Raw genomic sequence first — 72089 nt, forward strand, 5'->3', positions numbered from 1 at the left:
CTGCGGCGAGCCGGGCCCGCGAGCGTCTCGGCCTGCGCGCTCCCTCTCTCCGACCTGCGCTGCGCCGGGCGGGCGCCGCCGCTGCTTTCGGCTTGAAACCAAAACCGAAGCCCGGCCTTGCACCTCCCCGGGCCGCGCAGCCCACTCCCGAGCCGGGAGCCGCGCACCCCGTCGGGCCGCGCCGCGGGCCCCAGCGAGCGGGCGCCGCGCGGGAGGATCCCGGGGCTTCCGGCGGCCACGGCGGGTTCCGCGGAGGCGGCCCCCCTCGGTTCCTGGGGTGCTGCCGCCGGCATCGCCGGCCGGTGAGCGGCGTGCAGAATGGGCAGGTGCTGCTACTACGTGGTGGGGACGCTCTCCCTGCTCCTGCTGGTGACCAGCGTCACCCTGCTGGTGGCCCGGGTCTTCCAGAAGGCCGTGGACCAGAAGATAGAGAAGGTGAGGCGGGGCCGGCGCGCGCTCGCGGGGTGTGTGTGTGTGTGTGTGTGTCTGTGTGTGTGTGCACGCGCGCGCGTAGAGCAAGGAGTGGAGAGCATTTCCAGCCCACCCCCCCTCTGTTGATCTTTGTGCGGGAAAGATCTGCTCCCCGGCGCAGCCTCCCCACTAACTCCCTTTTTTCCTTGTCTTCTTGGGGTTGGTAAGGGTTAAAGACGGATGGAAAGGAATGGAAACGACTATGTCCTCTTTATTAATAAGACTACCTACCAGTGTAGACTTTTAAAAAAGGCATTCACTTGTATTCTACCTTTTGCACCCTTCTACCCCCACGTCCTCCCTACACCGAATCTTTGTTGGCCCCAAACTCATTTCCTTTCCACGTTGTGGGGAAAAAAAAACAAAAACGAACCGAAAAACACTACAGACAAGGAAGGTTTGTTGGCTGCTGGTTGTGCCTTTGAAGTGGTGTGAGGCTGGGGAGAAGCTGGTGTGTGGTTTATCATGTTGTTGCCCTTCTGGGCTGGGCAAGGCAGTTGTTGGTTGCCTGGCCGAGTCTGGGGCCGGGTGCCAATTCAGGCCATCTGTGCTTACCAGACTCCTTAGCACCTTGGTATCTTGTACCAAAAGTGTGTGTGTTGCTCTGTTTGACTGTAGATGCTTGGTCTTCTCAGTCAAAAGGTACAGGCAAAGAGCCGTTTAGGCAAAAGAATCTGAATCTGTCTTTTCCCCTAGTTGAATCACTGGTGGTCATTTCTTCTGCCTTTCCCCCACATCCACCAATCCCTATGAAAGAGGAACAAGAGAGAGTTTCTAGGATCACTTTTTCCTTTTAAAAAAATCACTGGCACAACCTTTCTGGTTAGCACCCATAACCACAAGCTTAATTTCTCCCACTGGCTGGCACTTGCTGTTGACTGGATAAAAAAAGCTGGGCCTCATCCTGTTTGGCCCCTGCACTTCCAGTTAGTAAAGTTGTCTCCATCCAAATGGCAGCAGATGTGTTTCTTTAAAAAAAAAAGTTTCCAAAAGTCACCAATAACTTGAAATCTAGTAAAGCCACTTTAAAAAAGTACCCTGGCAAAGACTAACTTAATTTTTTAAAAGTTCACATTGCCAAGGATAGATGAAGCCCACTGTCTGAGCTTCTTATAGACTGCCATTCTCCTGAGAACTCATGTTCAAGGAAAAACCTAATATTCTCTGCACCTGTCCTCCTGCAAATCCATGGCAAGAGTGTTTAGGGATATCAGTTCCATCATAGCCAGTCCCTGAATTTTCTTTTGTATCTTTGAAGGACTATGTCAGGAGAGCCCTTTGAGGTGAGTGATCTTCCCAGTGCCTCAGATATTAGCAGCTCTCAGATGTTGTGGCTCTCCATTTCGGGTGAGGCAGCTTGCCTGGCCCCTGAGTTTGCATAGCTATTTGTGATTGAGTTTTGCACTGGGTTTTTTCTGAGGAATGGGTGCCAATGTAGCTAAAGAATTGTAGTTGGATAATTTATGGGATAAGTGGATTTTCAGAATTGCCCAACCCTGTTAAGGAACACTGCACACTGAAGTATGTGAGAGTAATTGACAAGGCTAGTTTCAGTGGACACCTGTAAGACTCTTGTAACCAGACATCTCACATTACTGATCTGTTCTCCTAGATCATCTGCAGAGTGATGGGAATGGTGCAGATCGACTCCCCTGGACATGAATCCTGGCTCCAGCATGTACTAGCTGGGTGACTTGGGCTTGCTGCCTAGCTAGAACTCTTGATTCTTAGTTCCCCATCAGTAAATGGAGATAATAACAACTCATGTAAATAAACAGGTTATGTGAATTACTAGGGAAAATGAGTATAATTTTCCTGTGATATAGTTAGTGCTTTGTAAATGACAGCAATTTTTTAAATTAGTATTATAAGCTACTACAAGAAAATTGATATGAGATTTGAATTCAGATGCTCTATGTTCAAAGCCTTGGAATTTATAATATTTTGACTTTGGATATGTTACTGAACTTCTTTAAGCCTCAGTTTCATTACTTGGACAGGCAAGGAGGTTAGCTATCTTGGGCAAAATGAATCTTCAAGCCCCACATAACCCTTGGCTCTGTCTCGTGCTATTTTGAGACTGAGTGAGATAATCCATGTGAAGGGGACCCGGCCCAATATCAGTCATGCGACAGGTAATCAGTGATAACTGTCATTATTTCAACAATATTATCTGGACCACTTCATTCATAACTTGATGTTAATGTAGTTGTCATAAAAGTCCACAATGAAACTCCCAGTTCTTTGTTTTTTGTTGAAGATTATCCATACCCTGTCTTGTCTATATCATAAAGAGAGGAAAGACAAGGGATGAAATTCAAATGGAGAGATTTGGCTAGTGATGAGAAACTTACTAAAATCATTCCTATCAAGTAGTGATTGTCTTTGAGTCCTGTAGTGACCAGAGGTGACTGAAGAGAGATTTTTATTTTACCAGTGAATATGATGACAGGAACGAGGACAATTTGGTTCCCCTCTTGACCTCACTAGTGACTACCTTGTAGTGGGCAAGTTCTGTGATTGTTTCTGCTTCGTTTTTCTCATTTGCAAGAGAGTAATGCCTTCCACCTGTCAGCCACCACCCACTTCCTGGGGGATATTTGGAGTATTAAGAAGAGCCCCTTTACCAAGTGTTTTGACCTCCCTGAAGACAGAGCTTTGCATTACCCTGCAATCTCTTTTCCTCCCCAGAGTCCGGAAGGGCAAGATTTCATGTTATATTTCATTTGGTAACCCAGCTAATCATCCTGGCACCTAGCCCAGTGTTTGTACATGTTGGGTTCACAGTAGATGCCTGTTGTCCCACTTTTGATCATTTTAGTTGTGAGAACAGTGCCCCAAGAATAAGCAGAACTTGATTAAATTTCCTTTTTTTAACAAGTACTTGGATTAAGTTGAACAAACCAACAGCAAATTATTAAACCCCTCAAAACTTCAGCTTCCTCACTTTGAAAACTGGGATAATAAAAATCTGTATTGGGGTTGTCGCAAGAATGAAATAAAATGATTGATGTAATGCCCCCAGCACAGTGACTTGCACAATGCCTAGATTGTAACATTTGCTATTGTCTTTAGTCAAAGAACTGAAGCTTATAGAGCAGATCAGCTTCCTTCTAGCTCTAGACTTCTGAGATTGTATGACACAGGCGTGTGTGACCTTTGTTTGAGAGCAACTGTGCAACTCAGAGTTCTAAATTTGCCCTTCGACTTTCTGATAGCTTTTAACCTCTCCCAGAAATGGAGATGTGGAGCTGGCCAAAGTTGGCCCTCGCTGGTAAGAGGTGGGCTGGTAAGTGAACGAGGAAATTTCCTATTCACAGGCCAAGGAAGGACTTAGAGCATTAGTCTCAGCGATGAGATGAACAGAAGAAATGCACTTCCCCTTTGCTGGGCTCTGAGGCTCTGGGCAAGTGGGTTCCAGCTGGCCTCCACCAGGAGCTGTTGTACCCATGCTCAGGAAATAAACTGTAACTACTGCCAATTTAACCAAACAGCACTGATTGGTAAATATGTGGGAGTCTTCTTTTATTTTTTTTAAAGATTTATTTATGCATACAAGAACTGGGGTACAGGCCAGAGGTGGGGGGGTGGGCAAGAGGATTTACCAGAGACAGAGTGGGGTACAGAACAGGCAGATGTACTGAAATACACTGCTGAGGGGAGCAGCAGGCGAGACTGGAGAGGTCTGCTGCGCTATGTGGGTCCCCTCCCTGGCTGGGGGATGAACGCCTGCGTGCTATGGTAGCTGCGGACAGCTTCCATTGTGCTGAGACTTAACTCCTTATGCCACCAGGGAGGCCCCAGGAGTCTTCTTTTTTAAAGTCAAATCAGTAAAACATCTTCACTGTTGTTTATGTAGAGATGCCAACTACGTTATCTTAAAGGGCTCCTTTTTACTTATCTACCTCGTCTCTCAAGCTGCCTCTTTTCAGAGTTCAGAGGATTTAGAATCTTAGAAAAAGATAAAGAAAAAGAAAAAAAGAACCTTTAGCATCTCTTAATCTGCTTTGTATTTCATTCTTTATTTTCTTTCCTTTGCTTTAGTCTCAAGAAACTAATACTATGGCAGTTTTAAAATGGATGATGGAGAGACTATATTAATATTAATATATAATTAATATAGCCTTTATATTAATACAGCACTAGATAAATGACTCATCGAAGGCCATATGGAGAAGTAGGGGCAGAGTTAGGCATGCAAATTGGGTCTCCTGATTCACTTTCCCTTCCTGAGAATGATCATGTATGCCCTTGCCTGTGGCTGTCCTGGTTTACTTATACCTGTTGTCCTGGGGTAATTCTTAGCACTTTCTTCCTCTCAAAAGATTCCTGGTTTAGATAATAATTTCTGTCCCCACATACCATACTGTCTTCCCCTTCTTGGCATTCAAAAGGAGCAATGCTGTCTTTATTCAAGCTAGCTTGCAAAAGAAGATTTTTTTCCTTTTGTGTGCCTGGAATCATATTCATGTAATAGAAGGTTGGGAGCTTTAGCACAGTCAGGCCTCGTGAGAGCAGAGTAGAAACTGGCAAGTCAGCAGGACCCAGCACGCTGCGTCTGGGCTCTTTCCTCTGCTTTCCCCACCAACCAGCTTCCTCCATTTCCTGGTCTGGCTCAGGCTGTTTACTCCCCTGGGACTTCCCAGCCCAGCCCTGTGTGACCCTTCAGCTGCCCAGCCGCCCAAGAACATGCTTCATCTCTTAGTTTCTCTTTCCCAAATTGGGAAATTGGCTCAACACAAGCAGAAATCAGATCTATAAACAGACCCAGTATCCTTGCAAGTATCCTTGAACTCCTAAGCAAAATTATCCAATTTCTCCCTGGCTCTGAGAAATGTGATTTTTTTTAATTTAAATTTTATTTTTATATTCCCCATACAATTGCAACCCCCTTATTTTGACCTCAATCCTTCCTTTCCCTGCCCTCCACCCCCCATAGAGTGTCTCTGGTTCATAGTTGTTTGTTGATTTTGATTTTTACTTTCTTATAGTTATTCTTTTTCCTGGTCTCTTATTTAAGTTTTCTAGATTCCTGCTATGAGTGAGACCATCTGGTATTTTTCTTTTTCTTTTTGGCTTATTTTGCTGAGCATGATCCCTTCCAGCGCCATCCATGTTGCTGCAAATTGCATGTGTTTATCTTTTTTGAATGCTGAGTAATATTCCATTGTGTATATGTACCACATCTTCTTGATCCAGTCATCTATTTGGGGGCATTTGGGTTGTTTCCAAGGCTTACTTATTGTAAATAGTGCTGCCATAAACATAGGGGTGCAGGTGCTCTTTGGAATTGATGTTTCTGTGTCCTTTGGGTAAGAGAAATGTGATAGCAAAATCATATTACATTTTTTTTCAACATCTTACTAATTCATGTTGGCCATGAATTAGTGCTGTCTTTATTAATGGTTAAGATAATGGAATAAGACAGTAGTCCTGAGTATGGTCCCTAAACGTTAGGAACTGCTTCAGAATCACTTAAGGAGACTTTCAAATAGAGAACCCCACCAGCCCTGCTGAATTAGACTCCTTCGGATTGTCCTTCAGATTAAAGTGCTAACCACAAAGTTAATGATTGGTGTGTATGGTGTGCTAGGACACATCTTCACTCCTCAGATAGCAGTTCCTTGGGGCAGGGAGGAGGTTTGTATTTTATTCTTTATTTTTGTTTATTTTTCTGATAAGAAAAGAGATATATGCCATTATAAAAAAAAACATTTCATACCAAAATTAATAACTGCTGTTAACATGTTGATTATTCCACATTTTTATTTATGCATATATGCTTTTAAAATGAGTTACTGGGGCCTCCCCGGTGGCGCAGAGGTTGAGCGCTGGGATGCGAAGCTGCCCATAGCCTCTGCAGCACTGGTTCAATCCCCGGCTGCTCCCCGGCCACCGGAGGAGAGTCCCACATGGCGCGCAGACCTCTCCTGCTGCCCGCTGCTCCCCTCAGCAGTGTACTTCCGTCCTTCTGCCTGCTCTACTCCCTGCTCTGGCTCTGGTGAATTCTCTCACCCTCCCGCGCTTCTGACTGTACCCAGTGCGTGTATAAATAAAATAAATAAATCTTTAAAAAAAAAAAAAGTAAAATGAGTTACTTCCATTCCCACACTATTTTCAATTTAAGCTTTATTGAAGTTTAATGTAGGTGGAGATAATTCTAGTTGAGGATGTTACTATTAATAATTACTATTATTCTGCAAGTTTACATTAAAGAAAAGATTTTTCAGTGGGGGAAGGTTCTTCCCAGTGGAAACCATTTTTACTACCTTGTTTAATAAAGTGTAGGATTTCAATCTGTCAGGAGGCAGCTAAGGGGCCATCTGTTCTGCCAGACATTTGCTTGTTTCCCAGGGAAGAACCAGCAGGTGGGGTTATAAGATCATTAATGTAAACATAGGCTGTTGGCCAAGTGAACAGGCTTTTATGGCCCAAATCATCAAGATATATACTATTGTTATATATGCACAATGTACCAACAAAAGGGCCATTTTTCATGGTAGCTAGTCAAAAGCAATGGAGGAAAAAAAGACTATGTTAGGTGTTAGCTCTTGTATCTAAAAGCATTTTTAAGTATATATTTTGGCAGTCATTTGTTTATTTAGAAAATATTTACCAAATGTGGCCCATTTGAAAGGCAGGGTGCCATTTGCAAGGCAGGATATAAGCATAAACAAGGTGCAGTCACTCCCCTTATGGACTTGTAATCTAATACAAGCTTTTTGGCCTCAGACCCCTTTGTGCTCTTTAAAACTGCTGAGGACCCATCAAGACCTGCATTTCTGTGGGTATAGCCACAGAAATGAACTTTGTAACATTAGAAATTATAACTGATAAATTTTTAAAATACAGAGACTACACAAGTTCATAGTCCATTAGTTGTCAGAACAATGGCATCATCACACATTATGTAACCTCTAGAAAACTCCATTCTACATTCAGGAGAGAATGAGTGTGGAAAAGGCAAAGGATGCCTTAGTATTTTTATGAACATAGTTTTGACCTTGTAGATCCCTTGAGTCTGACCTGGGGACTCCCAAAGGTTCTCAGATCGCACTTTAAGGGTTGCTAATTTAGTTTTTGTTTAATTAATTATGTTGGTTTTAGAATAAATTTTAAATAATATATCCCTGTTATATTTCTGTAAGGCCATCTTGGAAACTATCTTATTGTTTTCAAAGCAATAAGGTATTTAATATATTGTGTATTTACATGTCCTTTTGGTTTCCCCTTGAGTTCAGTGTTAGAGATAGTGAGACTGGCTCATCAGCAATGCTGCTTCAGCAAATCTGTTTTTTCCTCTGTTTTAATCAAACTAGACTCAGACATTAGCTTCCCCTTAATTGAATTACTTCATAATTCCTCTCTAACATCAGCTATTCCAGAATTTTCTTTTTTTTTTTTTAAGTTTTTTTTTTTTAAGATTTATTTATACAAGAGCGGGGTTACAGGCCAGATGTGTGGGAGGGTGAGAGGATTCACCAGAGACAGACCGGGAAACAGAACAGGCAGACCGACGAAATACACTACTGAGGGGAGCAGCAGGCGCGGCAGGAGAGGTCTGCCATGCCATATGGGACCCTCACCGGCCTGCCAGGATCGAACCAGTGCTGCAGAGGCTGTGGACAGATTCACAGCATAGCGCTCAACTGCCACCATGGGAGGCCCCTTCCAGAATTTTCAATCCCTGTGACATAATTTAGTATTTCAAGCTAGCCTGAAAACGTTCTTCGAAGGCAAGGGTCCTGCCAGTTTTAGCTTTATATCATCCTCCCATAGTGCCTAGCGCAATGTCATATAAAATGAGATGGTCAATAAATATGGCCTGGGTGAGTGGAAGGAAGCAGTGATGAAAATGTGCTTCCTCAGGAATGATTTTGCTTACATATCGCTGCCTTGTTGTTTAGATTCACATTTTTGTTCCACTCTGTAGACTAGTGGTCACGTGTTTGCCTCACTAATACTTTATAGCTTTAAATTCTAGAAACTTCCCTCAATAATCCAGATTTCAGCTACTCTTGAAACCTGTGGCTGCTCCATGGTGCTGCCCCCACCACAGTCCCCTGTGGCAGCCTCTGAGCGCATAGAGGCTGTTCTTCAGATTGGACCCATTCCTTATCCCACTGTTCTTCACATTCCATAAGCTCCCTCACCCCACATGAAGGTGCCCTTTTGTCATGGTGCTTGTTCTGTTGTCTTTCTTAGGGTTGAGAAATAGTTGTCCATCTGATGTGCTTTACTAAAGAAGGAAAATGAAAAGTATTCAACAAAAATGGGAGAAGGCATCTTTATTTGTAGAAGCGAATGCTATTGCTAGAATTTGACACGCAAGTGTACAAGCTTGCCATGCACTACATTCATTCATCTTACCCACCTGGCCCCTCTAGCCTCTGAGTTCTACACCTGTCTAGAGAAGGTAAGGCAGAACGCCATTGTTAGAACAATGTACCTCCCTTGCAAGTCCCCTTTTAAGGATATTTGCTTTAACTCCATGTTTCTCATAAGGAAGAGGACATACATATATAAATAGGTGATGAAAACACTTAGTTCCTCTTTGAGAGATAGAATCACAACCAAACAAGTTATGAAAAAAGGCTGGCTGCACAGGTGAGATGCAGAAGTGGGCTTTGCTTTTATGGCCACACTTTTTATTTATTCACATCTTAATATCCTTGCTCATCCCCTCCCTCACACATTCCCCAAACACACATATATTTCCTCTATTTTTACTTGATCCTTGTGATTAAGTTTCCATCTGGTAGCTGCTTTTTCTCTCTTTAGACTGATGGTTCTCCACCTTGGATTTACATTGGTAACTACCTGGAAACTTAAAAAAATTCCCTAGTAAATACTTTATAGCAGGAGGTTTTTCAGGATAGTTATTCTGTGTTATCCTGTATGTAATTTATAAACAGAGCAACAACTTACACATGAACTAACATTTGAACCTCAACTGTCAGATCTCATTAGCTGAAGTTATTATGGTTGCAGGTAAGGCAAAATGACATTTTGCAAGTAAGGCGACAGTGACGTTTAAAAAAAGAATGCCAATACATTTGTTTCTGTCCTAAAATGAGGTCAGCGAATAAGGGTAGAGTCTTAATGGTAGTTTTTTCTTTCACCTCAACAGGGAATTTTTAAAAGGTAAGTAGTATAAATAACTTAAATGATTATGAGTCTAAATTGGGTTTGCTTACTCAGGGAGAAGGGTTTAAAAACAAAGAAAACCAATTGGTGTTTTGGTATTTGGTGAGCTTTGTTAATCTGGAGTCCAGAGAATCACCCACACACAACTAGGCCTGGTTGACAAAGTTGCTTTACATTATCTTTGGGCGAATTTAGACTGTGTAGATGGCAATGTGAATGCTGAAGTTGTCTTTAATTATTCAGTAGCACTCTTTTGAATTGGAAGAACAGGTATGTAGTGCTCTTGAGACCTGAAAGTGACCTTTAAAGAATTATTTATATCCCTTAAAGCCTAATACAATTCCCCGGGTCCTTATTTTTATCATTTGGAAGTGACTTACACCGGGACAACTGGTTCAGTAACCTGCCTAGTGTTCCTTCCCAGAAGATCTCTGTCAGGTTGTATGTACCTCATGGCTGTATCACAGCATCTCAGTGGGGAACAGTGGGTGGGTGGTGTGTAAAATGCCAACTGGAGAATAACAGGTAGTGACAAGTAATAACAGGTGACAGGCTGTGTCAGATATGGTGGGGTTTAGTGCAGGTCAAGGACCTTGACTTGATCCCATGAGCAGTGGGAGAGTGTCTGTTCCCACAGGCACTTTAACAAAGCTCTCTGGAGGCAAAAGTGGATAAGGAATTTGAAAGGAAGCAGCCTGTAGAAGAGGAAGCCCACTAGATGACCCAAGGTGTTGTCTCTGTCCTAGCCAGTGATGAATGCACAACAGAAATGGAGAGGAGATGACAGCGGAAGGATTTGTGATTGACGAGGGGAGAAAATCGTGAGTCCATTTTTAGTCATGTTGACTAAATAAAAAGGAGACCTGAGGTTGTTGAAATGTCCAAATGGGATTTTAGAATGGGTGCATACAACTAGGATGATCCAAATAATGGGTCTTCTTTGAGCTAAATTACTGAGTCTGGTACATAGTTGTTTACCAACCCTTACATGCATGTCAGTTTTGTGTTCTTAGCTAAATTTATTCTTGAGAATGGGCCCTATTCCAGTTGGGCACATAGGAAGCTCTCAATATACACTAACATATATTGACTGATTAATTTCAAAGTAACTTTTTTAGTCCAAATGATTCATTTGACTGTTGACACTATGCGTTCACCACATAACTCAATCGTCTTTCCATTATTTCCTTCTTTTGCTGGTAGTGCCCCAATATTAGCCCTGGGAAAATTCATCATGTTCTGCTTGACTAAAACTAACAAGTGATATCCAAATTAACATTGTAAATCTGATAGAGGACCTTAGGTGGATTTTTAATTTAGTGTAACTGAAATTGCTTCTGACTACAGGGCTTCTGTGGTGGCTGTCACCACCACAGCAGAATCCTCAGTGAGGAATATCAGTTGTTCCCAAGACACAGGGTTATGTTTACACAGTGCGAAGGACTCCTGGTGACCAGGGAAACTGGCTCGTCTCAGCAGAGTGAATGACTTCCTGTGTCGAACATTCTCTGGGCTTGAGGGTAGCATCATTACTTGTTAGTTTCTGAATCCTTCTTTTGCAAAGCAGGCTCCTGGGAGTGTGCAGTTGAATACTCCTGAGGATCTGGGGCAGAAGTGAAACATTTGAGGTCAAAAACAGAACCTCCTCTAGCTATCATGTGCAGGAGGTCAAAGTGCTTTCTTTGAACACAGAGCTTCAAAGAAAGCAAGGTGGAGCAGCCACCTAGAAACTAGCATTAGGTCTCCTTTTCTCAGTCCCAGCCTGGAGTCACCATGACCTCACACAGCTGCCCTACTTTCCTTTTCTCCAGAGGTGAGGACTAGCTCCCAGGAAGGCTGAAAGTCCAAGTGATAGCTTCTCCTAGTTTTGTGGTCTCTCTGGGGTAGGGATGCCAGATAGAACACAGGGAAGCCTAATTACATTTGAGTGTTTCATATAAACAGTGAATATTTTAATGTATGTCTCATGCAGTATTTTTGGTTCACATTAATTTATTAGCTGTAACATCCTGCTATATTTACTTCCTCTCTCAGACATACTTTTTGGGAATTGTTTGAAATGTAAGTCACAGATTTCACAACACTTTGCCCCTAAATCTTTCAAAATGTATTTTCAAAGAATGAAAGCATTTTTGGCATAACCCATGCAATTTCGGAGATTTGGGTGCCCTTTGTTTTCACTTGCTAAACTTTACGGCTTTACCCTGGGGGCCACAGTGGAGTGGCAGCTGCTGGAATGGCCAAGCATGGGCTTTGCAAATGACAGATCTCACTTGGTTGGATTGAATTTGTCTTCCTGACTGTGTGCTTGGGTCTCAGTGCCACCACTTCCTCATCTGCAAAATAGGTTCTACTTTGAAGAGTCACTTGTAAAGCTCTGAGATCATGTGCATAAAGGCCTTAGCATAGTACCTAACTCCTAACCCACTGAATGAGGAGCATCCAGCCCTGGTAATAATGGTGATTGTCCTTTTTGGAGATGAATGTCAGGGGAAGGAAATAAAAATAAAGAAGTAACTCTTTTAGAAATGTTGGCAGCTATATTTATAAATCTTCCTCTGTTTTCTCATCCCTCTCCCCCTCCCTGCTCCTCCTCCTCCTACTGCTGCTGCTACACACATACACACACACACACACCCCACATGCACACGCATGCACGTCTACTCTGGGATTTACGGTGGGTTCCTGTCAAACATCTATCTATGTGGAGTAGAGGGGAAAGGATACATTAAAGGTGCAGGAAAAGCCAACATTCTTAAGAGCAGGATTTCAATGGAATAGAAGAAGGTTGTGTGAGACATTCTGCTAAGAATGGCCCAAGAGAGGATGGCAATAAGGGTGGAGGTAGCTGGTGGGGAGAACTTCAGTTTATAACAGAATCGGCTGTCAGTGACTCTGGCATGCTGTCAAGGACTGTTTTTATTGTCAGATTTTTCATTTGCTTTATTTAGTTCCAAAGCTGATTCTACTAAATGTTTATGTCTATACTGAAAACGTCCTCATTTAACTTGAAATTTGAAGGTTGGAATTCAAATCATACTGTTCTAAGAATAGCCAGCTTTACCCTCCTTTCTGAAAAGGATTTTGCCCTCCTTCTTTCTGGAAATGCTTCCACTTGTCTTTGGACTTCTGGTTGCCTAGAGCTGGATGCACACCAGGAGAGATTAACTTGGGCAGTTAACCATCTGTTCATTCACACTTGCTGGCTCTTTCAGAGTTTGTAATTCTGGGTCAATTATCCTTACTTTAATAAAGAAATGAGATGGCCATTCCCTTGTCACTCTAAAATCCTCCACACACTGTGATACTTGTCAGGAAAAGTTAGTGAGGAATAAGAATGCTCAATCAACTGTATGGCAATAATAGCAAAAGAAGTGCTATGAAGCTGAATGTGGGCGTGGGGCCTGTTGGAACTTTTGTGGGAGAGCTGACCACAGCTGATGCATTATCAGCCTTGCCTCTTCTTTGCATGGACAGATGTAAAGCCACAATGACTCAGTTCTCTGTATCCACTCCTTTCTTTTAGGACCTCTTCAATGATTTTATAGAATTTCAATTTCTTTCCTAGATTTTCACTTTAAAAATGATAAGGGAGCATATAAATAACTTTTTAAAGTAATTTATTTCTGATGTAAAATTTCCAAACAATTTAAAAAATACCTTAAAATTAAGATACCTTAAAATCTTGTTCCCCACAGACATTATTGTGGAGGCTGAGAGATTTTTGAGGGTAATGGGGAGATTAAAATTTTAAAATTAGGGCCTCCCCTGGTGGCACAGCGGTTGAGCGCTGGGCTGCGAAGCTGCCCGCAGCCTCTGCAGCGCTGGTTCGATCCCCGGCCACCAGCAAGGGTCCCACATGGCACACACCTCTCCTACCGTGCTCGCTGCTCCCCTCAGCAGTGTATTTTGGTCCATCTGCCTGTTCTGTTCCCCGCTCTGGCTCTGGTGAATTCTCTCACCCTCCCGCGCTTCTGACTGTACCCAGTGCTTGTATAAATAAATAAATAAATCTTTAAAGAAAAAGAAAAAAAAATTTTAAAATTATATTTTACTCCATTAGTATTTTCATGTTTGTATTTGATTTGCTGCTGTTTTCCACACATATACATATTTTACATTGTTTGCTTTTTCTGTTTAACATAGACCATGAGCATGTTTTCTTATTTCTTTGTAGTCATTAAGATTTTAATGTTTGCTTGCAACATGTGAATTACAATTTACTAAATCATGCTTTTCCTATTCAACATTTGGTTATTTCCACTTTTATGCTAATTCCTGTTTCTATGTAAACTGGATTATATATCGGTGGGGGAAGGTTGATCACGATTAAAGACTTTCCATTACTCTCTTCCTCTGCTGTTTAACAGTGTCTGGGGTGTCTGTACTTTAGCAGATGTATGGGCAGGACCTGACTCCATTGTTTCTTGAGCTCCAATCCAAGGACCCTTTATTTATTTATTTATTTTTGTTTGTGTGTGTGTGTTTTGTTTTGTTTGTTTTTTTTTGACCCTTTATTGTTCACCATTTACTGAGCCTTCCCATGCCTGGCTGTATAACCTTCTAAAACACCTTTTGCCTTTGTCAATTCAAAATAGGCAGTGAGACACACTAGTTAGATGTTTCAGATAACAAACAAATTGACTTAGGGAGACAATTTGAAAGGATTATGGCAAAGGAAAAGGCTGCTGCAGTAGGAGTAGGAAGACTCACCTTAGGGAACAGCCTAACAGTATGATCTTAAGAGAGTCTTTTATAATGAGTAGTGAACAAGACTGGGAAGGAGAGAAACTTAACCAAAGTTTGATTAGCCCTATTGAGGTATCATTGACAACTAAAATTTGTCTGTCTTTAAGCAAAAATCTTTTAAATAATGGGTATTTTTTCTTTTTAAAAATTTTTAAATGCAGTACTTTTTTCTTAGATCCTTGATCATTTTTGGAAAAAATATGATTTCTCCCCTCAGGCGTGGTCACGATTCTCCCACCACCAAAGCACCCATAGGCCATCACCATAGTCCTTTGTGCTCTTCCCCCTGTTTTCACCCTTCCGCACCTCTTCCTTTGTCTGACCCTTTGTTTGGGTTGTCCATAGTACATGTATAAGTGAAATCCAGTATTAACTTTTTTCCTTCTGAATTTGCTTAGCATCAACCCTTCCAGCTCTATCCGTGTTGCCGCAAATGGCATGAGTTTATCTTTTTTGATCACTGAGTAGTATTCCATTGTGTATATGTACCACATCTTCTAATAATGGATGTATTGTGATGTGATTATCACAGTCAAGCTAATTCTTTACCTCATACAGTTGCCTCTCTCTCTCTCTGTGTGTGTGTATGTAAAGAAAACAGTGAGTTCCACTGTGCTAACAACTTTCAAGTATATAATACAGTATTATTAACTATAGTCTCCATACCTTAACAAGCATTTTTTTCTTATTGATCAGTGAAAATAACTGGTTCTGTTAATCAATTAAGAGGCAAAAAATGGGGGGCTGGTGATCTGTGTCTTAGGTAAACTGGGGGCCATCTTGAATCTTCTCGAAGACTTATGGGGAAGGGAGAAGGGAGTGTCTTTTGCAGTAAGCTGTTTCCTCAAGCACAGAGGGTGGTGTGGAGAGATTCCTGAAATATTCTGGAACCAACTAGGTGTCCAGGGTGCTAATAAAATTTAACATTGCCAGGAGCACAGGTTTGGAGTGAGTCCTAGGGTGGAGGCTGACTCTACCCTCTGCTAGCAAACCTTAGACATTCTCCTAACCTCTTAGTGTTTTTGTCTCCTAAGTCAAAAATGGGAAAGATACTTTTTTACTTTGTAGACTATTAAGGGGAATAGATGAGATAAAGTGGTAACATAGTACCTATTGGTAATATTCTTGGTAATATTCTTCCACTCAAAAACCTTCCATGGATCCCCACTGTATAATAGGTAAACTAACTAAAACGTATATGCCTGTTTTATTAAAATGTTGTGTGCAAAGGTTGGATGGGAGACTAGGGGAAAAGCCGCCCTAATTCCAGACCCAGTGTTCAGTATGACCTCGAATCTAGTGCCTTAGCTCCAGGGCCTCTGCGTTTCATCTCACCCATCCAAGGGCCTTCCCTGTTCTGGCCTTGTCTTTAGTCTCTGAGCTTGGTGCTCTCCTAGAAAGCTCCTCCTAGATACCAGACTCCTATTCAGAAAATGAGATCAAAGACCACAAAGCTCTGTTTAAAAAAAAAAAAAAAAAAGCCTAAAATGACCAGGGAGGGGCCTCACAGAGGACGGGGGACAGGTGGGAGAGCTTCACTAATCAAAGTCTGAGCCAGATCCCACCATTGAGAGAGAAAGGGATTTCATGGTTTGCCTCTTGACTTTTCTGTCTTGTCAGTCTGACCTCAAATTCAGCAGTACTATAGTAAAAGTTAAGAATATTTCAGTGATGTGTGATTTGGATAGAAATAGCATGATAAGATGTTCTGAACTGATACCAAACCACAAGTAATGTCAGTTCTGTGAATGGACAATTTGTGAACCCAAATCTATTTCTGTCTTCCAGAGGCCAAGCTTGCTTTGATAGGCTGAGGCTTTCCTCTGCATTAATTTATCCCAAGGCCACTTAGTTTTTCCCTACAGAGATTCTTGGGATGTTTCCTATTTAATAACAGTCCTGTTATTAAGTTCCCTTGCAACATTGCTTTCATTAAACTAGAGGCCTGGGCTACTAAAATTTGAATGCTGCTGAGTCACCGTCCATTTACTCATGTGTTTGCTTTATTATTTATTTATTTTTTATTTATTTTTTTTATAGAGGCATGTTATTTATTTATTTTGTTTGTTTGCTTGTTTGTTTGTTTATACATGCACTGGGTACAGTCAGAAGCGCGGGAGGGTGAGAGAATTCACCAGAGCCAGAGCGGGGAGCAGAGCAGGCAGAAGGACCGAAGTACACTGCTGAGGGGAGCAGTGGGCGGCAGGAGGGGTCTGCGCGCCATGTGGGACCCTCCTCCGGTGGCCGGGGAGCAGCCGGGGATCGAACCGGCGCTGCAGAGGCTGCGGGCAGCTTCGCAACCCAGCGCTCAACCGCTGCGCCACCGGGGAGGCCCTGCTTTTTTTTTTTTTAAATAGATGACAGTTTTTAATTTTTCAATTTATATTTGTGTGTGTCTGCATGTTTTTGAGTTTTTGTTCATTTTTTTTTTTCTCATACAGCGTGAACTATATTTAGGCCTGGGATTCAGTTATTTTTTAAGCTCAGAGTTTTCTTATATGATATCTTTTTAATTAATTAATTGTTTGTTTGTTTATATGGTGGCTCAGGCAGTTGAGCACAGCACTGTGAAGCTCTCCGCAGTCTCTGCAATGCCAGTTTGATCCCCACCGGCCGTGGAGCAACCCACATGGCATGGCAGACCTCGCCTATCTCACCCACTGCTCCCCTCAGCAGTGTATTTCAGTCAGTCTGCCTGTTCTATTCCCCACTCTGTCTCTGGTGAATCCTCTCACCCTCCTGCACATCTGGCCTGTACCCCGGTTCTTGTATAAATAAATAAATCTTTAAAAAAATGTATTTATTTATATAAGGGATCATGATCAGTCAAATAAGCCAGAAAGAAAAAGGAAAATACTGGATGGTCTCACTTAACACCAGGAATGTAGAAGATCCAAATAAGGGATCAGGGAAAAAAACTAATTATAATAAAATGAAAGTCAAAATCAACAGGCAGCTATAAACCAGAGACATACTACAGGGGGAAGAAGGGAGTAGGATCAAAACAGGGGTGGGAAGAGTACAAGGGAACATGGTGATAGATCACGGGTGAATGAATGGGTGGTGGGAATTTTATGGGGACTGTAACCAAGATGAAAATAAATACATTGTACAAAAATGAAAAATGGTGTAAAATATATGAAATAATTAAAAGTAAATAAATAATACTCATGTGTTTTGAAGCCAATCTGTTTATTGTCACTTAGAACCTCACTGGTAGAGGAGGGACAGGTGATGTCAGGGGCTACCAGTTGTTTCACAGGGGCCTGACATTTTATCAATAGATCCCATTTTTCTGTTTGGTTTTCTTTATAAATTTTTTTCTCAGTGTCAGCTTTTAAAATTTTATTAGAAGCATTTGGAAAACACAAGATATCCTTAAGGATAAAACAATAGTGATCCAGAGTTAATCACTCTTCACACTCTGATTTGTTTATTCTCAGACTATGGTTTTATCTTTTTTGTGTTCTTCGTAATTTTTATTATAAAAATACAGTTTATTTCCATTAACAGGTGGAAGACTTTTAAGATTGCTGGATGTTGGGTTTCTGCGTTCTGGCATTGGCCCTGTATTAGCTAGGCAATGCTGGAGAACAAGCCACTCCTCAGCCTCAGTGGCTTATCACAGCAATACTACACTCTAGGTGTGCAGGTGGCTGCAGTGTGAGCTTGGCTGACTCGGCTGAATAAGCTGGACTGCAGGCTTTTGCTCTACTTTGTGTCTGGTCTACACATCACATTTTAGGGCCTTGACTGAAGGATCAACAGCTCTCCGGAGCACGCTCTTCTCTTGGCAGAGTGTCCCAGGTGGAAGCTTATCCTGCCTCTTAAGGCCTTCACTCACAATTGGGACACTGCCATTCTAGCTACATCCAGTTGGCCAAGGCAAGTCACCCGGCTATGCCTTGAAGCCAGCAAGGTGGGAAGAAATCTCTCCTGAGGCCCCTGGTGTACTTGCTTGCTAGGGCTGCCTTGACAGACGCCACTGACTGGGGACTGGAACCATTGCAGTGTATTGTCTCAGCACTTCTGGAGGCTTGATGTCTGCGATCAAGATGTCAGTCAGGCTGGTTTCTTCTGAGGTGTCTGTTCTTAGCTTTCCATGGCTGGCTTCTTTCTTTGTCTTCCCATGATGTTTCCTTTGTGTGTAGTTGTGTCCTAACATCTCCTTATAGAATCAGTCAGATTGAACTGCAGCCCACTCTAATGACCTCATTAAACCTTAAATATCTCTTTAAAGACGCTGTTCCAAACTTACAGTCACATTCTGAGATACTAGGAATTAAGACTTAAATATACAAATGGGAAGAGGCACAATTCATCTTATAATACTTAGGAGGGATAGGGAAAAAAGGAAGAATTGTTGACCAAGGATAACCTCAGCACTTCACGGCAGCCCCCTCATCTTTAAAACAAGGACAGGTATCTCTGTGTTAAGGGTTTGTTAGGGATTGAATGACAAAAGGCATATAAAGCTCTAGTAGTGGCAGTGTCAGGGATGAATGGGATTCTGTCTCAAATGGAAGGACCCCAGCTTGCTTTTGGGGTCTGTCTCTCCAATCTTCTCTCATGTGGGCAAGCTGGGCATATATGGTGCTTCTTATAATTGCCTGAGAATAGGTGGAATCTTCATCACAAAACCAAACGCACTTTTTAGGTGCTCAGTCTATGGCCTTAGTTAACACCATGCTCCCACCGCAAGCTCTGGCCTCCACATCCGCCTTTTACCACAGATATTTATTGAGGCCCTTCTGTTGCTTAATAGGGCTGTGGGCTTTGTATTGGCTCTCAAGGTACTGTAGTCGAATGCCCGTGAAGAAAATTGAATATCAGGTCAGGTTAGGGCATGTTTCTCTCTCTGCCTCTGTGTTCAGAGCCAACTGTCTGCCCTTTGTAAATCTCTTTTTGGTTTTCTCTCCTAGACTGTTGTGCTAAGGAATGGTACTGAGACCTTTGACACCTGGAAAAATCCCCCTCTGCCTGTGTATATGCAGTTCTATTTCTTCAATGTCACAAATCCAGAGGAGATCCTCAGAGGAGAGATCCCCCGGTTAGAAGAAGTGGGACCATATACCTACAGGTAAGTCCTGCCTGCCTCCTTCCAGAAATATGGTGAGACCCTACTGTGGCCTGAGTCCTCCTGTCTTCCTGAGAACACTCTCTGCCTACTGGTGGGGAGCACGGGTTTTGTTTACATCTGTCTGAAATGTTGCTGATCTTTGGTACATGCATGTGATACTTCAACAAAGAATGGCTTTGTGATGGGCCCAGTCATTCTATTATGTTTAGAAATGCAGCTGCTCCTCCTGAGTTGGCAGAATATAGTTATTGAGCCATGTAGAGCTGTTCCCCAACCCTTTCCTTTTAAGATGACCTCTTGTTTTTCTTTTCTTTGGTGACTTTTAGGTCCTTCCCCTATTTTCTGACCCATATACCTAGTTTTAGACCATTAATTCTGCCTCTAAATCCTCCTCCCACCCCTCCTGAGTCTGAGAGATGACCCGTGGCAGAGTGGATTAAAGTCGTTGGCAGTTAGTGGCCACCAATTCCAAATGCTGGTGAGTTTGGAGAATTGCTTTAGTCATATTTTAAAAGCTTAGTAGAGGAAGGCACTTGCATTTCCCCTATTGCAGTGTTCCCGTACCTCCCAGCAATACTATTTGCAATAAAATATCTCCTTATTTTAAGAAGTAGAGGAAAAAAAATAGGGGAAGCAGGCAGTAAGATCTTTCTTCTTCAAAACTGCTAAATGGTAAAATTGCATCATGATTCCAACGTAATTGATTGCTCAATAACTGGTTGCGAATGGATTTATTATGAGTCAGCGAGTCACCACTATTCTCAGTACTGGAATTCAGTGATAAAATCCTGGTTCCTGCCCCAGGTGCTTGTGCTCTGGCTCTAGAGAGTTGAATTGCCTGTTTCGAATCCTGCCTCTACCACTTACTGATATACATATATATGCATAGATAAGATTTCTTATCTATAAAGCGGGAATAAAAATAGGACCTCCACCACAGGATTGTTGCAAGGATTCAATGAGTCAATGAGTCAATATTTATGAAGTGCTTAGATTGGTGCCTACCACATAATTGGTGCTAGTCAAGTGATTGCTATATTATTATTATTAGTCTTAGTGGATTATCTTCGTATAAATCAATGTCCAGCTTTGGCTCTGTTATACATAGGAATCTTAAAAAAAGTATGGGCCTTCATTTTAAAAAAGCACTTTTATATGTGTTCAGGGACAGTTAGATGTTTGTTTGTTTTACAGTTTGGCCATTTTTTAAATTGTGATTTTAAAAAATCATATGAAATATATCACCTTAACCATTTTTCAGTGTACAGTCCAGTAGTTAAGTATCTTCACATCATTGTGAAACAGATCTCCAGAACTTTTGTATCTTGCTGATCTGAAACTGTTTACCTGTTAAATGACTCCTCCCCATTCCCTATCTCTTTCCACCAGACCAATGTTCACGGTTGTGTCCTGTGGCAGTCCGTTTTCCCCTCTGGGAGATTCTGGCTTTGTTTTACTACAATCTAACACTGAATGTCTGCATGAGGTGAGCCCAGGGTCTTCACTCTGCCACCATCTTGCGAGACTCTCAACTTCCCTTTAAAACAGATTCTTCTAGGACCTCCCAGGTGGCTCAGCGGTTGAGCGCTGGGTTGCAAAACTGCCCGCAGCCTCTGCAGTGCCAGTTCAATCCCCAGCCACTGGGTGAGGGTCCCACCTGGCGGGCAGACCTCTCCTGCCACCCACTGCTCCCCTCAGCAGTGTATTTCATCAGTCTGCCTGCTCTGCTCTCCCCTCTGGCTCTGGTGAATTCTCTCACCCTCCCGCGCTTCTGACTATACCCAGAGTTTATATAAATAAATAAATCTTTAAAAACAAAAACAAAAACAAAAACAGATTCTTCTAGAAGGAATTATGCTCAGTGAAATAAGCCAGAAGGAAAAAGAAAAATATCAGACGGTTTCACTTATAGCAGGAATATAGGAGAACCCAATAAGACATCAGTGTTAAAAATAGTAATAATACAAAACACAACTAAGCAGAACCAGACTATTATAAATCAGAGACTTCCTGCAGGGGAGGAGGAGGGAGAGGGATCAGAGGGAGGGAGGAAGGAGCACAGGGGACTGAGGTGATGGTGCACGGGTGCATTGGGGAAGGAAACTTTATGGGGTCTACACCTGAGGGGGTGGGGGGATGCAAATATTGTTTAAAAAATAAAAAATGATGTAAAAAATAGAATAATAAAAAATATGACAAAAAGGAAAATAAATAAATTAGACACAGTTGGAGAGTAACAATAATAATTTATAAGAAAATATAGAATATTTTAACAATGTATTGTAATAAGTTATGTGAAGGGCCTCCCCTGGTGGCACAGCAGTTGAGCTCTGGGCTGAGAGACTGCCTGCAGCCTCTGCAGCGCTGGTTCATTCCCTGGCTGCCGCTGAGGGTCCCACAAAAAAAAAAAAAAAAAAAAAAAAGTTATGTGAATATGGAAAAAAAAATAAAACAGGTTCTTAGAGGGTAAACTGTAAAGAAAACCTTTTAAAATTAATTTCTAAAGTCAGTAAATATAAACAAACATTGAAGCAGGCTGTAGGCTTGGGATTATTCAGGATTCTAGGGTTAGTGAAAAAGCAAGAAAAGCATAAGCAAAGTTATGGATTTTCATTATTCATCAGAAAATGTGGCAAAGTTGAACTCTGGATTTCTGGAACAACATTGAGTTCCAGCTCTTGGCTCCCTGGCTTGCTTTCTTTGAAGTGCAAATTGGTGTTACCCCGGTGCCACTTTTCTACTTCTAAATGCCTTAGTGTTCAGTTTGTCCAGCCTAGGATCCCGCGCCCCTTTACGAACAGCTATTATGCCTGAACAAGTCTGCCATCCTCATCTTCACTAGGGAGCTCCGAAGTGGAAGTGGTAGAGACAAAGCCCCTCTCTACATGCACCAGCCCTAGCTGAGGCAGGGATTTGGCTTTAAAATTTTACCTCCTCCAGCTCCTAACAAATCTACCTCTTAACGTCTGTGTAGCATCACGGAAACCCTGGATGTGAAGTCAGGAGAACAGGATTCTACAACTAGTTCTGACACTTCCTGGGCAGTTATTTTATCTGAACCTCTGTTTTTCAGAACTGAGTTATTTTGATGTGAGGGTTCTTTGATTGCAAGGAAGAGAAACTACCTGTGGCTAATTTCAGTAAAAAAGAAAATTTATTTGAAGGTTATATGATGCAGAGGAAAGGGTACTAAGTATGAATTTGAAGATCTGGGTCCAAATTCTGACTTTTCTGGTACCCTATGTCCCATCAGTAAAAGTGAGACAAAAATACTTGCTCTCTCTGTGTAACAGCTTGTTGTGAGGATTAAATGAAATGAAAGGTTTAACCCTTTCAAGAGCTATGTGTCAGATATGCATATGGCTCTGCAGAGCTGGGTGCTTGGTGCTAAGAAGAAATATCCATCTCTTTTTATGCATTTCAATGTATAAAATGCATTTTTATGTACTTTTATGCATTTCAATGTAGGTATTTGTTTATTATTTGGTATCTGTTTTTATTTTAAAGTCTAGAGGGATTTAAGAAGTACACTGATTTCTTTAGCTTGTTTTTAGTCTACCTGGGGCTTCAAGATAATTCCTTCACAATCTAAATGGTGTCACTCAGCAATTGATAATAGTGCCCAAGGCCTGGTACAGACAGTGATGTCCACAGGGGTCAGGGGGTCAGCCCCTATGTGGGGCTGTAGTGGCAGAAGGCCTTGAGAAAATCTGCCGAGTAGCCCTGTCAACAGATGCCTTCCCGCCTGTGCTGGAATTATAAACTCTTAGATGAGTTCTGTCCAACAGAAATATGAAATCACATATGTAATTTAAGATTTTTTAATGGTATATTTCATTTAACTTATTATATCTAAAATATTTCAATATTTAATGAATATGAAAAGTTTAGAAGATAATTTTTTTTTGACTTTTTGAACCTGGAATGTATTTTACTATGATAATACATCTCAGTTCCAATGAACCACAATTGAAGGGCTCAATAGACGTGGCCACTGTGTCAGACAGCACAGCCCAGAGGGAACAAGAGAAGGAAAGGTAAACAGGGAGAGAATGAATAGACCCTGGAATTGAGTATTATCAGGTATGGACTGGCAGAGCCAAGAGTAACATGAGGTGGTAACCAAAATATCAATTCTATTTTTATTTAAATTTTTGACACTTTAAATTTTTTCCTTTAATTTTGACTTAAAAATTGCATTAAAATATTAGTCATCTTAATTACTGTTTTGACATCTTCAGCTCCAACTCCGTGCACAAGGCAAGGTCCCGACCCTGGCACCAGTGTCAGACCTAATGTACCTGGACCATGTATCAAAACCAGGGTGAACTCTTAATTCACTACACCATGGGCACTCATTTTGTTTAATGAATTTTCAACTGAATTCAAGTTAGAAATAAAAATACATTGATAGAGACCTCCCTGGTGGCGCAAAGGGTTGAGTTTCAACATTATGAAGCTATCAGCAGCTACTGCCACAGGAGTTTGATACCTGGTCAGGGAGCTACCCACATGGCACAGCAGACCTTTCCTGTCTCTTCCATTGTTCCCCTCAGCAGTGTATTTCAGTCAGTCTGCCTGTTCTGTTCCCTGCTCTGTCTCTGGTGAATTCTCTCACCCCCCATACCTCTGGCCTGTACCTTGGTTCTTGTATGAAAAAAATAAATCTTTTAAAAAAATGGTGCCTATTTTCAAACAACATCCTTTTCTTTCTTTTAGGGAACTCAGAAACAAAGCAGATATTCAATTTGGAGATAATGGAACAACAATAACTGCTGTTAGCAACAAAGCCTATATTTTTGAACGAAACCAATCTGTTGGAGATCCCCAAATTGACTTAATTAGAACAATAAATATTCCTGCAGTGGTAAGTAAGCATTTTAAATATAATTGTTGTGGATTTTATGAGAAAAGAAAGAGCTAGGATAAGACTATTATGGTTTAATATTAGAATCCATTAAGCTACATTAAAAATATACATAAATAAGGACCTCCCCCATGGTGCAGCGGTTGAGCGCTGGGTTGCGAAGCTGCCAGGAGCCTCTGTGGCGCCGGTTCGATCCCCGGCTGCTCCCCAGCCACCGGAGGAGAGACAGACCTCTCCTGCCGCCCGCTGCTCCCCTCAGCAGTGTACTTTGGTCCTTCTGCCTGCTCTGCTCCCCGCTCTGGCTCTGGTGAATTCTCTCATCCTCCCGCACTTCTGACTGTACCCAGTGCTTGTATAAATAAACAAAATCCTTGGCGCGCAGACCTCTCCTGCCGCCCGCTGCTCCCCTCAGCAGTGTACTTCGTCAGTCTGCCTGCTCTGCTCCCCGCTCTGGCTCTGGTGAATTCTCTCACCCTCCCGCACTTCTGACTGTACCCAGTGCATGTACAAACAAAACAAACAAACAAACAAATAAATAAATAAATAAATAAAACATGCCTCTATTAAAAAAAAAAAGAAAAAAAAATAAATAAACAAAATCTTAAAAATAAAAAAAAAAGAAAAAGACTGCCCTAAAAAAACTGAAGAAATGAAAACTGACAGCTCAGGAATAAATTCAGCATAAAATAAATAAAAAGTAAAGGCAGACAGAAAAAAAAAATATATATATATACATAAATAAGACAAATAAATTTTTCCCTCCTTTTAAAATCTTTTTTCTTTACTTTTTAATTTTTAAATTTCCTTCCTTTCCTTAAAGGTCACTTAGATTGTTTTTCCCTGCGGTCTTTTAATCAAGGTCTTTTGAAATTAAGACAAAATCAAATTTTAGGGTTTTGTTTCCCAGTTTCTTGCTTTGTGTTCAGGGCAGCCTTTGTGCAAATAAACTTATCCTTAAGATTTTTGGAGGGTAGCTAATTATTTTTAAAATACTTATTTGCTCCTTATTTTGGTCCAGAACCTCAAGCAATAGAATTTGTATACCACTTCTTAGTTTAGATTTCTGTCTTGGATTCTAAAATTCACAAATATGTGTTGACTCTTTCCCCCTTTCCAAATAAGCTTAGACTGAGCCCTTAATTACAATCTAGCGGGATCTCATTGGACACTGTCTCTAATGCAATTTCTTGTAATAATGGCACCCTTGAGACCCACCTATACCAGCACCGTCTGAGGCTCCCACTCTAACTCTTAATTGACCAATTCATATGTCCCTGGCCACTCTTAGTGGACCCAGGATTTAGAAAGTATTAGATGCCAGATTTAGCCCTTACAGTAGGTTTCCAACCTCTGGCCCAAAATCAAGAAGAAGGTGGTGCCACCTCGTGGCCAAACATGCCAATGTATTTACAAGAGCTTTTTCCTTTCTCCTGAACTGTGGCTATCACTGAATTGCATCTAAGGATACTAAGCTCACACTTAACAAAATATAAGACTGAGAAAGGATATAACTGAAGAGTCATATTCTTGCATGTGCAGCCAGAGAGGCGCTCACTGGCTGAATTTTCAGCTATGTGATTTCAGTATTTTCACTTAGCTATAGTCTAATTTCATTGGGTTCTGTCTCTAATGCAATTCCATCAAATAATGACACCCTTGAATTTCAGTAGTTACATTTGCTAAGGGTGCTGTGGGAGCCAGTGGGGATGGGGGCATGCTATCTGAACCTGCCTTTGCTCCTCAGACCGCCATGGAATGGTTCAATAACCACTTTCTCCGGGAGCTCATTGAGGCCCTGTTGAAGGCCTATCAGCAGAAATTCTTCGTGACACACACCGTGCATGAGCTACTGTGGGGCTACAAGGATGAGATCATGTCTCTCATCAATATCTTCAAACCTGAGATCCCAGCCTATTTTGGCCTATTCTATGGGGTAAGTGATGTTTTTTCTTTTCAGAGCCTCAGTTTAACAACTGGGGGGTGGTTACCCCAAGCCAGACTTCATCTTCACTCTGGGTTTCTTCTAGGAGACCAGAGTTGCTTGGAGTTCTAGATGAGTTGTAAAGTAAATGAAAAATAAGGAAATGAAAATATCTCAGTAGGGAAAAAAAAACCTCCACAATTTCAACACACTGTCGGCACTGACTGTGGATGAACATAGCTTTGAAAACACGTGAAGTGTTTTCAAATGGCCATTAATCAGCTCTGCAGGATACTTTGTAAAGTATCACGGATCAGTGATTAATGCTGAGTTTCATTTCAAGGACTTGGGGACCTGATGAGACAAATGAGAAATTAAACAGGAATGTTTAGTTAGGGGTGGGAGCTACTTGTTAGATTTTCAGACATGGCATCTGTGATAATTTGAGCTCTATGTGTCCCTCATCTATCATTCCTGGGAAGTAGAATTTTGTGCTCTTCCGGAGGATTGTATTTTTTTTTACTTAAAACCAGAATATCAGTATTCAGATAATTCTTATTCTAAACCTAGGTTTTTGCTGCCTGAGTTTCAAATGGATTAGAATGAAAAGCAGTACAAGTATCCACATTATCATGATATCTATATTATTGAGAGGTTAGTAAGTGCCCAACTTGAAGAAGAAATCATGATGAGTTTCCTCATCTTTAAATATGTAGTTATTCTCTAAACTACTCAAGCGTCTCACCCTCATCATAGAATCCCTGGGCATTTCAATTCCTCTGGAACAAATGGTGGGAATATTGTCCCTGTGCCTTCAAATCTATGCAAAAACTGGGAGTTGTTCAAACAAATAGTAGCAATTTTTTCACATTATCTGTGCAAGAGACAGAGCTCTGGTTGTAGGGTCCCGCCAACTCTAAATCCTTCACACTGGTGAGCAGACCCAATAGATGTTCCTAGAAGGTCCTAACCCAGTTCCCTCAGTACCAGGAAGCACTACTCTTTTATTAAGCTGTGACTAGCCGTCCCTTCTAGCAGTAGCTTCAGAGAATTTCTAACAGAGAGATTCAAAGCTTCCCTCAAGGCTTTTCTGATCCAGTGGCTTCCGATCATCTGCCAAGAAGTTCTGCCAACACATCAGGAAATCCAGGAACTTTTCAGTATTTCTCATATCAATTTCATCTTATATCTTGCTTTTTTGGGTTTTTACATCATTGACCTCATCAGACTTATAGCTAATATCTTTCATATATATATATATATATATATATATTTTTTTTTTTAAATGTAGCCCACATTTATAGAATGGTGAGCAAATTGTCATTTTTGCTTTCCCAAGGCAAGGATGTGTGAGTTTATTTATTTTATTTTTTCCTTCTTTGCCTTTCTTTACAAGCTCCACTGTATCTCTACAAGGCCCCATGAGTGAAAAGTCCTATAACATTGTTCATTTAGGTTAATACCTTGAGTGGATTTCTCACACCTAGGAAAGGAACATGAGAGACTGGATTAGCATTCTGATATATTTCATTTAATAACTAGAAGACTTTTTTGAACCTCAGTTCCATTGTTTGTAATTGAGGCTAAAGGTACTCATACTTTAAGCAGTTTTGAAAGGCTAAGTGAGAAGACTGTAGACATGGCTTTACAAATTATAAATTGTAATATACATTTCAGCAACTGTTGTTCTTTTCTGACTCAAAAAATGACCCTGAATTAATGTGAATGATTGGTTTGTTTCTCTTTTGGGGCCAAATAAACTCCCTGTAGTGTATTGGTAAAAGACAGAGGCTTTCTTTGGTTTTTCATCTGCTCTGGCTAAATACTGACTATGGCCTGTGGCATAAAAGTTCACTTATTCAAAGACCAGGATAGTCTGTGGGGGTGCACATCTTCTCCAGCACCCCTGCTTCTGCAATCACCTAAGTCTGGCCTCAAATCTTTCCTCAGTCCTGGTGGCCTGTGTGCCTGTTCTGTCTGCTCCATTCCATACTGGATTAAAAAAACCACTTTAGTTAATACTGTAGAACACTTTTCTCTCAAACATTTAAAGATGGGCCCAAACAATGTGGAGGCAGCGTGTAAGGATGAATAGGATGAGGAGTATTGGCACAGAACTCTTGAGAAAAAAGTGGCCCAGTTGAGTATCAGATGCTCTTATATGCATATTACAACACCAAGCAACATCTCTCCACCTGTTGATTTTAGGGTACCTCTATTGGCATAAGAGAGTAATGAGCTCAGTGACTATGGGTTTTTGGATGTAAAAATTAGAGCTGTTGGAAAGCACCTTGGAGAGCTCAGCTGGTCCAGTGATCCCACCGGCCATGGGCAATGCTTGCCGATGCTGGTGGTGTGAATGTGATGTAGTCTTGTTCTCAGGTGTCTATATGAAAGAACATTTTCAACTTCCCACAGTAATATGTTTCTGTACTCAGCCTGCATCCCTAGTGCAATTCATAAAATCTTTTTATTCCTTAAAATGAACTGATTGTAAGTGCTAATCACATGTACAGAATACACAAACATCTAGACTGGTTTGACCAGACAACTAAGCATCATAGCCTAGTCAAGTTGACCTACAAGATTAATCATCACATAGAGTTTCCATATAATCCAGCAATTACACTCCTAGGTATTTACCCAAAGGACACAGAAACATCAATTCCAAAGAGCACCTGCACCCCTATGTTTATAGCAGCACTATTTACAAATAGCTAAGCTTTGGAAACAACCCAAATGCCCCAAAATAGATGACTGGATCAAGAAGATGTGGTACATATATACCATGGAATATTACTCAGCATTCAAAAAAGATAAACACATGCAATTTGCAGCAACATGGATGGCGCTGGAAGGGATCATGCTCAGCGAAATAAGCCAGAAAGAAAAAGAAAAATACCAGATGGTCTCACTCATAGCAGGAATCTAGAAAACTTAAATAAGGGACCAGGAAAAAGAATAACTATAAGAAAGTAAAAATCAAAATCAACAAACAACTATGAACTAGAGACACACTATGGGGTGGGTGGGGAAAGGAGGGTGTGGGGTCAGTATAAGGGGGGCTTGCAATTGTATGGGGAATATAAAAATAAAATTAAATTAAATTAATCATCACAGTTGTTCTAAATGATTAATGTTCACTTGTTTTCAGAAAAACGGGACCAATGATGGAGATTATGTTTTTCTAACTGGAGAGGACAGTTACCTTAACTTTACAAAGATTGTACAATGGAATGGAAAAACGTAAGTCTAATGATTTATGACTAATTATTTTTTCAGTTTTCATTTGAAATGAATGTTTGCTTCTACATTATTTCAAAACATATTTCAACACTCACTTTTGGATTAAAAGATCTATAAGTGTGTAAAATGTCTTTAACATTATTTCATAAATCAAATTGAAGTAACATTCTTTACAAATTAAATATTAATGATTTGTAAATTTATCTTGGCTAGACATGAATTATAAGACAGTGAAAAGTCCCATTCTCCCACTTAATAATGACTTAATGATGTGTGTCTACAGCACAAATACTTTTCAGATTGCTACTTGTTTTTTAGAGAAAGAATTTCTCTTTTTAATGTTGTGGTGTGGATTGTTTATTTTTCTTTAAAAATTTGTATTATAGCATCTCAAAACATCTTTATTTTAATATTTATAAGCAACTTCAAAAAGGAGCTGAGGTAAAACTACAAGTAAAACAAGGTAACTTTTTTAAGTAAGAGAAATTAGAAACCTTTAAGAAAAAAGGAAGCTAATTCTTCAAGGACTGCAGTAAGAGATGTTCTATTTTTTGACAGTAACTTCTAAGCTTCCCAAAAATACAGGCAAAAAAACTGGAGTGGAATATACAGGAAGTCTTTGTATTATCGTCACAATTTTTCTATATAGCTAAAACTATTTTTGACCAAAAATATTTAAATTTTAAAAACATAAAATATCCATATATCCACATGCATAAACATGTTTATGCACACACACCCCTCCCCAAATGTATAAGTTCTTTGAGAAAGTATGTAAGAAACTGGCAACTTTGGAGGGGAAACTAGCTGATATAAATATGGTACGTATGGTATATAAACATAGCATAAATGTTTCTGTACATGGATATTTATCCTTTTTAAAATTTCAGTATATTATGTCATAAGTGTATCAATAATTGCAATGTGTATATTAAAACATTAAAGTAGTAAAAGACTGGAAAGAAAGTAACAGATTGAGTTTAAATCCAAATGATTATTTATTCAGGTTGGCTCCTGGACATACTTTTAATCCAAAATCTCACTTTTTTCTTAAATTTGGAAAAATGTTCAGAAATTATTTCTTAAGTTATTGATTCTTTGTTTCACTCTATTCTCACTGCCATCCCACTCCTGAATTGCAGTAAAACATGGGAGCCCTTGATCTAATCTCTGTATCTTGGTCCTTTAATCTTTAATCATTATGAGCTTATATTTATATAAATTTAGTGATACCTTCCAATTAACCAATTCCTCCCCAACTATGTATAGTCTAGAGTTTGTCCCTATATTGAGTTTTTCTTTTAAGAAGCTATTTTTATTCCTAAAATTTCTATTTTCCCTTTTGTATTTCCTTGTTCTCCAGTTTTTTCCTTTTTATTTTGAATAATTTATCCTTTTCTAAAAATGTAATTCTTTCACTTGTCTCTTTGAAGATACGAAACCACATATTTATTTATCAGGTTATCTAATTATTTTAATTCTTCTGAACTGGGTTCTTCTCCTCATTGTTGATTTTGTTGCCTGCCTCTTAGCATGTTCCCTTTTTAAAAAAAAAATATTGATTTGCAGAATTATTTTATTGGGAAGTCACTCTTATGTATCTGTGTTCTCTTCTCTTTCTCTCTCCTCTCATTTCTCCCTGTGTCACAGTTTTGCAATTATCTCCACGTAGCTAACTCTAGAGCCCCGAGTCCAGAACCATAACTGGAGGATCCCCACCCAGTTATGTTGGGGTAGACACAGACTCAGCCAAAGAGGCAGTAGCAGCTTGACTGAGGTTCCAGCTGGGGGTCTGAGTCTTAGTCTTCCTGCCTCCCAGTCTCCCAGCTGCATATTTATCTCACTTCCAACAGCAGATAGAGCCTGCTTTCTTTTGCCTTTTGTGGTGAACAGGGAACTTCCAGCCCCGTCCCCCACCTCCCCCAGGTCCTGATTCCAAGCTCTTGGTGAGCCTCTTTTAATCCCTCTTAACCTTAGGAGCTGAACTAGTTCTTTCTGCTTACTTCCACATTTGCAGCCAAGTGGGTCAGTAACTTCATTTCTACTCACACTTTGTATTTATCATCATTGTATTGTCTAGGAAGATGTTTCTATTTGAATGAAGTGTAGATCTTCCTTTTCTTTTCTTTTCTTTTTTTGACAAAGCAAAGACGTTTATTGCAGGAACATTCTCAAATCACATTGGAGAAGATGACTTTCTAAATGTTATGTTTTATCAACTCCTGCTCTGTGTTTTTACATTGAAGGGGCCCTCAACTAATGCCCAGAAGTTGAGAGTGACTACTTATTAATCATCCTTTTTTTTCTTTTGCATTGTGTACTATATTCCAAAAAATTAATAAAGAAAACCCTCTAACTCAATTTTTAGGGAGTATGGAGTCGATTCAACATTAAGCTTTTTAGTGATCCAAGAGATCTCGTCATTAATTTTGGAAGAGAGAACTGGTCCAAAGGGAGACAGAATTGTTGATCTGTCATGAATACTAAAGACCCAGACAGATCTACCCAGAGTACACCTATCAGTGAACTGACTGTAAACAAATCTATTGTGACTGCTAAATTGGATCCCTACTTTAAGAAAATGCATTTTTCTAAATCTCTGTGTAAAAAAAAATTTTTTTTTGGATGAAGGAGTGATTTTTGGCTACTGCCTCTACCAAAACTGAGGATCAGGGGCCTAATTTTTCCTCTTTTTCCATTCCCTACCCAACACCACCCTTTAGCTGCATGCCAATGAGATTCTATGGGTAGACCTCTCCCAGTGAAGTCCTGAAAATTACTGACCATTTGAAAACATCTAAAATAAAATTTCATTGACTTGACTCTTTCTTGTGTTTCTCAATTACAGGTCACTTACCTGGTGGGCAACGAACAAATGCAACATGATTAATGGAACAGATGGAGATTCTTTCCACCCATTAATAACCAAAGAGGAAATCCTTTATGTCTTCCCATCTGAATTTTGCAGGTGAAAACTCTATAAGTTCTTTGACTGTAAGACCACCAAAAATGTGAGGAATATATGCAGCTACCCTTATTAAGTGTGGCTGTTCATGATTCATCAGTGGGAAATGATGATGGCATGTTGAGAGGGTCACAGCACCAACTCCAGAGCCTGACTGCACTATTTGAATACTGGTTCTATCACTTTTTTAAAAGATTTATTTTCATTTATTTATATATACAAGAACTGGGGTGTAGGCCAGAGGTACAGGGGGAGGGGGTGAGAGGATTCACCAGAGAGAGTGGGGAGCAGAACAGGTGGATCTACTGAAATATACTGTTAGGGGGAGCAGTAGGCTAGACAGGAGTGGTCTGTTGCACCATGTGGGTCAGCTCCCTGGCTGGGGAGCAAACTGGTGCCGCAGTGGCTGGCCATAGCTTAATAGAACTGAGACTTTAACCCCTGTGCCACCAGGGAGGCCCTGGCTCTACCACTTTCACTTGTGCAAAATGGGAATACTAATTAGCTACTCTATGCCTCATTTTCCTCATTTCTGCAATAAAGATAGAAATAGTTGCCTACTGTGAAGTTGTTATGTGGACAAATGAGTTACTGGTAACAAAATACTTAGCACAGAGCCTGTGCCACAGTAAGTAATATCAAATGTTGGTTTAATAGTTAATATGAATATTTAATATAAAACTTTAGTTTTTATCTGCCTTCTTCCACTCAATAAATAACCTCTATCTATAAGGTAGATTAGATCATACTGCTGTCCTTGTTTCAGCATTTATAGGTGTCTGCTTAGCTATAACCTTTGCAGTGATCATCTACTCTCTCTACCTCTGCAATCACTCCCACTCTCCCCGCCTGCTCCTTCTTTACAACAGACATAACTAAGTCTCCTTATGGGAAGAAGGCATCCTGCTCTGCACCCTGATTTGAATCTCCCCATCATGCCTTAGCTACTCTCCTACCCTGCATCCTCTAACTGCTTGAATGAGTGACTCAGTCATGCAGCCTCCTTTTCCTGTTCTACCCACTCACTCCTGCAGGGCTTTTAATGAAACTTTTCTCAGTCAGGATGACCTAGTCACATTTGACACCATTGATTCAATATTCTCAGGAATGACTATTCTTCTGGTGTTTCATAACTCATATAATTGAGCTGCCTACCCAGCCAGCCATAAAGGATGACACTGTAAATCTCCTTCCTCTTCTGCATTTATTTAATCAGTCACCAGGTACCATTGATCCCTCCTCAGAAATAGCTTTTGAGTGTATCCACCTCTCCATCCCCACTAACTGTGCCATGGTTTCAACCTTTCCATCTCTCATACAGAGCATCACAGTCACCTTTTTTTTTTTTTTTTTTTTTTTTTTGTGGGACCCTCGACCATGGCCCAGGAACGAACCGGTACTGCAGAGGCTGCGGGCAGCCTCGCAGCCCAGTGCTCAACCACTGTGCCACCAGGGGACGCCCCACAGTCACCTTTTAATTGGCTGACCTAGTCAGTAAATATTTGTGGAAGGACTGAAGGAAGAGAAAGTGCATTTGAGTGCAATGAATGAAATAAGGCACCTTAGCAGATAGGAGGGAGTCTTTAAAAAGATTTGGCAGAGGGAACACATTCTTACCTAGTACCACCCTTTGAATAAACATGGGCACTGTTCAGTGACAACAAGTATGTTCAGACTCCCTAAGTCTGCACTCTCCCACATAAGTGCTCTGGTAGGAGGGACCCTGTATATATATGCAGGGAGATATAGAAATGTTCATTGCAGCATTATTTGTCATACTGAAAAATGGGAAGCTATCTAAATGCCTATAAAAAGGAGAATATAAATAAGTTATGGTACACTATATGATGGAATATCATATAGGATTTAAAATATATAAGAACTAGACTAGTGTATATACATGTAATAAATCTTAAAAACATTGAACAAAGAAACAAATGACAGAGTATATGCTATACTGACTACATAACATTATTTAAAAATAGCAAACAACGCCATGCATTGTTTATGAACATGAAGGTTTGTAACAGTGCAGAGGCCTGCACTGGAATGATAAACCCTGCATTGAGGATAGTGGTTACCTCTGGAAATGCAGAGGACTAGAAGAACCAGAAGTGCTATACAGAGAGCTTCTGCTGTGTCCATAGTATAGTTTTTATTTACCTGAGTGGTATTTGTTATAAAGCTTATTTGTAAAATTATTTTCTCTACTTTTTTCTTTGCCTATAATGTCACTTAAAAATGTTGTAAGGAGTAGGATGTGTAGCAAAAGGTAGCTTTCAGTCCTGTGAAAGCTGCATCCCACCTCTGGCCAAAGAGGAAGAACTAATGCCTGGAAAACAACTCATCTCAACCTTCAAATGAAGGACTATTCGGTGAAGATAATGTGTGTTGTATACTTGTTATAATGTGTGTTGTATACTTGTTATGTGGGTACTCTGCAAATATAAGGGTAGTTTGTTCAAACTGAAGCTACTGCTTAAAATTCTGGAAGGACTGAAGGCAGAATTTCACAGAACTTCATTGAAATCAATGACTGGGGAAAATGTGGAAGCCATTTTTATTGGGAGAAATGTGTTTCAAAATGTATGTTCTAACCAAATATCTATCTCATGTGCACTATTCATATCTTTAAAGAATCAACTAAATCAATCTTTTGCCTCTTCTGCTGCTGTTTGCTTCTTTTTTAAAATACTTTCTTATATCATTGTTAATTTTGGGACAATATTTGATTTCTCCCTGTTGTTCTGTTACCACATAGAACCCATGACCCATCACCACGGTGCTCTTCCTTCCCTATTTTAGCCCCACTTTTTTCCCCTCACTTTCTGCATGTCTCAGCTCTATGGTCAGCTTGCAAGTTTTGTCTTTTTCCTGACCCTTTGTTTGGTTTCTCTATATTTCACATATAAGTGAAACCATTCAATATTTACCTTTTTCCTTCTGACTAGCTTTGCTTAGCATAATCCTTTCCGGCTCCATCCATGTTGCCACAAATGGTGTGAGTTTATCTTTTTTGATCACTGAGTAGTATTCCATTGTGTATATATACCACATCTTCTTGATTCAGTCATCTGTTTGGGGGCATTTAGGTAGTTTCCAGATCTTAGCTGCTTTGCTTCTTCCTCACCCTCAATTCCCTTTGCCTTGCTTCTGCTTCATCCATGCTGGCATGGCTTCCTGTTTGTCTAAAGGACTGTTTTGTTTCTTTTTTTTTTTTTTTAAAGATTTATTTATTTATTTATACAAGCACTGGGTACAGTCAGAAGCGCGGGAGGGTGAGAGAATTCACCAGAGCCAGAGCGGGGAGCAGAACAGGCAGATCGATGAAATACACTGCTGAGGGGAGCAGCAGGTGGCAGGAGAGGTCTGCGCACCATGTGGGACCCTCTCCCGGCCACTGGGGATCAAACTGGCACTGCGGAGGCTGCAGGCAGCCTCGCAACCCAGCGCTCAACCGCTGTGCGCTCAACCGCTGTGCCACCAGTGAGGCCCTCTTGTTTCTTTCAATGTGAGTTCCCATTCTAAATGTCATCTTCAGGTCTCCCTGGTGGCACAAGGGGTAAAGTCTCAGTAGTATAAAGCTATCGGCAGCCACTGCAGTATGCGTTTGATCCCCTGCCTGGGAGCTGATCCACGTGGTGCAGCAGACCTCTCCTGACTCACCTGCTGTTCCCCTCAGCAGTGTATTTCAGTAGATGCAACTCTTCTGCTCCCCAGTCTGTCTCTGGTAAATCCTCTCACCCCAAATCTCTGGCCTACAACCAGTTCTTGTATGCATAACTAAAAATAAATCTCTGGATGTCATCATCTTCATTTTCTGCTACACATAATTATTGTTTTTTTTTCCCTTAGCTTTTTTTGGATACTAGCATAATTGTAACCTCCTTAACATATTTTATTATAATTCATCTTGTACTTTATTACATATTGAGTGGCTTGAGTGCCTTTCAAGTTTTCTTTTGCATCTTCATTTTCTGCTTATAAACTTTTAGCCATGTTGAACCTAAAACCCTTGCTAATTTACTGTTTCCAAGTAGATTGTGCTTCCTGGAACCCATATTGACATTTTATTCTTACTTCCTAACAGGTCAGTGTATTTAACTTTCAGTAAATACGAGAGTGTGGAGGGACTGCCTGCCTTTCGGTACAAGGTGCCTGAAGAAGCTTTAGCCAATAGCACTGAGAATGCTGGCTTCTGTATACCTGATGGAAACTGCCTGGGCTCAGGAGTTTTGAATATCAGCATCTGCAAGAATGGTAAGGACTCAGAGTGGATGTGAGCAATGGTGTCTTAAATGGCAGGATTAGTTTCTTCAACAAAGAATGTTGTCAGCCTAATAGAAAAAATGATTCTGACCTTTCAAGAATAATGCTTTATAATTTGGCTATAGAATGGTAAAAAAATTTTTTTCATAGAAAAATAAAAAGTGTATTGACTTTTCTATAAAGCTTTTTATTGCTAGAATGCCATGTTGTGTTTTTTTTTCTGGACAGTAGTTTGGAAGTCTTAATGATAATAATAGTCTGTGCTCCTTGAGAACTCACACTTGTCACTGTTCAGCTAGTCACTGTTCTAAGTTGTTGGCATATTTACGTGTAGTTAATACAGGCAAGGCCTTAGCTGATTTCATATTCAAAACAACACTGAAGAAGAACTTAGTGAAAAGAGCATACATATCTTGGTAAATATGCTCATGATTTTAAAACATAGTGTTAAACCCTGGCCACAAAGTTCCCAGTCACTCTGCTCCTTTCAAAGAAGAAGAATAATCAATGGTACAACAGCATTTTCTTTATCTTATACATTCATATTTAGCAAGTAGCATAATTATTCATGATAGCCTTGCTAGATAGATAGCCAGTGGTCTCCTTCTATAGTTGTGGAAACCAGAACTCAGAGGGGAAACATGATTTTTATGAAATAAATCCTTATTTCTAAGCAACTCCCTGTTAGAATCTAGTTACCTCGATTTCATACTGTGATTCTTCTTAGGCTGCAGTTGTTAAAAGTTTCTCTTAAGAAATCTTGTAACCCCTTTCTTTGAATAAAGTTTCCCCTTTCTCCTGAAGTGTGCTGATTTCTTTCCCCTGGTCCAATTGATCTGAAAATCTCCTTCCAGGATCACTCAGAGGTCAGTGGGATGCCTGCCTCTCCTGTCTGATGGGCATTGGCTCCCAAAGCTGGCCTTGCATTACAGTTACCTAGAGAATTATTAAAAATATCTATCCCAGGGTCCTGAGAATCTGTATTTTTAACATTCATTCCAGGTGATTCTCATGAAGTGCATAGGTATAAGGGAACCCTGTGCCCAGGGCACACAATACCCCTCACCTGGAAATAAGACCAAAGGTGAATGGGAACAGTTTCTGCTTCTGATTCCTCCTGCTGTCTTACTGGGTGGATTGTCGTGAAATAGCACTGCAACACAGCCTACTGCTTTTGGCTAAGGCACACATGTAGATATAGTTTCCTGAACATCTTGTTTCCATCAGCTTTTCCCAGAAGTTGATGTCAGAATCAACGGAAAGATTCTACTTTGCAACACTCAAACCTCTTACTGCAATCCTTTTCCTTTTACCTCTTATTATCCCAAAATATGGACTGAAACATTCTGCATCCCAGGATGAGCCTCAAGTGTTTTCTGTTTCCAGGAGAACATTTGGCATAATGAAATGAGAGTGTTCTAGAACCAGGCAGATCTTGGTTGGAGGCCTATTCTATTTGTTGTAATTTAGCCAAGTTGACTAAGGAGAGTTTTAGAGATCCATTTTTCCTTTGTAAAATGGGGCTGATTATATCTTCCTTAGAAGATTGTGTGAAGGTTAGAGATAATGTATGTAGAAGACTTGGGACAGTGCCTTGCCCTTAATAAGCCCTCAACATATCTTTAAAAATACATTTCAGAGATATGAAGAAGGAAGTTATACCTTTCTTAAACTGTTTAGGAATAAATAACAAAGCATTTATGTATGTAACAGATGATTATGTTATATCTTGGTCTGTGGGCTGGTGGATATGGAGGCAAATTTAAATTATGTGCCAATAAGCTAATTTCTCCAAAAACATATTTCCCTGGCTGCCATTATTGCACCCTTCACTCCTTTTCAATAGCAACATCTAGAATAGGCTTAAAGTAAAGTGTTTCCCTATTTGTTTCTTTAAATGAATAGGAAAGAAAAAAAAAAAAACAGTCTTCATGTGGGCACACCTTGACCTAGTCTGAAACTAGGTGCATAGCATGATCAGGCAAAGTGTTAAAAATTCTGCATTAACATATGCAGGAGAACAAGTCCTATCTTAGATAAACAGTAACAGAAAGCGTGCCCTAAAAATCCATTTACTATTAGGGAGTCATAATTGAAACAAGCGCTTTGAGACTGAGACATCCTCCATCTATCACCTGATAACAATGTTTTGGGGTTTATTTTCTGAGTTTTGTGAACTTCTCTTTCTTCAAATACATTATAAAGATGATAGTTCTAATTTCATAGGACTCCTAAGCATGTAAATTAAAATATTGCATATAAAGCATTTATATTTTCTGGCTTTGGTAAATATTTGTTGAAGGATACATAAGCTCTTCAACTATAAAACTGTAGGATAAAATATTATGGATGTGAATAAGATGTCAGAAAAATGATGTATAAATCCCAAATAAGGAGATACAGAATGGAATTGTAGTCTGCTCTTCCCCTGAGTTTACTTGTGTATAGCTTCCCTCCTCCCTACTTAGGAACCAAATTGGTGGTCAGGAACTTTGTTTCTGTATCTTAGACTTTAAGAGCCACATCATTCATTTCTGTTTTCCTTAAAACACAGGTGCACCTATTATTATGTCATTCCCACACTTCTACCAAGCAGAAAAGAAGTTTGTTTCTGCCGTGGAAGGCATGTATCCAAATAAGGATGATCATGAGACATTTGTGGACATTAATCCTGTGAGTACACGTGTCTTCTGGTAAAAGAGCATTAATCAGTCTATACTGTATTTACCAATTTAGTCCTGAGCACTTTTAAGAAACATACTGTCCTCCTTTCATGTATACATTTAAGTGGAAGGAGCTCAGCTCAGTGCCACGCAATGCATAATCCACAGCCCTGTAACTGGAAGGCCGAATTCTGTGGATCTAATATGCACAAATATCAGCAAACTTGCTTTAACAAAAAAGCTACAGTGAAAGTTCCATCAGTGGAAATGACTGAGACCATGTAAGTTGGCTACTCTTCCGTCACCAGCCTTGGGCCTGAACATGGTTATAATCTCTCCCTAGGCACAGATCAGCAAGGTTGAAGACACTCCTCTGCTTACTAACCCAGGAGTATTTTGGTTGAAATTTACACACACACACAAACACACACACACACACACAAGTATATATAAGCACTTGCTTCAGTTACTTTTTAGCAAATCTCTTTCTACAGATACTTTTGAGTATATTATTAAATTAAAAATGTTTTTAAAAGTATACTATTAAATCAGAAAAGCATCAGATAATATATACTTCAATCCTGTATTCATAGAGGAGAAAAACTAAAACCATGTTAAATGCAGGAATATCACAGTGTGAGTCTCCCACTATAGCAGCTGAGCTAAACATTAGGTATCTTCATTGCTGGGCTTTTGAACATTTGGAAAAAGAAAAGGAAAGCATTCTTTTAGCACACCAATTTATGGGCACTTGCTCTTAGCTTCACTCATCTGCATGTGTATCTGAGAAATCAGATTTGTATATAAGACCAGGTGTAGATTTTCCCTTTATTCTCTTAGTCATCAGGCAAACTGTTAGCCAGTGGTTGGCAGTGTGAACTTTAATATACTGAAACCCTTTTATTTTTTTTTATTTAAATAATAAATTTTATTTTTATATTCCCCATACAATTGCAGCCCCCCCATTCTGACCCCAATCCCTCCCCTCCTGCCCCCGCCCCCCAAAAAGTGTCTCTGGTTCATAGTTTTTTGTTGATTTTGATTTTCACTTTCTTATAGTTATTCATTTTCCTGGTCCCTTATTTAAGTTTTCTAGATTCCTGCTATGAGTGAGACCACCCGGTATTTTTCTTTTTCTTTTTGGCTTATTTCGCTGAGCATGATCCCTTCCAGCTCCATCCATGTTGCTGCAAATTGCATGTGTTTATCTTTTTTGAATGCTGAGTGATATTCCATGGTGTATATGTACCACATCTTCTTGATCCAGTCATCTATTTTTGGGCATTTGGGCTGTTTCCAAAGCTTAGCTATTGTAAATAGTGCTGCTATAAACATAGGGGTGCAGGTGTTCTTTGGAATTGATGTTTCTGTGTCGTTTGGGTAAATACCTAGGAGTGGAATTGCTGGATCATATGGAAGCTCTATGTTTAGTAGGTCCAGAAATCTCCACACAGCTCTCCATAGTAGTTGGACCAGTTTGCATTCCCACCAACAGTGCAGGAGAGTTCCTTTTTCTCCACACCCTCGCCAACATTTGTTGTTGCTAGATTTTTTAATATGGCCATTCTCACTGGTGTAAGATGGTATCTCATGGTAGTTTTGATTTGCATTTCCCTGATTACAAGTGATGTTGAACATTTTTTCATATGTCTGTTGGCCATTTGCATTTCCTCTTCAAAGAAGTTTCTTTTTAGCTCTTCTGCCCATTTTTTGACTGGGTTATTTTCTTTGTTGTTGTTGAGTCTCATCAGCTCTTTGCAGATTTTTGTGATCAGTCCTTTATCATTAGTGTTGGGTGCAAAAATGTTCTCCCAGTTGGTGGGGTTTCTCTTTGTTTTTGTTATTGTCTCTTTTGCTGTGCAGAAGCTCTTTAATTTGATGTAGTCCCAGCTGTTTATCTTTGCCTTCACTATCACTGCTTTGGGTGATGTGTCTGTAAAGATGTCTTTGATATGCAAATCACGTAGTGCTGAAACCCTTTTAAATGAAGCCTGAGAATTCCCACGCATGTGCAGTCATTAAATTATAGGACCCGACATGCCGCTCATCTCTGATGGGAAATGATGCTTCCCTGAGACAAGGGAAGGAAGAGGGAGGCTCCTTGAACAGAGGCAGAGCCTCTAAAGGTTATATATAAGTGGGTGCTTGCTTTGGATATGGGAAACATATGCCTCGCCATGAGACTATTTTCCAAATTGCCTCTTTGTTATTTTCAAATAACCTCATTTTGTTAGTGAGTAAGTGGTTGCTTTTTGTTTGAGGACTAGGGGCAGTCTCTTTACCAGAGTGCAAAGGTGGAGCTGCCCTGAAGAAAGGGCTGCTGCTGCTTTTCTCCTGCTTTGTGCGTGGGCCCTGGCCAGACCTGGACACTGTTTTCTGGCTGTGACCACCATCCTCCTCAGGGCATTGTGGATATCCAGACCTGATGGGGTATCTGTTGGACCTGCCTCCTGCCAGGGCCTCTATGGCTTTGTTCTTCAGAGTGACAGTATCCTGGGCACTTGTTAAAAGTGTCTAATCTTAGGTCTTGCCCCAGGCCTACTGAGTCAGAATCTGTATTTTAACAAGATCCTGAAGAATTTGCATGCATATTAAAGTCTGAGAAACATCAATATAACACAATCCCTAGTTCTCATTCTGTTCTGGGCCAGCTTTCCCTTGTCCCACGCTGCCTTTGAACATGGCAACATCTGCCTTTTTATCATGACCACTCAGAAATTATACGCTAGTAATTGACTCAGATGATCTGTGTGATTTTAGTAAGTCCTAAAGTTTTATTCTCTCTTCTCTGGATTGCAGTTGACAGGACTTATCCTGAGAGCAGCCAAAAGGATCCAGGTCAACGTGTATGTCAAAAAAATAGAAGATTTTATGTAAGTTTTGCTTCTTTCTATAGAGGCAAAGGCCAGTTTTGCTACATTGATTTTCTGGTGTGGTTGATTTGGAGAGGAATACAGCCCACTTGCCACGTTGCTTGCCCTTGTCCTTGCCCTTCAGAGATCAGTCATGATCAACATTTTCATAGGCTGCCTTGGTCTTGGAAATTACTCATTTTATTTAACTGAACACTTTCAGAGGCATTTTTCTAAGTACATTTATTAGCTCACTTATTCCTCACAATAAACTGGTATTATCTCCATTTTATAGGTAAGGAAATAGAGGCACAGAGAGGCTAAGTAATGAGCTGGAACTCACACAGCTAGTGTAGTGTCTGCTCTTACCTACTCGACTATGCAGTTCCCTCTCCAGGACTCTGGTTGCCGTCCATTCCTCTTTCCCTCTGCTTCCCAGGCCCAGCCACAAGCTGTCTCTTGGTCAGTTAAAATAGTCTCTAGGGCCTCCCTGGTGGCACAGCAGTTGAGCACTGGGTTGCGAAGCTGCCCCGGACTCTACAGCGCCGGATCGATCCCTGGCCACCAGTAAGGGTCCCACATGGCGCGCAGACCTCTCCTACTGCGCCTACTGCTCCCCTCAGCAGTGTGCTTCGTCAGTCTGCCTGTTCTGTTCCCTGCTCTGGCTCTGGTGAATTCTCTCACCCTCCTGCAGTTCTGACTGTACCCAGTGCTTATATAAATAAGTAAATCTTTAAAAAAAAAGTCTCTAGTGTTCAGTCCTTTTTCCCCATAATACTCCTTTTTAAAAGGATTCCTAAATATAATCTCCTGCTCAGACTTTTCAATGGGATTTATATATATATATATATATATATATGAGAAAATGCTTATGATTTCATATTGAATGAAAAACTAATTATATTATCATCTATCTGTCTATAAATTTATCTAATGAATTTGCCAGATTTAACCCCACATATCATGGATCTTTCTAAGAAACAAAACCACAGTTTGCAAGGATATATTTTGTCACTTGCACATATATTTCTGAGGTGGTATAATTTAGTAGTTAAAATCTAGAGCCTTAGAATCAAAATGCAATTAAATCCTGGTTCTGCCACTTACTCTGGGTAAGATTACTGGGTAGATTACTCTGCTTCATAATTTCCTCATCTTAAATTTGTGATGGTAATACCTACATATGGATTAATGTGAGAATTAGAGACAATAACATCCCTAAACACCACATCCCTGGTATGTGCCCAATAGGTGATCACTCCAGGCTCTTCTGAAGACAATTATGAAACATTCTGGCAGCACTATTCTGTAGCTTCCCCTCTGGTAACTTTTGGGAGAATAATAATCATTTTGATTAATTTCTTTTAGCAACCATCTGTGTTTCAATTAAAAAAAGATTTTATATGTATGGGCAACACTTGGAATTGTTAGACAGATTAAAATCTAACTTCTGATTTATATGCGTTTGAAAGAACTCTGCATAACCTAGAAGTCTGTATAAGTTCTGAGTCATTTAGTGAAATGAGTATGCTAGAATGTTCATGCAAACTTGTCTCTCCGGAGCAGTGTGCCATCACAATGAGGGTGTCTATGAAATTGTCTCATCTTTTGTCTTTATAGGGAAACGGGAAACATTAGAACTGTGGTTTTTCCAGTGATGTATTTCAATGAGGTGAGTCCTGGGAGGGAATCACAGGGGTGTTTTCTGTCCAAACTTGAGAAACTTCCATTATGTCTATGAATGTAGCTATGCGTAATTTAAAACGTGGAAAGAGGGGAATGGATTCTTAAAAACGTGTTTGTCCTCTGAAAAGGAGGACAACGTTTATATGTTTACATGAAGTTGCCTGTGTATAAAACTTGAAAACGACAGAAATTTCCCTTCTCAGGAACATTTTTTAGTGAAACTCCCCTCTGGGAAGCAGGTTATGTTAGAAACAAAATGCAAAGGGAAATGAAGAGATGTCAAACCTCGTAGAACAGTATAAAGAGCCAACACTATGATGGCCTCTTAAAATTCTTTGCTTCTCCATCTTCAAAACCTTGCCAGTATATAAAACGCAGTTAGTTTATATAATCAGTTCCAGAGGGTAAAAAAGTAAAATTGAAGTAACTGGTAACAGTGGGTAATAATTTTGTAAAGGGAGTCTTAAAAATGATGAAATAAAATGTGATATATTCCCATTAATTTCAGGGTTACAGTTGCCTGTCCATCATACAAAGGTTTTCTTCTACTTTTTGGTTAACAAACATATATTTTGGATTATAGGAAAGAGTTCCTATCTGTTCAAGCACAAAGAATTTCCCTAAGGCAGTATATCACAGTGTATGCACAGAAACTTTATTCCTAAATATTAGGTATAATAATTAGGCATATAATAAATTTATAATAAATAAATAAATATATAAATTGAAATTTTGTAAATAAAGGTATATACTGAAAGTTCAGAAAATACCCACTATTTAAGACACCTCTGATAAATCTTTTTCTAAAAGAATCACATTTAGGGCCTCCCCTGGTGGCATAGATGGTTGAGTGCCATTCTGTGAAGCTGTCCACAGCCTCTGCAGCACCGGTTCAATCCTGGCCGGCTGGCAAGGGTCCCACATGGTGCTGCAGACCTCTCCTGTAGCTCCTGCTGCTCCCCTCTGCAGTGTATTTCTTTAGTCTGCCTGTTCTGTTCCCTGCTCTGTCTCTGGTGAATCCTCTTACCCTCATGTGCATCTGGCCTGTACCTCGGTTCTTGTATAAATAAATAAATCTTTAAACAAAACAAAAAAGAATCACATTTAGTGTAGTTCTGTCTCCTTAACTGCCTCCTTTCTTTCACCCAGTTTTGAAAGGGAAATGAAGGTTTTTCCCTACTCAATAGATTCTCTATTGCCTGGCTTCTGTTGTTAACAGTCCCATGTTTAGAAATCATTGTTATTTTTCTTTTACCTAAAAGTACATTTTTGTAGAAAAATTGGTAATAGAGATTAACAAGAAAAAGGAAAAATTAAAACCACTTTTCACAAAACCTGAGCTAGACTGGCACAATGCTTTTAACTTTATTTTACTCAACAATGTGCTGTAAACTTTTTTCCAATAATAACTTTGTAAAATAGTAATGTTTTATGTTTTTTATAACTAACAAGCTCTCTCTATGGAATTCCTAGGAGGTTAAAAAAATATTTCAAAAGTGAATCACTGATAAGGCCATCTCTCAGAAACAAATGCAGCTCACAGCTTCTGTGGCCTCTTGTTTTTTTGCTGGTTTTGATATTACATAGTTGAACTTACAGTGTAGATACAGACATACCCTTTTTCTTTTCTCATTTTGCATTATATTGATAGCCACATTTATAAACTCTTGAAGAGTTTGTGATTACATTTCTCAGACAAGGTTTTTATTGTTTTGTAGGAAAAATTCAGGCAAGATTTCTAATTTATAGGATCTATTTGTGATTGCTCCTGAGTCATAATTATTGTTTGTGAGAGGGTTATTATGAAAGCAGGACTTTTTGAAACTGCAGAAAGGCCCTGTTCTGCCTCTTAGGATTACAGCTGTGGCATATTTGAATTTCCCACCTCCCCAACTTTTGCTTTTATTTTTTGTTAAAGACTAGTTGAGTCCAGGAAACCATGGCGTGAAACCACTAGACCAGAAGTAACCTTGGAGACTGCTCTCCCACCTGCTTTTTCCAGCAGAGACTCTGACCCAGATAAGCCTTGGCCAGTTGTTGGAAGAACCAGTCTTAGACCCCCTCCCACAGTATCAGACCAATGCATATTGAGCCTAAATTAAGCCAAATCTCATTTGTGGCTCATAATTTTTATGGAGTTAAGCTCTCCAGATACTTCACCCATGACAATTTAAGATAATAATACCTTTTTCTGCATATGGAAAGTGGTATTTTTCTGGAATACTTCCTTACATATACCCTCTGAAATTCTGGTTAGCCTATGAACTTCCCTGAACACTTTCTGTGGAGACCTCTGATTCTGATGTATAGATTTAGTCAAGACAGAAATGATATTTTTCCACATTGTCAGGATGTTTCATTAATTTACTCATTTAATCAATTAGTATTAACTGAGCACCTACTGTGTGCAGGGTGCTATACCCAGTGTTGAGGTGACTGACATAAGACACTTGTCTTAAGGGACCTTAATAGAAGACCAGTGGGTAAACAGAATGCAGAGTGTAAAGACAGTGAGATGAAGCACAGATAACAGAGTTTTTTAGCAGGCTTGAGGTGGCTGGAGAAAATTTCTGGAAGTCAGTTATGCTGAACTGGATTTTAAAAGATGAGTTGGAATTGCCTAATACAAATGTTATTACTCAGTGTGTCTAAATACTTCCCCTCTCTTTATTGCACACTATTTGAAGAATAAAACATGTCTTCAGGAGAAAAGGAAAGATGTTAATGAATAAGTACCCATTCTGGGTCTTTAATATATAAATGGACTCTTTTTGCATCTATAGTTTTCTAGAAGGAAAGCATACTCAAATTGTGTTTAATGATTTGAAAAAAAGATGTAGAAAAAAGATGTCACAAAAAACTTTACACCCAGATTATTTATTAAAGGGAATACCATTTTCTTTCCTTCCTAGAGTGTTCTCATTGATAAAGAGAATGCAGGTCGACTGAAGTCTATGGTCAACACCACGTTGATTATCACCAACATACCCTATATCGTCATGGCACTGGGAGTGTTCTTTGGCTTGGTCTTCACCTGGCTTGCTTGCAAAGGACAGGGGTCCATGGATGAGGTGAGCAGGGCTAAAGGAACTCCCCTCCCCCCCCCCCCCCCCGCCCCGGATAACTTACCTGAGGAATTCAACTATGTTTTACTGAGGGCTGTCAGCTGACTCTTTAAGGTAGATTCTGTGGCTTTATAGTGGGCAAAATGATTTCATGGTTAGACTAATGGAAATGTGTCAAAGGAGAGCTGATAAAATGGTACTTGTCTGGTACTTGAGGCACTCCTGGTGGGAATGGAATTCCTGGGAGTAACCTTTAAAAACAGTCTTTGAGGCTTCCTTGCCCCTCCCAGGCCTGGTTCCCTGGCCTGGGAGTCCCACTTTATTTCTGTTCTTTTTTCTCCTCAATAAACTTTTTCTTCTAAACAAAAAAATAAATAAATAAAAAATAAAAATAAAAATAAAAACAGTCTTTGAAAACAGTAACCTGAAAAAATCGGAAGAATATATGACAGTTAAGCACCTGGGCTTTGGTGTCAGACTGCCTAGAGTCACATCAAATAGTAGCTGTGTGATCCTAGAAACTGTACCTCAGCTCTTTACCTGTGAAATGGGATATAAGAGCACCCCCTTAGGAGTTTTTCAGGAGGATTAAATGATATAGTAAACATAAAACACTTGGCCTAGTGTTAGCATTTAGTAAGAGCTCAAACATTAGTTATATGATAAAACAGTTCTAAGATTATAGGGCAGGGCAGCCAGCGACCTGCTTGGAAAAAATCCCTGATACAGCAGAAGACAACTGCCCCTGAGCATCACTGCATTATAAATGACTGGCACAAGGGAGTACTTTCTTTGAGGAAATACTGGGATAAACCCAAGTAGTTGGGATAATAAGCCATTAGGTTGGCCTCCCTATATGGGCTGCTGGCTCACCCAGGGGGCTAAATACCTTCAGTGAGCCTTTTCTGTAGAAGCTTTTCTTAAATTCTCAGCATCTTCCCTGTTTGCCACAAAAGCTTTTGTGTTTTTCTTCCTCATTGCCTCAACAAAGTAACTGAGGCAAATGTGAAGAAACAAACTAGGTTACAAGCATCTGAATAATATTGGCTCCAATTCCTCTGCCTTCCATATTTCTTGTTTCCAGTCACATTAGTATGGATTAGCCATGAGACAACTATTTAGCCATTTCTGTTTGAGACTCTTACTTCCAGTCTGACATTGTACAATCACTGCACTTTTCATAAGCATAGAGGAAAGCCCATGTAAATGTTAGTACTGCTCCTACAATGAACCATCTTCACATATTCAACAAGTAATCATTGAGTACCTACCACTTTTGAGACATTGTTCCAGGAAGGAAGCTAATTCCATAGTGATGAGTATTCTACCATGTCAACACAGAGAAGGGTGCTGCTCCAGTACCAGGCAGGATGGTTAGAGAGGCCTCCTCAGGTTAGGGCTAAATCTTAAAAAACAAGAAGCAGGTCAAGAGAAGAGAGGTGAGAAGAGCACCTTCATATGAGTCTCTCCTCTTATCCCTCCCCTTCCTCCCTCAAACTTTAACATCTGGGGGCATTTCCTATACAGACACCTAACTCTGTTCTCTCTTTTGAGTCTCAGGGGACAGAAGATGAAAGAGCACCCCTCATGCGAACCTAACCTTGGCTTAACTTGGCAAAGGAACCACATGAGCTATTCTGCCCTAGACCATGATGTGGAGAAACCATGCGTGTCCTCATAGGCTTCTTGGCTGTTATCAAAGGGAGGGAGAAGACCTGGTGCTGCAAGTGATGAGCACGTCCTGGCCAGAGGCTCAAGGACAGACTGACATGGTTGGCCAGTAGGCTTTATAAAGTCCTGTGGTTCCTGACAAATTGTTTTGTTTTCATGTGTCTAGCAAGTATTTAATAAACTCTTGTATAGTAATTTTATCGGGTGCTGGTAGCTCCAGAAGTTTGTGGCCACTGTTGTGGTTATGATGTCTCTGTACCACTTGTTAATGTAACCTTATTCAGTATGCTTCCTCTCACCAAACTTCGTACCCCAAATACATACTTACCATTTTACGTTGTATTCTTCCATTCATTTCTCCCCAAAATAGAAGAAGTAAGATTTCGGAACCCAGGGTAAAATGCTAGCCTCTTTCAAAACATCTCTCAAATGTATCTAATTTCATTTTTATAAAAGGTACGTATTGCACATCATACTAATTTTGAGTTCATAATTCCTGCAGGAAAATAATTTGGTCTTTCATACTGGGTAGGAGACAAGCAGGGAAGGGTTGGCTGGGGCAAGGTAGGCAGGGGAGTAGCACTGTGAGTTTGACAGTGATAAGCACCTGAGGAATTTTTTACTTGTACTTTTGTGAATGGATTGAATGCATAAAAAATGTTGGTGAGGAGAAGTAAGGATATTTCATATAGAACCAAATGCTAGTCATGACATTTTATGAATAGTTAACTTTTAGTTTTAGTGAAAATGATCTTGGTGTGGAAAGGGACATCTGGGAGAATGTAATAGTAACAATTTTCCTCCTAATCACCCTTTCCAGGTATGAGACTGTATTAATTATAATGCTATTGAATGGTTACTTGTAAAATTATCTGTGAATACAGAAAACCCACCCATCTACAGCCTAAGTCACACATAAATTTCAGGGAGTCTGATACACTAAAGTGACATTTCTTTGGGGGCAGTCTTGCTGGTAAATTTGAAATTAGTTTTACATGTCCTCTCTCCTCAGATTCAAGTCCTCCCCATGTTTTGTGGCTCACTGTCACTGATTGGAGTGCGTACCCTACTTGTCCTGTGACAATCATTTTGCCAACAGAATGACAATGCTTTAAAATATTGCACAGAAAGTGCTTTAAGAAGATTCTTGGGACCAGAAACAGGGCCACCTCTTCTCAAGAACTCTAGGCTTTCAGTGTAATCTGAGTCAGAGGATTGAGAACCATCAAACATTGAGGAATTCAATCATATTTAAGGGTTTTTTTAAATTCTCCAAGTTCACTATTCTTTATTGAAAAATAGTTATAACAAAATGTTCAATGATTTTCTTAACAGCTGATTCATTCTACAGGATTTTTTAAAACTGAATTTCAATGTTATCAAATGGAAAAAAGTCATGAATTTCGCTAACATACTTCTTAAATCTGTGTGATGGTAATGAATAGCTTTAGTTTCCTTACTTTAGTTTTCCTTGTCTCTATATTGAAGCAATGTGATGTTTCACTTACCTCTCAACTTCTCTGTAAGACAGAACCTACAGAAACCCCAAGTCACCAAAAGTGAAATACTAAATCGAAATATCTTGTCTTCAATAATGCCAAATATTTAGATGTTTAGATGTATCAATAAACTAGATAATTGGGGTAGCTTATTTTTTAATGTATCCATTTATCCCCACTCCTAAAATGGATAAGCCAGTATATATTCATTGGTTCATGCTATTATCAGGATATAAGCACATGTGAGGAGAAAATTTTTTCATATTATGAATGATAACATTCATTGATGAATTGCAATTTTCAAATGAATCCCACACAGGCGGAGAAACCAAAAACATTTCCATATTTGTGTCATGACTCTTAATAATTACTTGGCTTAAAATCACATTTGGCGTTTTCCCTCTGAAAAGTCTATGACAAATTCATAAACTGCAATCAAGATTATAGATTAAGAAGAATGAGTGGATTTTAGGTTAAAAATTAAGTATTCCTTGTGTTCATTCTCTTGGAGCGGTTATCCTGAAAAGGCTCCCAGAGCCTGACCACCAGGTTATCATTGTCAGGGTATGTGGGCACCCTATGCTGTGAGCCTCAGCTTTGAGTTGGGGGAGTCAAGACAGAGAGAGGTCACCTCACTTCTCTCAGGGGACGTTGGGGCTTAATCACAGGACAGGAAATGAGCTTTATCACATTTAGCTCTCTGTTTTTCCCACTTGACTTTATTTCCTCATGTTCTAGAAAGATCACTAATGGTCAAGTGGAGCAAGTACTACATGACTAACCCCTATTGGGGTTTTTACATAAGGGAGGCTAATTTTTTATTTAAATTGTTTAAGATATGAGTTCTTTAAAAAGTGACTTGCATACTCGCGAGGCATGACTACTGGAATTAACTGCTTGAGGCTGTCAAAAAGAATACTGAGCAGAATGCTCTTCATGTAGCTTATATACTTGGTTTGTGTCATGTGGTTCTGGAGATGTTTTATTTCTACGCTTAATGCAATGACATGTTTTTAGTAATAAAATCTTTATATGAAATCATACTGGAACTTGTATATTATGTCCCCAGATGTCTAGTTGTCTAGAGTGTTTCATCTGAAAGATGCACTTTGCCCTCTTGTCTGAAGCAGGTCTGAGTCTCGCCCCTCAGGCTGCCTCTGATCTTGGCTCTGCTGTTTCACAGCCAGGCTGACAAGCTGTGCTTCAAGTAGCCATGCTGTGCCTTTCTTTGTGACTTAAATTTCTCCAGAGCCTTAGAAACTTCTTGGGACATGAGGGGAAATTGGTAGTTTGTACCCCCAGGTATTGATACTCAAGCAAAAGGGGCAGCAGCCAGCTGATGAAAGTGCCAGTCCTCAAAGGAACAGTTGTCAGGCTCATTTCACATGGTTCTTCAACTAGAATTGCCCACATTGGGAACTGCCTCCTATTATCATTTCTCCATTCTCTGTCTTACTTCCTGCCTCCTCCCAAATAATCTACCTGCACCAACATTCTTACCATGTCTGGTTCCAGGTGAAAGCAAACTAAATGCAGACAAGTCCATCTAGAAGGGCCTGGCAGCATCGGAGAGTGATTGAAGAGGTACTGGACTTTTGTTTCTGGAGACATTAGGTTTAAAGTTATTAATCCAAAATTTTAGATGACTTTTAAAACCTTTCCCATCCCATTTTTTTTCAGCTGAGACAGAAGGGATGATTTATTGTACATGTGTAACATTCAGCCAAAACTAAGAATAGAAACTAGTCCCGAATGTCACAGATGCAAGGTTCTAGATAGTAGCATACAGTCCAGCAATTTGTACTGGCACCCTGGCTTCTGGCATTCTTTATTTCTGCTCCTGTGGCTTCCATGGAATACAAGCTAGCAGTTCACCTGGATCTCTGCCTCGTCTTTCTTCTTCTGCCCTTTAGCCTGTGCATTTGCACCTGTGCATTGGCTCTCACGGCATGGAGGCTTCAAAGAAGATGACAGCAGTGCCCAGTAATTGTGCATCTTTTTTCTGAAATCAGGGCAAATCTAGATCAGTCATAAAATAGCTATCTCTGTGTGACCAATGTCCTTATATAACAAAGACACCAGGTCCCCAGGATGTGTGCTTCCTACAAGCTTCAAATCTGATTTTAGTTGGCTTCCGTCATAAGGGAAGCTCCTTGTAACTATTTCTGCTTATTCAAATGTATATAAACACACCTGGAACTCTATAACATACCAAGCCTAATTATTTCAAATGAAACAGTAAGAAAAAAATCCAGAAAATATATTTAAAAGAATACTAATAACAGGTGACACATACTGCCAGATATTAAAACATGCATCCATGAACAATAATTAGTAGTGCTATGTAAGGTGAGTGTAAAGTCTAAAAGCATGGATACACATGTTTCATACACTATAAATTGAAATACTGGTGACCAAAAAGAAACAGAAAATTTATGGTGTAGTTGAGGAAACAGTAACCAAATAATCACAAGTGTCTAAGTTTCATGATGTTCTGGGAATACAATTGGGGAAAGGCTTCCTGAGGAAGTAACATATGACAGAGACTGATGAATAAATGTTAATTAGGCAAAGCAAAGCATTTCAGGCAGAGGGAGCATGACTTGTCCAAGAGCAGAATGAATGTGTTTACAAGTGACCGGGAAAAAGTAGTTTGGCTGTGGTTTAGAAAGGGAATAATAGTGAGAGATGGGCTTGGAAAGAAAGATGATGATGAGATCATGTTGAGTCTTGAGTTAACTTTTTGCCTATTTGCTCTTAAGCCCACATGAAGTCTTTTAAATTGGGCTGTGTTGGTGGAGTGGGAGACACAACTGGTTTGTTTAGGAAGACCCACTCCAGCCGTGGGGTGAACCAATTGGAAAAAATTAATATGGATGCAGGGAGGTCAGTTAGGAGACTGACTTTTGCTAGTGAGGCAGGTCCTTTTGGGTTCCCATTAGCATGCACGGTGGAGCTTACCTTGGTGTCATGCATCAGCCTCCAGAGTGAATTCCACAAATTCATATAGCATGGGTTAAGTAATGGGTTTTATTGAGGAAAATAAAAATGTGTAAAGTCAGGGCAGCTGGAAAAAAGAAGGCACAGACCCTCCATTCTCCATCATCCCAAGGAGAGGCAAGCCAAGGGCCAGACCACTATTGAGTCTCAATAAGAAGAACATATCCTCCTGCTCCTCCCCCTTTTCTATAAGGAAAATGTGAAGAAGCAGTCTTGTCAATGGAGGAATGTACAAGTGCTGAGCAATAGGAAGTTTGGAGTTAGGGTGCCAGTGGTTTATAGAAGTTGTCTGGGAATGCCAACTGTGCACGGGATATTACAATCTATCTCTACTGCTGGGGTGAAGACACCAATTCATGGACCTGCGCTTGAGTGCAGCCCATTCCTTAGAAGATGGAACCCCAGCCATTGCTAGCTCATTCTCCAGACAACCCAGAATGAACAGTCCTACTTGTTACACTGCAGGGGCTACTGCGGGAGTCTAGGTGGGTGCTGGAAAAAGTAGTTTTGCTTTTGTTAGCCACAACTTTTGTCTGTCACAACTACTCAATACTGTTCTTGCATGGATGCAACCACCCACAACACATCACAGCTGAAGCAGCCATAAACAAAAGGATGTCTGTGGTCCAATAGACCTATTTACAAAAATAAGTGGTAGGCCAGTGCTGATTCCTGGTCTAGTCAAGAGATTATGGCTATTTTATCAGGGAGATGGAATGAAGATTAAGCAGTTTATAAACATTTACAAAATAAATTATGTAGGACTTGGAGATGAATATGGGCCAGCCAAGGAAAGGGATATGTCCAGAACACATTTGTTCACTCCCCAGGGACTACCATGATGCAGACTCTCTGCTACCACTAGGGGTGCAATCAGTAAATAAGGCTTCACACCATTATGGAACTTACATTAAATATGGGGAGAGAAAGGGATAAAAATAGGAGGTCTTGAAGAATAAGGATATGAAAAAAGCTGATAGGAGTGGAATATGTTATTGTGGAAACTATAGTCAAGGAAGGCCTCCTTGGAAGAAATATGCCCCCATCTTTATCACTCTGTCCTTCAATATTCTCTCCGTTCCTCCATGAGCTCTGTGAGCATGCTTTACTGATGCTTTTCCTCCTCAGGCAGCTTTTTCCTCTCTCTCAGGCTCCCCTGGGCATGCGCTCTCTTAGGAGTGTGGTGCTCAGCTGACAACTCTTCTCACCTGATACTTTCTCCCTGCTACTCACTGACTCCCTGACTTCAATTACAACGGAAACATGGGTCTGTGGTTCAACTTCTGCCCCACACATCCAAACATCTGCTGGATATCCTTAGTCAGGCTGTCCTCAAATATGGTGAGTAAAGAAAGGAACTCATTTCTTTTTGGCGTCTTCTCAAATTTCCATTACTGGTGTCACACCTACTCAGATGTACAAGCCAGAAACCAGGGATTCACAAGCTCCTTTCCCTCACTCCACATCTCATCAATCACCATGTCCACCCACCCCTCAGTGTCTCTGTCTGCTGTCCTCATTCCTATATCAGCACTCTCACTGGGACTCCTACAATAGCTACTATCAGCACTTAGCTTTTCAAAAAGCATATACAGTGCAGTCTTACCCATCCTTATCCATAGCCACCGAATTCATTTTTGGAGAGGCAACCAATGTTACTCTTTTTTTAAAAAAAAAATGTATCTTTCTAAGAATATTTTGTACAAGTAGGTATATTTATACCTTTTCCCACATAAATTGTAACACACTACTAGTGTTTTAAATTATGTCTCTTTTTTTGTAATTTATCCTTGAGATCTTTTGTTTCAGTACAGGAAGATCTTTATTATTCCTGTTTCATGGCTAGATAATATTCTTTGTAAAACCATTCAAGTAAACCTATTTGTTTCCAATCATTTGTTATTATAAATGTGGTGTAACAACCTTATATCCCATCATTTTGCCAAATCACTTATAAATTTCTAGAAGTAGTATTGCTAGGTCAAAAGACATCTGAAATTTTGACATTACATTTGTTATTGTTATTATTAAAGTTATACAAGCACATAGATTTAACAATCAAATAATTCTACAAAATTTGTTATATATAAGAAACCTAAGCAGACAACATTCCCAGAATTACCCTCTTTTAGTCTTTGGGGAAAAAAATGTACCCCCATGACTCCAGATGCACACCACTTCATGAGTTTTCCATTTTAACATCAATATATTGACTCTCCACTATGGAGGGTGAGAATCTGGCTTTCCTTCCTACCTGGTCTTCATTACACAGATATTCTTTCCACCACCACCCCCCCATTTTTCCAACATTGTTATGCCATAATTTTGGTTAGATCAACATTCAGTTTATGTTATTGGGATTATGTAGAAGCTTTCTACAAACGAGCCCTGTCTTAACCTTTTGCTACTTTCCCTTTCTGACATGTTGTCCCATTTGCTTAGTTTCCCATGTGTCTCTTGCCAGTTCCCCCCAAAATCTATCAGTTATCTGACTCTCAAATTGTTGATCCTTATAAAGGCTTTGCCTAGATTAGAACCTTCTCACCTGCGACAATCTTCTCAGCATGAGTCACACCTGCTCTGTTGGAAGCCCTATATCTCCTCCCTGTGTAAAAGCTCTGTCTCCCATTGTTGACTTAAATATTAAGTTTCAGAATGAATACAGAGGACAATATATCCTTTTAAGGTAGGCTCCCCCCTCCACCCCCAGCAAGTATTCTAAGTGCTTAAGAGTACAGATTCTGGAAGCTGATTATCCCTCTGTTAGTTTCCGCCTCCATAAGATGAGGATAATAACAGTAACCCCTACCTCACAGAACAGTTGATGATTAAAACATGTAAAATGCTTGGAGCAGAGCCTGGCACATAGCAAACACGTGGCTGCTGCTATTCTCATCGCCTTTTCAGTTCTTACAACACTCCTCCTTCCAGCCTTTGTTTAGCCTACTCAACCTTCAGGCCTAGGTTCAAACATTACTTCCACAGGGACGCTTTCTCGACCTCCCGGAACCGCTGATTGACAGGACATCTTCAAGCGCTACTGCATGCCTATTCCAGCCCCCTGCAACTCCCTACTGCACGCTGCTACCCTACAGAAACAATGCCACTCTCCCGCACACCTTTTTTAGGTGGCCTCACTAAAGGCACCCAGCGTTTTCCCTCGGTTGTGACGCCCCGCGCCACGTGAAACCACAAAGCCCGAGCGAGCTAGCCGGACGGGGGGCGTTCCCTCTGGATCCTCCACCCCCTACGCCCTGCAGGCGTTCCGGCCTCTCAGGATAGGCCAAAAAAGAGGCGGAACTCCGAGATCCGGGGGCCGGTTTCCTCGCCGGATCAAAAAGCGAAGCGCACCGAGTGTCGCGGGAGCAGAGCCTCGGTCCCCCGCTCCCGCGACATGGCCTTCAACTTTGGCGCTCCCTCGGGTACCTCGGGCACCGCCGCAGCCACTGCAGCCCCCGCGGGTGAGTGACCCTCCCTGACCTTATCTTGGGGACCTGGGAGGCTTCCGGTCCGACCCCTCAGCCGGTGACGCTCGGGCTTGGAGATCGTGGGGTCTCCCGCCCACGCGGAGACCGCCGGGGCTTCGGGAAAGGGCGGGGGCCGCCAGAGGGTCGGGGAGGCCGCGGGGGCATCGAGGCCCGGCCCGGCGCGCTCCCGCCACGGAGGGGTCCCCGGAGGGCCCTGCCCTCCTGGGCTTGGCTTCCCGCCGCCGGGAAGTCTGGAGAGACTGGAAACTGCTCCTTTCTCTCCATGTCCGAGACCCGTCTTCCCTTCCCCTCCTCAGCCTCCGTGACTCGCGGGAACGCTCGCGTGGCTCCGGTGAGGACGGGGCTGTGAGGTTAGGGCTGGGGAAGCCCAGCCGCTTCCCTGCGGCGCCGTGGGCCCCCGCAGCAAAAGGGCGGGATCCGGTGCCGGAGTAGGTCCTCCCGAGGGGTTTCTCGCGCCAGCTCCTTCCTCCGGTCCCCACCTCCTTTCCTAAACTTGTTTAGAACAAAGTGAAGGTCTGTCTTTGTTCACTGCTGTGAAACCTGCTGATTCTTCTAATACTTTTCTTGCTTTCTTTTCCTTTTCTTCTTCCCTCTCCTCCCTTTTAAAATTTTGTTTCTTTGCCTACACGCCTATCAGGATTTGGTGGGCTTGAGACTGCCAACTCCACCGCCAGTGGGTTTAATTTTGGGGGTTTCGGATTAACTGCTAATCCTGCAGTGAACTTTAATATTGGGAATTTCGGTGTTTCTACTACCTCGGCGACTCCGTTCAATTTTGGTAACAGTCTGGCAAGTGCAGGTAGATACTGCGGGTTGTATGTGTAACAAATGTTGGGAGCAGGAGTCCAAGAATATTTTATGGTTCCTAGAGTTTGGGGAAAAAACAGCTTATGTCTAATAAGGAAAGAACATTCATTTCCTATTGCTGAATCAGAAACATTTGTATCAAGTTTTGACGGTCATTAAAGATTTGGTTTTGGGAAGCCTTGCAAATTTTAATATTCCTTTGTGAAATTTGCATTTAATTGAAAAGAAGATACTTTCCAAGTGATAAGAATTTGGATGGGTTATTAGTTTGAGTAGAGTATATCTTCCAAAGTATAATCTCATCAGGCCCATTTTCTTGGGATTCTTGGACTCCTGCAGTTATTTTTCATTTTTCCTGCATCTTTCATTGAATTTCATTTGACCGTCCTTGTGTTTCTCCAGAGAAACAAGTCTTATACGAACAGCAGTAAACTATACTGTTTTTTAACCTCAGTAATAGAAGTAATATTTTTTTTGAACAACTCAGCAGATTAAGATTTCTGTAAAATAACAATTATAAAAGAATCCCCAACTTACTGGATTTTTGACAAATGATCGGAGAGAGTGATTTAATTTACCGTGAGATAATAAATTCTAAAAGGTAGATAAATCATCTTTACATTCAAAGACATGATTAGGAAGATTTTGGTATCTATGTGTTGTTTGAAGATCCCTGGAAATTTTGCAAAACACAAGCTATAATCTATGTGTATTTATTTATTTAAAATAGTTTTATGTGTATTCTGTATTCAGTGACCCTGTAGACAAATCTTGCTCCTCAGCTGCTCGTATATGAATTCATTGTCCATATTCTCTTACTTTATGCCCATGCCAATTATATGCATTTGGCAAAGATTATTTACTCCCTAAAACTTATTTGGGAAGTCTGGTATTTTGTGCAGTGAGTTGTTACAGCATTATGAGTATCACCATGGCATCTGCGTTGAAAACATTTTGAAGAAAACTTGAAAATTCCAAAGATAAAATAATCTTTTATCATTAAGATATACTTAAAGTAAGCAGATGTTACTTGTCACCTGGTATATTCACTTTCCTTGTTTGCTTAAAATTGGCACTGGGTAAAACAAAATCATTATTTTGCAATTTGTGTTTCCTAAATAAAACCACCCACCTTTTAATTCAGCAACAGTTAATAAACCTATTTGATATATGCTTGATTTCATGTTCATTTGGAATTATCACTTTATGTGTAAGTTTTGAGTTGTTACAACTTTTAGCTGCTCATAGGTATATATAAACTAACTTAACCTTCAGCAAACAACTGATAGAAATACTATGTTGTATCTATGTTGATTCACTATTACTAATATATGTATTTGGTATTACGGAGCCTAAGATACCAGTGTTTTTATCATATAACCAATTCAGAATATATCATAATTATTCTGTAGAAGTGAAGACTAATAGAAAAGATTTAATGTTCAGTACTTCAGGTGATTTTTAATCTAAATGTTTACTTACAGTCTGAAGTACTGTAATGGAAGCTACACATATATGGAGTACTTGGTTGTGCCTGCATACAACATGTGGTATATACTTGTGTAATTTTCCAATTCAGAATCATATGATGAATTTGTTTTTTCTTTTTATATCTTTTATATTACAGTATTGCTGAATCTCAGAAATAGATTAAAAGTTAAAACTCCAGAAAATCTATAGCTTAACTCAGAGAGTACTGATGGTCAAAACATTTGTCTTAAGTCTACAGCATCACATTGGTAATTGGGTAAAAACTGACAATGGGGAAAAAAAAAAAGTAAAGCAATTTTAGGTAGACTAGCATCCCATTCCGTTAATTTCATCTCTAAACTTACCTAAAAATGAAATTGGTATATTTGCCAGATTTTCTAAACTGTAGTGCAGAGGCCCTTGACAGCCATGCTAACCTTCCCTTCCTTCCACATTCTGTCACTTACCTTTTCCTTGAAGAAAATGTTCTTGTGATAGAGGTCAGAATGCAGTATGTTTCCTTTGAAAAATTGCTTTGTCCTGAAGGACACTAAGTAGAAATGTATACTAAAATAGATATAAGTAACTTGACTAAAGCTAGCATCGTAAACTGGAAACATAGTGTGCCATGAGATCTGCTTGGCATACTATTTTTAAGACATTTATTTGTCAAAAAAATAAAACGTATTGAATAAGTGTTTAAAATCCCTAAATTTCAAGTAGAAAATAGACTTCCTATTTCCTTTGGGGAAAATGGGAATATACAACACTACAAAACTACCATTTTTTTTATAGCAATACTGTACTGGAATTCAGGAACTGCTGTCATTTTTTACAAAATTGTTCACATTGAACATATCACCAATCTAATTGACCCATTAATGTTTTCAGTGTTAAGTCTTGTAGGCATTTGAATTTGCAGCACCTATTTGAAAGGTAAAATTTTTCCTATTTTGGCAATAGGCTTTACATATCCTTACAGCTAGGTAACCATTAATCAGTTAACCCTTTAGTCAAAGGGTCTATTTCACTGTGGTATTTCTACTTTAAATATTTAGTTTCTTATTTCTTGTAACATACTGACTTCTTGATTAGTATTAGAATTTTTTCATTATTGAAAATAGAGAAAGGAAAATTAGATCAATGTATTTTGTCTTTATATTTAGCAATTAGTTATGAAATAATATGAAAAAGAAATTACCTCTTGTATACAAAAGATTCTTCCTGTCTATCCTTTTTTAATTAGGTGGGTTTGGAGGATTTGGGACAGCATCTACAACAGCAGGTTCTGCATTCAGCTTTTCTGCTCCCACCAACTCAGGCACTACTGGTAAGAGGACATCTCATCACTTACAGACATAAATGAACTAGAAATCACTTTTTGTTTTTATTTCCTAACTTATGCAATTCAAATTTTTCATTCAAAGGACTCTTCAGTGGTACTCAGAACAAAGGTTTTGGATTTGGTACCAGCTTTGGCACAACAACAGGAACTAGTACTGGTTTAGGTACTGGTTTGGGAACTGGACTGGGATTTGGAGGATTTAATACTCAGCAGCAGCAACAGCAAACTAGTAAGTATAAGAGGTTTTCACCCTACTTAAAACATAAAACTGTATGGGCATCCCCGGTGGCGTAGCAGTTGAGCGCTGGGTTGCGAAGCTGCACACAGCCTCTGCAGCGCCGGTTCGATCCCCGGCTGCTCCCCGGTCACCAGAGGAGGGTCCCACATGGCGCGCAGATCTCTCCTGCGGCCCGCTGCTCCCCTCAGCAGTGTACTTCGGTCCTGCCTGCTCTGCTCCTTGCTCTGGCTCTGGTGAATTCTCTCACCCTCCCGCGCTTCTGACTGTACCCAGTGCTTGTATAAATAAATAAATAAATAAATAAATCTTTAAAAAAAAAAAAAAAAAAAACAAAACAAAACATAAAACTGTAATAAGATACCTAACATTGAGTGCACTGTTCAAAATACTTTTAGTGGATTATTCTTTTTTTAAGAATTACAAACAGGGCCTCCCCAGTGGCGCAGCGGTTGAGCGCTGCGTTGCGAAGCTGCCCGCAGCCTCTGCAGCGCGGGTTCGATCCCCGGCTGCTCCCCGGCCACCAGAGGAGGGTCCCACATGGCGCGCAGACCTCTCCTGCCGCCCGCTGCTCCCCTCAGCAGTGTACTTCGGTCCTTCTGCCTGTTCTGCTCCCTGCTCTGGCTCTGGTGAATTCTCTCACCCTCCCGCGCTTCTGACTGTACCCAGTGCTTGTATAAATAAATAAATAAATAAATAATATTTAAAAAAAAAAAAAAAAAAAAAGAATTACAAACAGTATATTCCAAAAGATTTCAAAAGCTACTGCTCATGTTTATATGTATTACAACTGGAAAGAAGACTGGATGATTAGGACACTTTAAGGCCTTTGTGTTTAGTATCATTCCATTTAAATTTTCATTGCTAAAAATAAGACAAATCTAGAAAATGGCACAAAAGTAGTTTAATGAATTATAGCTAAGGTGAACACCCTGGTAACACTGCCTGTTGGGAAGATGAAACCTGGCCAGCCACTTCAGGAGCCCTGCCACATTTTATTCCCAATCGCTGCTTTGTGAGAGGAACTTTAGTCTGTCTTTTATGATTACTTCCTTACTTTTCTTTATAGTTTTGAAATTCAAGTGTTAACAGTTTTGTTCAGTTTTGCCTGTCTTAAATCTTTAGCTCTCTTGTTTTTCAGTTTGTTGAATAAATCAGATCATTTGTGCTATAGAGTTTTTCAGCAAAGACTTTATTGATTCCATTCTATGGTATAGTTTTTTTTTTTTTTAAAGATTTATTTATTTATGCATACAAGAGCTGGGGTACAGGCCAGAGATGTGGGGGGTATGAGGATCCACCAGAGACAGAGTGGGTAACAGAATAGGCAGACTGACTGAAATACACTGCTGAGGGGAGCAGTGGGCGAGACAGGAGAGGTCTGCCTCGCCATGTGGGTTTCTCCCTGGCTGGTCAGGGATTAAATTTATGCTGCAGAGGCTGTGGATTATTTCATAGTGCAGTGCTTAACCCCTTGTGCCACCAGGGGGGCCCTCTATGGTATAGTTTTAACTAGTTTAACATATTCCAAAATTAGTTGGATCTAGGGGCTTATTTATGATGATAGTTTTTTTTGTTTTTAAGACTACTGTAAGTGTATTTTTTAATCAAGAGACATATAATTTCTGATTGTCTCTGTTGTGATGTTAGCAGTAGCCTTTGTTGATCATTACTTAGATCTATTACATTGTTAGGGTTGCAGACTGCTGTCATTCCAACCCTACAATTCCTTTTTCATTTATTTGTTAAATAAAAAATTTCATCTACTATTTGATTATTTCCCTTTATTATTAGTTTTCAAAATAAAGAGTTGGTTTGCTATCATTCTCCAAAGGTGACTGATTTAATATTAGGAACTCTCAAGTATTCAAAACTATTTGATATTCTTTAATCCATTACATTATCCTTATTGATGCTTAAGTTGCAAAGTTGGGCCAGTTTAAGTCTCTTAGGATTATTTCCCAAGCAAGTCCTTTTGCCACAATGTAGAGCTAGGTTTATTTTTGGTAGTAGTTTTTTTAGACTGACTCTTTCATAGCTTCTTTACTAACTGACAAGGTAGTATTTTCCAGGGTTATCTTCTATAGGTTAATTTATTTAATTTTCTTAAGAACCCCATGAAATAATGTCCATTTTATAGGTGAGAGAATGTAACTTACCCAAACCCATATGTCTCAAAGTACTATAGTACATTAAGTTCCTTGACTTCCTGTTTAATGCTTTATCATTTTCACATCATTTCTTAAAATCACTTTTATTTCATTTCTCTTAGACTGAAATTCATTCTACTCAGTTGTTGAAGATTAGTAATTTGTTAAACATGGGTTTTAAGAATTGTCTAATAGGCTGAAGATAATAGTTTCAGAATTGTTCTTTCTAGTGTCCCATTAATCTTTTCTACTCTCTTCCTACAAAAATACGAAATTTGTATTTTCTCCAAATAGAGAAGGACATGATTTTTTTTCTTTGTTTCTTGAAATAAATTCTCCAACTATGTTATTACAGTTGCATTTACTTTTATTAAATGTGAATCTGTTACTGTTCATTTTCAGAATGAAAGGGCTCATTCAAATAAGTAGCAGCTGTTTTTGAGTGTGTTTTTTGTCAGGTTTATAAGACTGAAAACCACAATCCTGTTCATACTTTCCAAGCCAACAGAATGACAAACATCCAATAACCATATATATGTACATGTAACAATGTATATGTACACTACCTTTTAATATATAGTACCTGTAGATAAGTGAAATCACTAAAATAGATCCATGTAAGATGCTATGGAATGTAAAGGAAGAACTGAATCTTGAAGGAATTAGCCAATTGGATAGAAAAGGGTATTGTGGGCAGAAGGGAAACACTGATGAATGCATGACTGCATGGCACAGCATAATGAATTTGAGACCTGCTATTGTGAGGAATTTGAGTATAATCTGCAGATTGTGGAGCCATTACCTTATTTTAAAAACTCCTGTTTCTGAGGTGCTTGCTGTCTGGCTATTTCATCTCTGATAGATCTGATCTGAAATATCTGCATGCTTCCTCTTGTTTATTGAAGACTTTGGCAGCTGGTTCTTAGTGTTGCTTTTCTTTCCAAGTTCTGCTATTAAATTGGGTTGTTTTAGTATCCGCATGGCTTATTTGCATTTATTTGTTAGACAAAAAGAAACGTTTCTTTCATACCCTTTACCTTTTATTCTGAAGACCATCTTTACCCCACTTGAGCCAATATTCTTACCCTGGATCTTGGCAACACCTGAAACTGTTTTAATTCCAAAGCCACTAATGTAAAAATCCTCACAACCTATTGCTCTTTTTGCCTGTTTTTTTTTTTTTTCCCCTAACTATTTCCAATATAGCTGTTCTTAGATCTCATCAGGATATTTAGACCACTACACTTTCTGCTCCTCATCAGCAGCTTCCTGTCTTCACCTTTTTCACCAGTTAAATTAGATACCATGTCCTTTCATTTTAGTCACTCTTTCCAATATGCTAAACTTCCTTGTCCTTGTGTTACATCTCTTTGAGAAACACACACACCCAACCTCAGCCTGTAGTAGCTCAACTATCTATCCAGATACTACCTGAGAAAATCACAAAATATAGAAGATTGACTAGTACCTCTAAATTCTTAATCACCAGCCTTGCTTTGGGCCTCAGCATTGCCTGGTATTTCTGCAGATAGTTTAGGGACGTCTCTAAACTTATTTCAGCTTATTCTCCCCTTTTCTCTAATGGTTATTTTCAACCTGTTCTCTTCAAATTTCTGTTCTCATTTTTAGTTGATGGCCTTAACTTCTACTTCAAAGAGAAACTAGAATCCCGCACTGTAATTCCTTAACTTTCCCACCACCACATCTGCTTTTTTACCTCCTCTATACCCATCCTTTCCTCTCTTCATCTTTGCTCTCAGTCTCATTCAGCTGCTTTCATGGGACCCTTGTGCTGTTTATTCCTACTCTGTCTCATGCACATATGTGCACGTACGCAATTCTTTTTCTTCTCTCTTCAAGGACCCTGTCTTTTTCCTTAAAACATTAACAACAAAACAAACCTACTTTAATCTCACTTCAGCCACTACTCTCTTCTTCTCTTCCCCCTATTTGAAATACTTCAAGAAGAGTGGGAGGATCTCCTACTGCTTCGTTTTGCCTCTTGGCCCATATTAACCTGAGTTTCTATTGTCTTTACTCAAATAGTTGAGGTCATTAATCATCTTAAACCCAGTGAATATTTTCTGTTCTTTAATTGTGAAAAATTCTAACATAGTAAAGTTCTTTTCATTGATTTGTTCAAATCATGATCCAAACAAGGTCCGCACATTCATTTTTTGTTACATCTTTTACGTTTCTTTTTAGTTTAGAGAAGTCCCTACTCTTTTTCCCATTAAGAACTGTTGCAGAAAACAAACCAGTTGTCTTATGAAATGTCTCACATTCTACATTTGTTTGTTTCCTTGTTGTGACATTTTTTAGTCCCCATATTTCTGGTTATGTGGAAAATGATCAGGAAAATTTGTGCTGTATTATAAATGGAAAACCATTATTTGTAGTAAGAAAAAGACAATTGCAATTAAGTACAAAGAAAGTTTGTTAATAAATTGTAGCTAGACTCCTTGCTTTAAACTCTGAGCCCCAGATGTGTTCCCTGCTTTGTTAAAAAGTGAGAAAAAGCAAGTGTCAAAAGGAGATAAAGGCATACTAGAGCACCAAATTGAGACTTTAAAATATAAAATATATATAATCAGTAATTTAAAGAATTTTTTGTTATGTGATTAAAGCATTATTAGTGACTCAACTGTTGTTTGAAGGTTTAATTTCATGTACTTACCTTTTGTAAATATTGATCTAACAGTTTTGCCTTTCTTTCACTTAGAATACTTATAGTACAGAGAAGTGATTTGCCCAACATTACACAACCAATAAATAGCCTATAATCCATTTGTTGTTATTTTCACTATGTATTTGTAATATTAAGAAGGAAAAGTATTTATTAAGCTGGTTATGATCAATTAATGTGTATCAGTTGTCATGTAATTTTTTTTTCATTTTGTATTCCCTAAATTTTTATTACACAAATATAGTAGTAATCAGATTGTTTAGAAAAAATTTCTGCAACTTTTCCATGCCTATATGCATTCTTTCTTCATCTTTTTATTTTTGTTTTTTCAGGTAGGCATGATACCACACTAATTTATATAGATATGATTTGTATTCTGGTAATAGAACTACTTATTTTGAGATGACATGATTAGAAAAAGAAATTTAACATTGTAAAAATTGTCAGAGTGTATTAGTTTTCCTGATGCTGCCATAACAAAAATTTATTATCTCAGAATTCTGGAAGCCAAAGAAATGGGTTTCACTGGGCTAAAATCAAGGTGTTGATAGAGCTGTGTTACTTCTGGAGACTCTAGAGAATACATTTCCTTGCCTTTTTCAGCTTCTGCAGTTTCTCTGCCTTTTTTGGCTCCCCCTTCTTCCATTTTCAAAGCCAGCATAGCATCTTCAGATCTCTTTGAATCTGATGTTCTCCCCTGTTAAGGCCCCTTGTGATTTTGTTGAGCCCTCACTGGTAACCCAGGACAACCTCAACTCTATCACATCTGCAGAATTCCTTTTACTGTGTGAAACAACATATTTACAGGTTCTGGGAATTAGGATACGGACATCTTAGAGGAAAGAGAGCCATTATTCTGCCTACCACACTTAGAATCTGAATTGATTCTTTTTTGGAAATACTAATTTTGGGGTATGTTTTTAGCATTAGGTGGTCTCTTCAGTCAGCCTACACAAGCTCCTACTCAGTCCAACCAGCTGATAAATACTGCAAGTGCTCTTTCTGCTCCAACGCTATTGGGAGATGAGAGAGATGCTATTTTGGCAAAATGGAATCAACTGCAGGCCTTTTGGGGAACAGGAAAAGGATATTTCAACAATAACATTCCACCAGTGGAATTCACACAAGAAAATCCCTTTTGCCGATTTAAGGTATTAATACTACCTTTGATTTTCATTTGAAGAGTATAAGAAAAAAATGCTATTTTGGGTTAAAATATTTGGATTAAAACTGCCAATTGCTTGTGTTTTTTTAGTACTTCTTGAATATAGTACCATTTACCTTTATTTTAGAAATAAAGAAATTGTAAAATTGAAGTAATTTCTTACATATGTGTGTTTGAAAGTGACCAGATCACGAAGGGAATGCTATTAAGTAATTTATTCCTAGGGAAAAAAATGTTAATAGGAGAATGGTCTGCTTCGCAACTCTAAAGGTGAGATTCAAAACTACAAGTTATATTGGTCATCATCTAACATTGGCCAGTACATTCTATCCAGCATATAGGATGTGTAATACTGAATGTGTAATCCTTTTGTCACTGAATGTCAGTAGTCCATTTTCTTTTTTTTTCTATGCTTACCTTTTCATTTGAAATTTGAATTTAATATAGGTAAACTTGGCAGTGTATTTTTCATCACAAAGTCATGTAGTAATCCGATTTATACTCCAGCCTCTTTTGAGTTGTTGACCTGTGTTACTCTAATAAATGTGTATATAAGCCTGCAATTGGAGCTACAAGGTTAAGGATCAGATCCTTGAACATGATCAAACAGGCAAAAGTTACCAACCTATCTTTTTAGAAAATACATGTTTATCGCATCACTCTAAGAAAAATGAAGCATATCTTTTCAGTATATATAGCTGAAATTATTATACTTTAGTAACTATGAGGAATACCATAATAGATGTAGTTTGAATATAACAGTTTTTAAAATTGATATCTAACATGTATATGGTAAAATTTATAAATATTCATCTAGAGTGAATTTAAACTCTTTTTTAAAAGTTGTGTATAAGTGGTGACAGAAAAGACTATTTAAAAGAATAATTCTCTAGAAAGGTATAGTTATATTTAATATTATGTAAAAAACTGACCTGCTTCATAGGTTTTTGTTAATGAGACCATAAAATGATGTATTCATTCCTTATAGATTGACAATGTAACTTTAAAAGTATTTATTTGTAAATAATTTTTCTGTATATCTAATCTTAATCCAGTCAGATATATAGTAAAATAAATTAAATTTTGGTCTATGACTTTTGCGGTCATTTTTATAATGACATGCACAAGTTGTTCAACAATATTCAGAAAACATCTAACAATAATGGATATCAAAGTTTTTCAGTTGAGGAAGCTATTTGGTTATTCTGTTGAAGAGGAAATTTAATTTTTCTCTATAAGTTTATGTTACACTTGGGTAAAATAGTTTCTCTTTATAATTGTGTGCCCTTCTAGGGCACAGAGTGGTGGAAAAATCATTCCCTTCATTTCAAACATTAAGCTATTTTTCCTGTTTTAGCAGATATGAAGCTATTAATATTAAACACCTGAATTAAGATCTGTGCATATTTTGATATTGTTTATTTTGTCATTCCACAGGCAGTAGGCTATAGTTGTATGCCCAATAATAAAGATGAAGATGGGCTAGTGGTCTTAGTTTTCAATAAAAAAGAAGCAGATATTCGAAACCAGCAACAGTACTTGGTAGAATCATTGCATAAAATTTTGGGAGGACACCAGACCCTTACTGTAAATGTAGAGGGTATTAAAACATTGCCAGATGATCAGTAAGTATACACTAAATGTGCTCTTTATGTGTGCCTTGGTCCAAAAAGAGTGAGCAACAGTTTTTGTTGCTAAAGCATAAATTAAATCTCAGAGCAGCATATCATTTCTCAGCTAGTAATTATACTGTATGTATAGAAACATACTTTTAAACATGTTTAAAGCTTTTTCTTAATCTTAGTTTCTTAACTTATTGGATGGTAATTATATCTTATGGTATTCATTCACAAAAAAGAAAGCTTAATCACAGCTGTGTACAAATCAAGAGACACAAAGACACAACTGGAAAGTACTGTTCATGTACATTCATAAATGAGTTGCTCGATTAACTTCTTTTGTCCTATGTATCATTGTCAGACTTAGTGTCAAGATACTTCCTTGAAGATATTTTGGGTTAGAAGAGCTATTCGTGAGATAGGTGACTGAAATCAGATTTTGCTTCTTGTTCTTAATTATATCATCCCATAAAGCTTCAACAGATCTCCCAAAGAACTCAATTCTGGATAAAGAATAAACAACATTTACATAGGACTTTGCAGCTGAGTAAATCTTTTACAAATACTACTTGCATATCACATTTTAACTATTATCATTTAAGGTGATTTACAAGTGAACATAACATTAAATAAGGTTTCCTAATCTCCAAGGTTTAAGAAAAAATTTCATTCTCCCAACATCTGAATTAAGCTACCCTTTGAAATTCACATGCTGCATTCATACTTGTGGCTATGCATTACAAGCTCTATATTTTATAACTTGGTTATTTTTCTCTCAGGACAGAAGTTGTCATTTATGTTGTTGAACGTTCTCCAAATGGTACTTCAAGAAGAGTTCCAGCCACAACACTATATGCCCATTTTGAACAAACCAATATAAAAACAAACTTGCAGCAACTTGGGGTCACCCTTTCTATGACTAGAACAGAACTTTCTCCTGCACAGATCAAACAGCTTTTACAGAATCCTCCTGCTGGTATGTTTCTAGAGTTGTAGAGTTGAGAAAATGAAAGATACAGAAATATTTGATCACTATTTGGGGAGGAGTTGATTAGTTATTAGTGTTAATTAAGCCAGTTTCCACTATTACATGCATACTTTATTTGAGTCAGTTTTGAATATTTTTATTGTCATCCATGTAATTTGCTTTATTATACAGCTAATACATTTTTTAGATTTTGAGAAATGATGGACTCAAGAAAAATAGCCTATAATCTCTCTACCTAATAGTTTTTTTCCCTAGTTTATCCCGTTTTAACTGAATATTCAAGTAAAACTGAATGTGTTCTTGCCATAAGAGATTCTAGATGGCATAACTAGATAGGTTAAATAACAGATCATCTTTACCTCCCTTCCACTGAAGTACCTATTAATAATTATCTGTGATTTTTAACATAAACACGTATATTTAAGCTCTTTAAAAAAGGATTCTGCACTATACATTTACTGCAGCTTACTTTTTCACTTAACAGTATTTCTTAATTTCCCCATAACAGTACATGAAAGTAAATCTTGGTGTTTCAGAAACTATAGAACATTATGAATGCACCTTACTTCACTTAACCTCTAGTGTAAACAAACTTTTTCACTATTAAACTTTGCAACAACTGACATTCTACTAAATAATATCTTCAAGCACATGGGCGTGTATCTTGTTTAGAATAAATCTTTGATACTGAAATTTTTGAGTTGAATGTATATACTTTGTATATTATTAAATACTGCCAAATTGCTCTCCAAAGAAAATTTTACGATTTACATTCATAATCAGAATGTGATACTTGTCTCATTTTTATTCTATCTTCTCCTTTTGCTATATTTTTGCCAACAGTGGAGTCTGCCACTGTGGTGGTGAGATACAATTATATTTATAGCTTGCATTTCCTTGATTACTGAAAGTTGAGCTTTTTTTTGGTATATTTATTAGCCACAAGTTTAATTTTTTTGTGAATTACCTATTCATGCCCTTTGCCCATTTTCTGTTAATTTTTTTTTCCTTTTTGAATTACAAGAGCTCTTCCTATATTCTGGGAATTAATCTATTCTGTAGAATATAGGTATTTCCTTTCAGTCTATACTTTTTTTAAGCCTTATCCTGTGAAATATTTTATAAGTTATATTTGAGTCATTTTTCTTAACAACTTGGCATTAGGAAGGCTTTTCCCAGACAAATTTATGAAAAAGTTTCTTTTAGAAATATTTCTTCTTTATGACAGGTGTTGATCCTATTATCTGGGAACAAGCCAAAGTGGATAACCCTGATTCTGAAAAGTAAGTGTATAGTTCTCTTCATGTAAGAATTAACGTTACTAGGGAAGGGCCTCCCCGGTGGCGCAGCAGTTGAGCGCTGGGTTGCGAAGCTGCCCGCAGCCTCTGCAGTGCCAGTTCGATCCCCGGCTGCTCCCCGGCCACCGGAGGAGGGTTCCACATGGCGCGCAGACCTCTCCTGCCGCCTGCTGCTCCCCTCAGCAGTCAGTGTACTTCGGTCCTTCTGCCTGCTCTGCTCCCCGATCTGGCTCTGGTGAATTCTCTCGCCCTCCTGCGCTTCTGACTGTACCCAGTGCTTGTATAAATAAATAAATAAATCTTTAAAAAAAAATTAATGTTACTAGGGAAGTAAAATTAACTTTTTATATTTAGAGGGTTTATTTTTATTTTTATTGCATTATAAGACTCTAAAGCAACAGTGTGGTGAAAACATTGAATTTTTCAGTATCAGTCCCCTAATTATATTTGCATTTAAAAATGGAATTTCTGACTCAACTATATTTCCTATTTGTAAAATATTTACACGTAATTGTTACATAAAATGTCTGTGGTGTAATGATGTTGACTTCATTGTCAGAACTGTCTTAGAACCCTAGAAAATTAATGTGAATTTATATGAATGTTATTGTGAAAACTTTTCTTATATTTTGTAATGATAGACTTAGGGTCTGAAAATTGACTACTTGCATTTCTTCAGGTTAATTCCTGTGCCAATGGTGGGTTTCAAAGAACTTCTTCGAAGACTGAAGGTTCAAGATCAGATGACTAAGCAGCATCAGACTAGATTAGATGTAAGCATTTAGTTTGTTTGACCCTGGGAGTAGAGTTGTCAAAGGGATTTGTAGACTTTTCTTTTTACCATCTGATCTACTGTTTTGTCTTACAGGAGAACAATATAGTGTTTATTGCAAATTAACAATTACAGTTTTAGATAACTACTTCATGTTTTACTCTGTCTTCTTATCCTTTTATTATATCACAATATAAGCCATTGCCTTAGAATGATTTATGGATAGAGACAATTATGGGATTAATTCTTATTGGGAAACATTAATGAAATGGGATTTCAACTCAAGTTTGTAAGGTTAAAACTTCATAAGGCAAACAGTGGGGTTTCAGGCCAGGCAAAAAGTCATAAGAGGCATAGTCCAGAGGCATAAAAGTATATTCAGTTGTGTAATTAACACAACTTTCTCTCCACTCTGATCACTCCACAAGCAATCTGCAATAGTTGATTGGCTTATACCATATTTTTCAGGAGTAGTTAGATTAGGGTTAATTGTTTATTATGGCCCCTCCTGGGTGTCACTTTATACATCTTTTTCCATTCATGACATGATTATGGGCTGTATTCCATAATATTTCGCATTCCTTTATTCCTTCTGAAAAATATCTGTGTACTTAGTCTCATCATAAATATCCTGGAACTCAAAAGAAATGGTACCTTTTCATTTTGAATGGTACCTTTTCATTTTTAGATGTATAAAAAAGAAGAAATATAAATGCAGATTTAAAAAGGAAGTTTGTATTTTAAGAAATGAGTCTCAGACTGAGCTTAGAATTAGACTTAGCATCTCAATGAATCTGATGAATCATGGCATCTATATTTGATTTTATATTTAAAAATTTTTTTGAACAGATCATTTCTGAAGATATTAGTGAATTACAGAAGAATCAGACTACAACTATGGCCAAAATAGCACAG

The 72089-nt window shown here is 39.2% G+C and overlaps 2 protein-coding genes across 5 annotated transcripts in view; both read left to right on the plus strand.

Moving 5' to 3' along the window:
* Window positions 1-318: 318 nt before the first annotated feature.
* On the plus strand, window positions 319-48580 carry SCARB2 (scavenger receptor class B member 2; the record flags this gene model as incomplete). 2 transcript variants are annotated; one of them, XM_084234124.1, is made up of 12 exons in its annotated part: window positions 319-435; window positions 19290-19447; window positions 24167-24314; window positions 26059-26247; window positions 29390-29481; window positions 32330-32449; window positions 36537-36706; window positions 39270-39388; window positions 42178-42251; window positions 43851-43902; window positions 46829-46987; window positions 48542-48580. In XM_084234124.1, the coding sequence occupies 12 exons, from the start codon at window positions 319-321 to the stop codon at window positions 48578-48580; spliced, it is 1437 nt and encodes a 478-aa protein (XP_084090250.1). The 2 variants fall into 2 exon arrangements, with proteins under 2 accessions (XP_084090250.1, XP_084090251.1); XM_084234125.1 differs by lacking the exons at window positions 24167-24314; window positions 26059-26247; window positions 29390-29481.
* A 7965-nt stretch (window positions 48581-56545) lies between these two features.
* The window catches only part of NUP54 (nucleoporin 54), a gene marked incomplete at both ends in the record, with an annotated part of 22011 nt that continues 6467 nt past the window's right edge, over window positions 56546-72089 (plus strand). The window contains 10 exons of one of the 3 annotated variants that reach the window (XM_084233372.1): window positions 56546-56612; window positions 57277-57438; window positions 60163-60246; window positions 60344-60490; window positions 66257-66483; window positions 67935-68122; window positions 68896-69092; window positions 70333-70387; window positions 71082-71175; window positions 72024-72089. The exon at window positions 72024-72089 is cut by the window's right edge and continues 42 nt beyond it. In XM_084233372.1, the coding sequence (XP_084089498.1) occupies window positions 56546-56612; window positions 57277-57438; window positions 60163-60246; window positions 60344-60490; window positions 66257-66483; window positions 67935-68122; window positions 68896-69092; window positions 70333-70387; window positions 71082-71175; window positions 72024-72089 (1287 nt within the window). The remainder of the gene's footprint in view (window positions 56613-57276; window positions 57439-60162; window positions 60247-60343; window positions 60491-66256; window positions 66484-67934; window positions 68123-68895; window positions 69093-70332; window positions 70388-71081; window positions 71176-72023) is intronic. The other 2 variants (XM_084233373.1, XM_084233374.1) reach the window with 2 other exon arrangements.

The sequence above is a fragment of the Talpa europaea genome, assembly GCF_964194135.1.
Source record: "Talpa europaea genome assembly, chromosome: 5".
In the NCBI taxonomy this organism is placed as follows: domain Eukaryota; kingdom Metazoa; phylum Chordata; class Mammalia; order Eulipotyphla; family Talpidae; genus Talpa; species Talpa europaea.